Here is a 72,089-nt window from a genome sequence, read left to right as displayed (position 1 = left end):
GAAAACTAAGTTAAACTAAGTACAAAACAATGATTGGGGGGATTTTGGATGAATTTGATTAAAACAAAAGTAAATTGCAGCAAGTAAATTAAGTTGTGAATGAAATATGGATGAAAGGATAGCTAAAGGATTATTCTCCACACATGAAATATATGCATACAAATCGATTTCCAGTTATTCTTCCTATAAACCATGAATGACAATGCCCCAAATTAATTGTGAACAACACTAATTAATTCTCAGAGTTTCTTAAGTTCATTGAATTGGACTTAGCGACACAACCAAATTATTCTTCTCAAGTTCCCGAAGTATGAAAAGCATGATAGAGATACATCTCAAAGATCATTAAGTTCTGTGAAAATCATAAGCATTGACAAAGCATTCGTAACTATGAAAAGCATGACACTCCTACCAAGAATTTACTTAACTCAATTATGACTAGTGACTTTTACTACTTACAAATATAAGTTCATAACAAATAGGTGAAATTCCCTTATATTCTAACATCAAATCCCTGCATGCAAACTAAGTATGCACCCTTAATAAACATAAAAGAATAAGTTTTCTATAAAGCAGATAAGTAAATCACATTCATGTTTTGCGAAACAATAACTAGAATGTAAACAATTTGTATAAAACATATGAACATGGCTTCAAATTAACATCTAACTAAAAAGAAACTTAGTTACACATGTTCATCATAATTGAAAAGCAATCTAAAATAAACATTGAAACTTAAAACAAAGATAGAAAGAACTCTGAAATTCCAGCAACTTCAATGGATGAATGGTAGGCGCGGCACCCCCAAATCTCTGCAGAATTTCATATATATAGGGGGAAATGGATGAATCAAGGAGGAAAGGGTTTTGGCATTTTTGAGCTATTTTAGGACTCTAAAAATTAGGTAGAAAGTGTTGGAATGTGATTAGAATTCCTCCTTATAGCTGGAGATAAGATAAGATAATGTTGGATAAGATAGGATAGAATAAGATAATGTTCCTCTCCAATTAGGATTCCTCTTTCTTGTGTAATTCCTTGTCTTCCAAGCCTCAACTTTAATTTCTCCAGATTTTAGCACATGTCTAGCACCATTTAAACACCAAAAACGTTCATCCCATATACTATCCATGCATGCTATCCAATCCAAGTCCAAATCTGCTCCAAATTGCTCCATTTAGCTATGTATTGTCATCTTTACCAACTGGACTTACATTAATACGAAAATAACTTAAATTACCAAAATAAATGGAAATTAACAAAGTAAATGCAAAGAAATAAGATAACAAAGTCGTATAAATATGCTCCCATCAGGTCACCTATTTTAGAGAACCTCTCGATCATTCAAATCCAAGAATCCAAGGTGGCAACCACATTAAGATGATAACCATGGAGTTCAACTCAAGGAGAGGAATGAAGGCCCTCTCATGGGTGACTAGCCTTTGCGCATACAAAGAGGAACTTCAAAGGTATAAAGTTTCTCAACTCTTTTGTGATTAGAGCCAAGTCTTGGTTCACCGCCACTACTAGGCTTTGAATTTCATAGTTTAAGTTTTGTTTTAAAGTGCATAAAAGCATGCTTCCGTCATTTAATTGTTAAATGCATGTTTTATTTTTGCTTAATGAACTTAATTTCTCAAATAATTTCTTTCAATGGTAATTTCCGGTAGTGAATTGATAAATTGATAATTTATTAATTTATCAGTTAATTAATAACTAATTAATTTAATTATCAAAGAGTTTAGGGTTATGCAAGTACAACAAAGATAATTCAGGTAGCCCTAAAAGCAATTACAACAACGGGTGTTAAATTTTTTTAACTTGCAAGTGAGTCAATGGAAAATATCAAATACGATCAAGCTATCTTCGGAGTGTGTCTCAGATGTTTTTGAAATAGGTGATGTTAAGCGACACAAATTTGAAGAAGAAACAATACAATAATCGAGTTATATTTTAGGAAGGTTTCATAGTCAAATCATAAGCACTATGTATCTGGAAATTATTAACTTATATATTATGTGAGACCTATATAAATGTTTTATAATATATTATCTTATAAACTTAGCAAATTATTGATTTAGCACATTATCCTCAAGTAGGAACTGGCCAAAAATATTATTTAACCAAGGTTATTAATTTATTATGAAATTACCAAGGTTCTAACGTTATGAGTGATTTATATATATTTTATTTTGTGAGAGCTCCCAGTATGAAATCCTAGCTTTTTTTTAATTTTTTTTTTATCGGAAGACAAAATAAATTACAATGCAGATCCTCGAGGGATCCTAATTCCAAATAGGTGAAACTTTAACCTATAAAATATTAAAGATGGAAAATTACTAAACCAAATATAGATGTCTAAAGAAAGTTAAGCCATCAGCAACCATATTTCCTTCTCGAAATATATGCCGGAGATTGAGAGTGATGATAGATGTTATATGATCCACAGTAAGAACAATTGATCGAATATACTAATGCACACTATCTCCTTCAATCTCCTCTTGATTATTAGTGCAAAATGATAATTTTGAAGTGCTAAAAACAGTTCTTATAAAAATATATGTGTTTAATTTTTTTTTTCTCTCCCTGTTTGGTGAAAGTATCTCTCTTTTCCTGTTTCTTACCTCTGTTAAGTGTCCTTCCATCAAGCCTACCCCTTGCCGCTGCTAATCCTTGCTCTGGTTAGGGTCGGTGGCAATCCCTTGTTCCTCCTGTCTTCCTTTTCCTTCTCTTTCTTTCTCTTTCAACTTGTTTTTTCCTCTGCTTGCTAGATTGATCTCATCCATCACCCTTATTTGCATCTGATTTCTCAGTCATTTGGCCCCAATTCCCCTCCACCTTCATGCTTTCCAACAATCCGCTCCCTATTGATGAAATTGGAGTTCCACCATAAGACCAATTGGCAATATGGGGAGTTGCCCAAGACCATATAAGCCCATAACTAAGTTGACAACTCACCGATGTGGGACAAATCGTCTCTTAGATTTCAACTCTCAACACGCCCCCGCACGTGTGGCCGATTTTCAAGCCTACACATGGACAACAAATGAGTGACGTGTGAACACGTGTGGCCCTTAAGCTTTCACACATGGGGCAGCTTGCTTTGATACCATGATGAAATTTGAGTTCCACCATAAAACCAATTAGCAATATGGGGAGTTGCCCAAGACCATATAAGCCCATAGCTAAGTTGACAACTCACCGATGTGGGACAAATTGTCTCTGACATTTCAACTCTCAACACCTACCCTTCCCATGGATTCAATCCTTCATTGATCCCATTGGATCTTCTCCCACAAATCTTCAACGTGATTTTTTTGCGTTTCTCATGAAAGGTGAGTAGAGCTTTGCCTCAGGTGTTCACACCACCTATTTCCCTCTCTTTGCCTTCGTTGGCACTTGTTATTGTTACTTGCTGGCTGGTTGTTCCCGCTGGCTTCTATTGATTTATGGTGGCAATTTCGGTGATGCTTTTTGGAAGATGTTGGAGTCTTCTCTTCATCCAACTAGGGGACTTTATTTGGCCTGATCTCAAGTGTTTGTTGGGGGCGATGGTTCGAGATTGTTGTAGGTGGCGTTCCAGCGACGGTGGAGGTAGCAAGTTATAGGGTTTGTTTCAGTTCCTATTTTACTTTGGGATCAAAATTGTGCCTTTTCCTATGTAATTGTGTGGCTTTTGGTAATGAATATACCCTTTGTCCAAAATAAAAAAAAATATTTGCGTTTCTTTAATCCAACACTATAATTACGCTAAAGGGTTGGAGAATAAATGGGATTGAACAAGCCATCCACGAGTTTCGAACAAAAGACTTCGCTTAGTCATATAGAACCGACATTGTGATTTCAACTAGTAAAAAAAATAAAGGATATGATGTATGCTCAGTATACACCTAATCATTTGTCACGTGTTCTTTCACCTAACTTTAGTTAACTTTCACGCTAAATGTTACTTTTTCAATTTTAAAAAAAATCAACCAAGGTTAAGTGATGTGACACGTGGTAGATGATTAGATGTATGACAAACATACACCATAGTTTACATGAGCAAAAGTGCTCCCAAGAAAAAAATTTCGGAGTTCAGTGTACAGTGTTCCAAGGAATTAAAAGACAAACACATGGCTCTTCTTTTTTCAATTAAATTACATTCTTAAAATTTTATAATATTGGGACCCGAAAACTAGAAAAGAAAAACTTCGTCAAACTCTTCTTCATCTTTATGTTTGAAAAAGGAGAAATAGGGATCCAAAAAATTGCTCCTATCTGCACTATTCTAAAAATCTCTACCTAGCGCCGTCTAGGTCCCACCTAACGTCGCCTAAGCGCCGGCTAAGCACTAGGTGGTTGGCCACTGCCCTAATTAGTCATTAGGCATTTGAAAATGAAGATAGTGCACCTAGACCTGCTTAGGCGTCCGCCTAGCCTAACTAAACTTGCCTAGGTACCCGCTTAGGTCGCAACTCTCACTTAGATAGAAAATTGATAACTTTCATTTGGCATTTTATTTTGTTAGTAAAATGTAAGAGACTTGTTATATACTTGAATGAACACTCATTATATGCTTGTGCCCTATGTTTTCAATATGCTCTAATACTTTATAATGATTTGTCATTTTATTTTGCAATTGATGTAGCACAATACAATTATGTGTTTTTTTTTTAGTATGAATAGGCACATATTTACATACTATATAATAAATTACTTAAATCCGCTTAGTCCATCTTGTCTAGTCATCTAGAAGCTAGGCCTTAACCAGCCGCCCGACTAGCGCCTAGCAGCTTATAGAACCTTGCTTATCTGATTTCGAAATAACGCCATCTAGATTGCTTGCCATGTGCGATGGCCTCCTCCATCCTTGATTTTTCAGTTCACTATAGGTTATTTGTATAATTTGTTGATCTTTTATGGGTATTTCTGGGTTTTTATTTTCTTCTTAGTAGTTTTCATATTCTGATTGAACGATTTATGCTTGAGAAGGAATTAATGGTAGCATATTTTCTTTCATCAAATTTCTCGACGGATTTAAACAATTTAGCCAAATTCTCATTGAAATCGAGTAGAAACCTTCTCTAATTTCTTTATTTTGAGTTAAATATATTTGTTTGAAAGCCAAATGGCCGAAAGAACACAGCCAAAACAACCGTACAACACAAAGACACTAAAATGTGGAGCAATTGATTATAAAATGCAGTACTAGATTGGTGTCTCCATAGGAGACGAGGGAAGCGCATATGAAATAAGGACGAGGACCAGAGACGGGAACGTTGAAATGTTATTGACGACAACAGAAGTTTGATAGAGTAATGCTTAAGCTACTTAAAGATGAGTAGGAGTTTCTACTCAAAATTCTTCATGCTTTATGCATAAAACTTTATGCTTATAATTAGAACCGTTCATATTATAAATCACTCTATAAAGATTATCTTTACAAAAAATGAATCAAAACTAAGGTTATTAAGTCAATTAACTGTAGAAAATAGATAGACTGTTTGTAATGCTTTTTGTGAGAATATGAAGGTCAAATGGTCTCACATTGGTGAAAAGAGAAACCTTGCAAGGGGCTATAAGAGGTTGGGCTACTCCCAAGATTGTCAATTGGTTTTATGGTGGAGCCTCAACTTCTTCATAGTATTAGAGCCAGGTTGGCCCAAGTGTAAAGTCCAATGGCCATATGTGCTCCACGTCACCCAATTCATGTTGTCCACGTGTTTGGATTGATAATTTGCCAACACGTGAGGAGGCGTGTGAGAATGTGAAGGTAAAAGAGACCCACATTAGTGAAAGGAGAAACCTTGCAAGGGCTTATAAGAGGTTGAGTTCCTCCCCGTACTGTCAATTAGTTTTATGGTGAAACCCCAACTTCTTTTACCATTTTTGTCCATCTTGTTTTTTTACAATTTGATGACTAAATGACCTAGGTTTTAATTAACTTATAATATGAGCGGTTTTGATCATATACACGAAGGTATATGAATTAGAAATGAAGAGTTTAAAGTAAGAGTTCCTACTCATCCTTTAAGTAACCAAATTCATTTACAAAATATGATCTTTCTAGCATTATCCTTAACTAAAATGCTACAAACTATAGCAATGTGGTTGACATGAAACCAACTCAAGATGACCTAAATTAAATTGAAAGTACAGTGACTACGTAACAGTCTAGGAGAAAGGGCTTCTCTTGTAGAATGAAGCTACTGCGGGGCACATAGATATCTATGATCCTCTAATAACAAGTTAGTGACGAGTTATTATAAGGTGTCACAAGACTCACAACTCAGTTATTGCCCATGGTAACTCTGTTTCATGGGAGAATATTTTCTACTAAGAGACAAAAGGAAATAACACGCAGCAATGAAATAAGGGAATAGAAAGGATTTTAAGTCCCAAAGAAAAGTCATACACATCATCCTATTTATGGGTCACGATATCCGCTCCCTCTCCCTATTGCTTCCCTACGATCATACACACGAATATCACCCCTCACTCTTTCTGAAACTAGAATAAAGTAATTTTTATTTTTTAATATTCAACTATTAATATTTGACGAACTAAAAAATAAAAAAAAATTCCTAAGGCCTTCTCCAACCCTAGGCTAACCCCCCCCTCAAAAAAAAAAAAAAAAAAAAAAAAAAAACCCAACCCAACCCAAGTGCTAAATAAAACCTAAAACCTAAAACTCAAAAGAGGGCCAAATACCAGCCTGTTTTTAGGCTAGAAATCAAAATGGGGCCCACCGGTGCGAGTTAAAAGTGGTATGTGAAGCCCAGATGTCGTCGCCCACTTGCCCAACGCGCAACACGCTCTAGGGCCGATCCCAGCGAGACCCCACCCACATGGGCGTCTCCCCCGCGTGTCAGGCCAAATTTAAATCGGTCTGGTAGCCTAACGGCTACTTTTCTGATCCAATGACCAGATTTAATTGGACCATTGGATCCAACGGTCCACGTTCAATTTTTTTTTATATTTATATATTTATTAAATCCAACGATTTAGATCAAATATAATTAAATCTAAAAGTTAAAAAAAGATCTAACGGCCCAAATTTAAATCCAATGGCTAAAATAATTAAAAAAAAATTATTTAACTCAAAATTCACTCAAAAACTCTATAACTACCTATGTATTTGTTCAAATATCCACACAAAACTCACTTTTCTCCTACAATTCTTCCAATTTTTCTTTCTACCATTTATTCTCCTTTCCAAAATTTTCAAGATGGCAAAAGAGCATGTTAGAGGTCATAATTGGATCTTTGAGGAAGAAATTGCTTTATGTTTGGCATAGGTTTCCGTTAGCGAAGATGGTGCCGTCGGCATGAATGAAAATAAAAAGGTTTTATAGGGTAAAATCGTTGTTAAGTTCCATGAAAACTCCAACGCCAGCCGAAGGGAAGGTGGTGGTGTTTATGATCGGTGGAAGGTTATCAATAAAGCGTGCACTTTGTAGAAGGGAAGCTTGGAGAAAGCCACAGTTGACATGCCTAGTGGAAGGAGCTTCTCAGAAATTGTGATTTTTTTTGTTGATATTTTGTTTGTCATGTACATAATAGTATTTTTGAACTAATGTTTTTTTACGTATTTGATGCATAGGGTGACAAAGCAATGGAAATTTACAAGACATGAACTACACCAAAAAAGCAAGCTTTTAAGTTGCGTCATGCTTGGAACGTCCTCAAGGATTGTCCAAGGTGGGGAACCGATGCAGACCAACAATGGGGAAGATTATTTCATAGTGAAGCCCCACCCCTCAATGATTTCAATGAAGCTGTCAATGAAGCTGTCAAACAAATGACCCCAACTTCTTCTTTTGCAAGGCCCCCGGGAAAAGAAAAGTAAAAGGAAGCAAAGAGAAAAAGGAAGTCTTAAGATCCCATTAGTGAACAAATTGCTACCGGATTTGCAAGATTGACCGAAAGTGAAAGCTCTCGATGTTGGAAATGTGCCCTAAAACCAATCATATGATGATACTTTACGGACATTTCACATGTTAAACTAATCTAGTTTAATATCAAGGGCAAAGATTATAGTTTAAGCCGTCTCATATAAATGTTATATGCTTAAACGATAAGTCCAAGGAATATGTAATTAGGAGAATATGATTTAAACAAGTTAGATTAATGAGACCATTCTCTTTCGTATACATATCCTAAACGTTCCTGATCATAGGATTGCTAATTGGGCATTGACAGTCCGTTAAGATCAGTACGTGCTGTGTCTTCTCTCAGGGAGAGTGACTAGTCTCGAGTCATTGGTGTGTGTGACATCAAGGCAAGCATGTAAGTGCTCAATAGCGAATGAGTCCACTGAACACGATCAACGAGGAGTTCTCATACTCATGTCACATGAGAACTCATGGTTGGGATAATGCAAAGTAGTCATTTGACCTGAGGCATCATAGTTGTCTTGTGGTTAAGTCCTTGATCTTTGATTGTGTCAAAGTCACTCCATTCGAGGGTGTCCACGGCATCGTTGGGGTTAAGCCACTTAGCCATGGAGGCAAGTGAATGCGCAACAAGGGATCTCTAACCTTCAAACCGTTTGAGGGAGAATACTCTATGATATGATTAAGAATCTTTGGCCAAAGTATGAATGAGATTTAGGAAGTTGTTCCAAATCACATTCAAGGTAATCATATAAGCACACGAATCACATTGGATAGTAGACATGAATAAACTATCAAACCAAACAATGTGGTCAAGAGTATTGTATTAGAGAAAGACCGTATTGCATTTGTAATCCTAAACTGAGTAGGTTCTCCACCTCTTCTGATTAGCTTGGGTAACCATGATATGCTGCTAGGTGTCACTCTTGGTTTGTGGAAGCCCTAAACGTGTATAAACACTAAAGGGAGAATTGAAAGTAAGTTTCAATTCACAATCGATTTGAAAGAGTTTTAATCGCCCACTGCCTCGCTAAAAAGGAACCTAATGGATCGTACACCGTGTAAGGTAGAGATTGAAGAAACAACGGAGATGAGTAAGAATAATTAAATGGTTTAATTATTTATGGCAAGGATTAATTAATATGTTAATTAATCAAACGAATAAGTTCGTTAAAGACCTCGGGATAGTTTTGGACCTTAAGGCCCAATGGGCTTCGAACGTCAAGTCCATTGACTTAAGTTGTATGACAACTTAATGAATAATGATTCACAAAGGCCCAAATAGTCCAATGAATCCCTATGGCCGGCCATTTAGAGATGGAGTGGGTTTTGGACTTATTTACAAGTTTGCGACTCCAATGAATTAAGGTATAACTATGACTTTATAGCCAAAATTCATTTAGGGTTTCTTTTTTGGGAAAGGATGAGAACACAAAGCTCTCATTTCTCTCTAAAGAGGCCGGCCACCCTAGAGGAGAATAGCTAGCAATCCAACTTCCTCTAGGTCACTCATTTCTACTTAAATCTAACCTTGGTGTGGAGACTTAGAGGTTCTCTATTTTGAGAACTTGGAGAAACATATTCTTCCATCCAAATCCATAGATCTAAGAAGCAAGGAATGAAGGCCCTCTCTTTGGGTGATTAGCCTTTGCTTATGCAAAGAGGAATCTACAAAGGTATAAATCTCAACTCACTTTGTTTTGAGTTGAGTCTTGGTTCACCAATCTACTAGGCTTTGAATTTCATGGTTAGTGTTTTGTTTTAAGTGCATACAAGCATGATTCCGCCTTTTAATTGTTAATTGCATGCTATAGATATTGCTTAAATGAACATGTTTTCACAAAATACTCCTTCAAGTGGTATCAGAGCCTAGGTCTAGTAGTTGGTGAATCCTTTTGGGTTTTGTAGTTCATAGTTTTGATTTAAATGTTGTAATATGTTACAAGCTTTATTCTTGTTTCTTTGAATGTAAATTTTGTTGGAAAATTTGCCATCTCAAATGTTGTAGATGTAGTTCATATGAGCATGAATATTGGAGCTAAAATTTGGTGCCATGTTTTTGGGAATTTTCGGCCAAATCCAAAGGGTGGATTTTTGGGTTCTTGTTTGACTTGTTAAAAGTGTTTTCAAGTAACTTTTGGAACCCCTATGTACCCTAGTTTGGTTATATGTTATTTCCCTTAAGTTTGAATGGTTTTTGGGATGTTTTTGGGTGAAAAATGTTCATGGAAATTTTTTGAGTTTTTCATGAGTGTTCTTCATTGTTCCTGACATTTTTGCCAAGAACAAAAAGTTTGGTGTTTTGATTCAAAGTTTTGATTTATTTCATAAAGTTTTTGTTTTATGATTTATCATATATTTGAATGTGTTAGATATTTGTTTAGAAAGGTGATATACATATTGGTGGGTGTGTAAGGATTAATTCCCTTTCACACACACCACTTGCACCACTTGCATGTTTTATGTCAAAGCTTCAAAAATCAACTCACACACCATCACTCACTTCTCTAAAACCGGCCACTCCCTCAATGGGAGTACTTTTGGGGCTTTTATGCAATTACATAAAGTTTTGATACTTTTGTGTATTTGCACTTTGGCCCAAAAGTTTACGTTTTTACGTTTAGGTCCAAAAAAAACGCTAAAGGACAAATTGTTTTGCTCCTTTAATGAAGTTTTTGTATTTGTTGAAATTTTTGGGTTCTAGTTGTAATTACTTGAAGTAGTGGACTTTTGTGTTTTTACAAAGTGACCCCAAAAGTTTATGTTTTTGCAATATAGCCCAAAAGTTGAGGTTATTGCATTTTGGCCCAAATTAAGTTGAGAACAAAATTGTTTTGTGTCTTTAAATGAGAATTGGATTTTCATTACATTTAGCTCCATTTAAATCAATTTTATGGATACAAAAACCAAATGAAAATGTTGCATTCATTTTAATTAGTTAAAGCGTTAATTAATTAAAGGGTGATTATGAACCTAAGCCTACGATAATTGAGCTATGTGAAAGGCCGTTTCAAATTTGTTTGAACCATGGGAATGTGTAGATTAGATTTTGGTTGTAATTTGATTTGATCAAATGTTGTAAAAGAGCTTAAGCTCTTCTTTACTTTAAAGTAATTTGAATCATTCAAATGTTGTAAAGAGCATAAGCTCATCTTTACTTTGAAGTACTTCTTTCTTGCTTTATTTGATATGCATGAAATTGAAGTAGTTGGGTCCAACCCCCCCAAGACAACACGCCTTAATGTGATTAAACGCGTAACTAAAATCAATCACCATCCCTAGACCGAGATTCAACACTAGGCTCGTGTTGAATCTAAACAAAGGTTCATAGTCATCCTAAGGCCCTAAGGCAACTATATAGTCCATCAAATGAATGCAAAGTTTATGTTAGTAGTATCATATACTCTTGCTTTAAAAACCGTTTTATAAGCATAGTGGGAGTATTATATACAACTAAATTCAATCAAATGGACCAATAGTTGTAATAGGACCAAAATTGTTTTAATAAAGATTAAAATGAATATTTATATATGATGAGACCTAAAACCCTCAACCAAACCATTATTAAGTTGATAAGCGAGAGATGCTTTGAACATCTCTTCGTAGGCCTTCCACCATGGTAGGCTTCAATCGTTTGTGACTCATACACCGTATTCGTCCAGTTCTGGGGTATGCAAAGTATGTGCTTACATTCAGGAGAAGCCTATAAACATATGATGAAGTGAAAGGTAGGCAACGAGTATGGTCAATATGATATTCTTCTGAGGCCATTCTTGAACCCCTACTTGAACTAGCATGGTGGGAATGACTTAACTAAGTACAATGGTGTCAATATGATATTCTTCTGAGGCATCATTTTCTAGAGGCCAAATTAGATGGGTAATTACAAAAGTTGTAAATGGCTAAAGCGTTATCCTCTCATCATTATTGTTGCTAGCCAATATGATATTCTACTGAGGTGGGCTTGGTAATGGTGAGTCTCCCATACCCTACTAAGAGTTTCATCCAAAACTCTCGAATTCCAATGAGGGATATGGAATTTGCCAAAAATAGTGGGTGGTGCTATTTGATTTAAAGACCCGAATCAAATGGCTTAAAATCAATCAATTTATATTCGTTATGTATTTATTTACCAATATATTTGCAAACGCTATCCAAAACTTGACTAAGAAAAGCCGAATGCTTTAGTTTCCAGACTTGGTACCACAATCCCATAGATTGTCTTAAATGGATTGTAAATGTACCTAAGTAGTCTAATCCTCACAATCTTCCTATTGATAATGTATCATTGGAAGAACATGTTAGATAAGTCTATCATAAAGAGGACAACACTTTTAATGTCATAGTTCTTCACTTACAAATCGTTGTATGAAGAAATAAGAGTTGCTTTGAACAACCCTTAGCTAATGCAAACACTAGTGCTTGTTTCTTTGTTAAATGAACAAAGAACTTGAGAAGAAAGCACAAGGGCATGGACACTTTGTGTGCCATGATTCTTCACTTACAAATTGTTGTATAAGCACACAAATTAAACCCTTTTTTTGACAATTGTAGTATAGATGTAAGTAGGGTATCGTTCTAAACCGGGGATTAGGAGGGCTTGCTAAAACCTCTAAACTGACTCAAAAACAAAAAGAAACAAAGTTAAAAATGTAAACCAAAGACTTTTAAAACAAGAAAGTAAAAGGGGGATTTGGGTTTGGTGAAGTTGAAAGTAAAACAAATAAACTAAAACTTAAATAGATTTTTAAGTAGGCAGATTATAAACCGAATTTGAGAAATAAGATGATGGATGGATTAGTCAGAGGTCCGTTCTTCACACATGACACACTTGTACATGAATCGATTTCCAATTGCTTTTCAATAAACTATGATGCTCAACACCCCAGATTGACCGTGATGCACAAATTAACCCTCAGATTTTCCTTTACTTATTGAATTGGATGAATGCATGCGACAATCCAAATTATTCTCTAAAAGTCCCCTATATGAATGCATAATAGAGATACAATCAGAGATCATTACGTTCAATGAAAATCATAAGTGTTGACGAGGCAATTGTAACTATGAATGCATGATACATTTGTCAAGAATTCAATTAACGCGATTGTGACAAGCAACCTTCACTACTCATGAATATAAACTTGTAACAATTAGGTGAAACTCATTTATATTCTAGCATCTAATTCATGTATGAAAACTAAGTATGCATCCTTAATAAACATACAAGAATCAGTTATGAAGAAAATAGATAATTGAATTGCAATCACAACTTATCAAATCACAATTGGAAGAAATCAATTCATATCACAAGCATGTTCATGGCTTCAAACTTCCCCCTAACTAAATAGGGGTTTAGTTCCTCATGTTCACAAAACAAAGATAAATAGAATTATACATTGAAAACAAAAGAAAGAAAACACCTAAACGTTCCAACGATCCATGTTGGATAGCAAGCACGTACAAGAACTTTCCTCTTCTTCTTTGTTGCAACACAAGGTTGGAGTGATGTTTTGAAGGGTTGGTTATGTGGAGGAACGGATGGGAAGGAGTTTAGATATGTAGGGAGAGGCAAGGCAAGGCTTGGAGAATGGTTAATTTCTGGATGATTTGAATGAGGTTGCTGCCATGGTATTTATAGGAAAAGGATGGACTTGTTTAACACAAAATTCTGGTGGAATTGAGTAGGTGAGCACGGCAAGAGTGGGAATTGTTGGTGGGTTAGGTATTGAGTCATCCATTCACATGTCATGGTGAGTTAAGCATTGCATCATCCACTCACATGTCATGGTGATTTAAGCATTGCATCATCCACTCACATGTCATGGTGATTTAAGCATTGCATCATTACTCAAATTTCTGGTGAAAGTGAATCAATGCCCACGGCATTGAAGAATTTCTTGGTTTTGAGTGAAGTTTTGGTCAATCCTTCTAGAAATTTATCCCTTCTTGCAACTTGTATTTGTTTCACCAGATTTTTAGCATGTTCATAGCCTCTTTTGTCTTCAAATTCGTCCCTCCTCATGCCTCCATGCTTGCACAATTCAATCTTGGCCCAAAAATGCTCTAGAATGTTCCAAATTGCTCCTTTTTGCATACTTTGACAATAAAACCTGAAATTGCACGAAAATGACTTTAAACACTAAACTAACTAAGGAAAAATAACATAAATGCATGAGAACAAGACAATTAAGTCGCATAAAAATGCTCCTATCAAATTCCCCCACACTTAGCTTTTGCTAGTCCTCGAGCAAAACAAAGAAATAAAACAAAACAAAACCAACAAACATAACCTAAACCTTCCAACGTTTGCCTCAGGGATTTCCAATGCACATGTCATGTTAAAGATTATCATTCCCACAGATTTGAGTCAATTTAACACTTAAGCACATACTTAATCATAGTCACTACTTACTAGTTTACAATTAACCAATTAAAACAATGTTTTGAATGTAGTAACATGCCTTAGAGAATTCCCTCAATCCTTACAAGATATGCACTCTATTTTCACTCAGATTTTCTAACTACACACCCTATACTAGTTATATGTGAGAGAATTGATGTAGATATAAAAACGAATGCTCACATATATGTATCACAAAGAACGCAATTTCCGGAGTTAACAAGCATGTTTAGATATGATCTCATGAATGGAATGCTACTACTTAGATGCGAGAACCAGTGACACCATATGCTCATACCAAATTCAAACTCCACAAATTGAAACACATAACACTCAAGATAGAAGTTAAAGGTTGCAACGGGGCTTGGGGTTTTGGTTAACAAAGAAAGGATAGGGAAAACAAACGTTCTTCAAGCATTAGTACGCAAAGTAATGGAATTAAGACTTAGAATTCACTTAGATTGCAGAAATTAACTTTAAAACACAAAGGGAAGACTTAGACAACTCCTTAGGGTCGAATTCATTGTTTTGGACCCTTACTTCAACAAACAATACTTTGGAACACTTTTTCACATCTTTTCAACTCTTTTTTTTTTTTTTTTTTTTGAATTGTTATTATTATTATTATTATTATTTTCTTTCTACCCGTGCCTATGGCACACAATTGACAAAATAAAAACTTCCCCCACACTTGGTTTCTGCCACAAAGGAATTCAATTTGAATCATGCTTACTATACTTTAAGAACGAGGGTATGGATAGTCCTAATCTAGGCTAAGTGAGGGTAATGTGGGTTAACAAAGAAAAGGCTAAACAAGGCTCAATGGGGTTAACACCTACAAAACATAATGACATAGGGATTCATGGCTTTTTGGCTAAGGTGGTGGTCACTACACAACTTTATCTTGAATATGTGTTATGCTAATCAATAACATGCTTTGAATGAAATGGGCATGAGTTCTAGTGTTTGGAACTAAATGATGAAACGCCTTCTAAGTAGCAACCAAGCAAAGAATAATGAGATCATGTAACGACTTTAGAAAACAAAGAATGCACAAATTTTGACTCTCCAAATAAACGTTTAGGCTCAAGTCTCACAAGGTTGTAGCGTTAATTTGAGTTCCTTCCTTCAAGCATGTTACAAAAACTGATTTTTCCTTTATGATTACATGTGAATTCATAAGTTATAACCACAACCAAGCATAAACCAAAGAGTAAATCAAACTTTTATCCATGTTTATAAATTTCTTTAACCGTCATGCAATTACAAACCGAATCCTCATCATTGTGTTGGAAGGTACCCTAAGACAAACAAACACACAAAAACAACTCTTTTTGGGTTTTTAAAACAAATTTTCAAATTTTTATGGGATTTTCGGATTTTTTTACTTAAAACACACTAAAACACACCAAAACAGCTTAAAAAGGCTTCAAAACAGTGAAAAACAACATTAGAAATTATGAGTGAGAAAACCCTACGAACTTGCATCAAAACACTTTGGTTACCCCCCCACAAAGGTGTCATAATAGGGCTTCAAACGATGCCCGTTCACCTTGAATTCTTGTCCCGTTTTCAAGGTTTGGATTTAGACTGCACCATGAACAAAAACATTAGTAATAACAAACGGTCCAATCCACTTAGAACGTAACTTACCGGGAAACAAACGTAAACGGGAATTGAACAATAGCACTTTCTGCCCAATTGAGAATGATTTCCCACGGATCATGTTGTCATGGAAAGCTTTGGTCTTTTTCTTGTAAATGCTTGCATTATCGTACGCCTCGTGTCGTATCTCATCAAGCTCATTCAATTGCAATCTCCTTTGACTTCCCGCTTCATCGAGGTTCATGTTAAACTTCTTGATGGCCCAAAGTGCTTTGTGCTCCAATTCAACGGGAAGATGGCACGCCTTGCCATAGACAAGTCGGAAGGGGGACATCCCAATGGGGGTTTTGTACGCCGTACGATATGCCCAAAGTGCATCATCTAACCGTAAGCTCCAATCCTTCCGTGTTGGCCCAACGGTCTTCTCAAGTATTTGCTTGATCTCTCGGTTGGAAACCTCGGCTTGGCCATTCGTTTGAGGATGGTAAGGTGTAGAAACCTTATGATTGACATTGTATTTCCTCAATAACGCCTCAATGGTCCGGTTGCAAAAGTGTGACCCTCCATCACTAATGATCACTCGTGGCATGCCAAACCTTGCAAAAATGTTAGTTCTAATAAAATCTGCAACCACTTTAGAATCATTAACTCGGGTGGCCTTTGCTTCCACCCACTTTGACATATAATCAACTGCAAGCAAAATATATATAAAACCATACGAAGAAGGAAATGGACCCATAAAATCAATACCCCAAACATCGAAAATTTCAACATTTAGGATAGAAACCTGCGGCATTTGGTCCCTAGCACCAATGTTACCCATTCGTTGGCATTTATCACATGTTAAGCAAAACGTTCTAGCATCCTTAAAAATACTAGGCCAATAAAATCCACATTGTAATACCTTAAGGGCAGTTCTTTGTGTGCCAAAGTGCTCACCACATGCATATGTGTGACAAAAACTTAAAATTGAACGAAATTCAGAATCATGCACACAACGACGAACAATTTGATCCGGGCAAAATTTCCACAAATATGGATCATCCCACACATAAAACCGTGCATCATGCCTAAGTTTATCACGTTGGTGCCTAGTGTAAGTGCTTGGAATTCGTTTTGTCACCAAAAAGTTCACCAAATCAGCATACCAAGGCTCACTAACCTTTATGGACAGCAATTGTTCATCGGGGAATGTCTCCAAAATTGGCAAAGCCTCCTCATTATGCACCATTCGGCTCAAGTGGTCAGCCACTACGTTCTCACTTCCCTTCTTGTCACGAATCTCTATGTCGAACTCTTGAAGTAGCAACATCCACCGAATTAGCCGTGGCTTGGCCTCCTTTTTGGTGAGCAAGTACTTCAATGCTGCATGGTCAGTGAAAACAATTACTTTAGTACCAATTAGATATGATCTAAACTTATCTAAAGCAAAAACAACGGCAAGAAGTTCTTTTTCTGTAGTGGAATAGTTCAATTGTGCATCATTCAACGTCCGTGAGGCATAGTAGATGACGTGTGGCTTTTTGTCCTTCCTTTGTCCCAAAACAGCCCCTAAAGCGTAGTTGGACGCATCGCACATAAGCTCGAAAGGTAGGCTCCAATCTGGTGGAACAATGATGGGTGCCGTGGTTAACAACTCCTTGAGTTGATTTAATGATGCCGTGCACTCCTTGGTGAATTCAAACGCCACTTCTTTTTGTAGGAGACGGCAAAGAGGTTGTGCTATCTTCGAAAAATCTTTGATAAACCTACGATAAAATCCTGCATGACCAAGAAACGAACGAACCTCTCTAACCGAAGTCGGAGAGGGTAAGTGACGTACTAGATCTATTTTGGATTTATCCACCTCAATGCCGTTTTCAGAGATAATATGCCCTAAAACTATACCTTGTTTTACCATAAAGTGACACTTTTCCCAATTTAAAACGAGGTTAGTTTCCATGCATCGTTTTAAGATTAATGTGAGATTTTCCAAGCAACCATCAAACGAATCGCCAAAGACACTAAAATCATCCATGAATACCTCAATAATCTTCTCAATAAAATCTGAAAAAATACTTACCATGCATCGTTGGAACGTGGCCGGTGCATTGCATAAACCGAATGGCATCCGGCGGTAAGCAAAAGTACCAAATGGGCACGTGCAGGTGGTCTTTTCTTGGTCTTCCGGAGCTATGACAATTTGATTATATCCCGAATAACCATCAAGAAAACAATAAAAAGAATGACCGGCTAACCTTTCTAGCATTTGATCGATGAATGGTAGTGGAAAGTGGTCCTTCCTTGTGGTGTTGTTGAGCTTCCTATAGTCAATGCATACTCTCCAACCTGTTTGAATACGGGTTGGCACAAGCTCGTCCTCGGCATTCTTCACCATAGTGACTCCGGACTTCTTTGGGACAACTTGAACCGGTGAGACCCAACGGCTATCCGAAATTGGATAAATCACCCCACAATCGAGAAGCTTTATAATCTCCTTTTTCACGACTTCCATCATTGGAGGGTTGAGTTGGCGTTGAGCCTCTCGAGTTGGTTTAGCCCCCTCCTCTAGAAAGATGCGATTCATGCACGTTGTAGGGCTAATTCCCTTAATATCGGCCAATGTCCATCCGATGGCTGTTTTGTGCTCTTTCAACACCCGAATCAACTTTTCTTCCTCTAATGCTGTGAGTGATGAAGAGACAATGATGGGCAACGTCTCTTCCTCTCCCAAGAATGCATACTTTAAATGATCCGGCAACGGTTTAAGCTCAAGAACGGGGGCCTGAATCACAGAAGGTAACAACGTATTAGTGGAAACGGGAATTGGAATTGGAATTGGGTTAGACGGCTTACCATGATGTTTTGGCAATGATTCCAAGGCAGCCACAAGCTCGGCATGTTCATCATTTGGTACGGCCATGTTGGGTTTTGTGCCAAATCCTTGTGCAATTGTCGTTTCGAGTGGATCTTCTTCCAACATATCAAGATAATCCTGCGCCAATTCATCCAATATATCAATAGAAAAACAAGAATGATCATCTTTAGGAAATTTCATAGCTTCAGAAATGTGAAAGTTAATAATCTCCCCATCAAATTCCATTGTCAACGTCCCTTTGAACACATCGATCTTGGTGCGTGCTGTTTTCATGAATGGCCTCCCAAGTAGAATTGGCAATGGGGTGACATTTGGTGAGTCCTCCATCTCTAAAACGTAGAAATCCGCTGGAAATATCAAGCTATCCACCTGCACCAACACATCTTCCAAAACTCCTTTCGGATATGCATTAGAACGATCGGCTAATTGAATTATAACACCATCGTTTTTAAGCTCTCCTAAGTTCATGGATGCATATATTGAGTATGGCATGACATTAATTGAAGCTCCTAGATCTAACATAGCATGTTCAAATTTAGTATTGCCTATAACACATGGAATTGTAAAACTTCCCGGATCTTTGCATTTAGGAGGTAATTTTCTTTGCAAAACAGCGGAAACATTCTCACTTACCTGGACAACCTCTTTGTTTGAAATTCTCTTTCTTGTTGTACATAGTTCCTTCAAAAACTTGGCGTACCTAGGTACTTGCTTAATTGCGTCAAGGAGAGGTATATTGACTTGCACTTTCCGGAACGTCTCTAGAATGTCCTTTTCAGCTTCTTCTTTCTTTGTTTGCTTGAACCTACTAGGAAAGGGGACATTCAAAGGAAAATCATTAGTAGGAATGGAATTGGACACGGTTGTACCTTTATTTGGCAGATTGGATGGCTTAGGAGCCATGAAGACTTGCGGCAAAGGAACCTCTTTCCTTGCTGTGGCCAACCCTTGTTCCTCCTCTTCAATTATCACTTCCTCCACCTTGTTTGGGGCTGATTTGGATGATGGTGGGGCTGTTCCAACTTGTTTCCCGCTTCTTAACATGATTGCCTTGGCAGATTCAAAGCCTCATTTTGGATTTGCAATGGTTGAGCTAGGCAACCTGCCTTGCTCTCGAAACTGCCCCATGAACTCGGCAATTTGCCCTACTTGTTTCTCCAACTCGTCCACCTTTTTGTCCCTATTTTGCATTCCTTGCGCCATAGAAGTTAGTAAATTAAAAATTTGATCATTATCAATAGACGAACCTGATTTTTGGGCAGGTTGTGCTTGGGGTTGAGTTGGTGCAAACGGCTTTTGATAGAAACCCGGGGGTTGTTGCCTAAATCCGCTTTGTTGTTGGCCTTGTTGGGGTTCTCGCCATTTGAAATTTGGATGATCACGCCAACCGGGATTGTAAGTATTGGAAAAGGGGTCATTCCTTGGTTGGTATTGGTTGCCAAATCCCACGGCATTGAGGGTCTCCCACCCTCCATTTTCTATCAACTGTGGGCACTTGTCCGTAAGGTGGCCTTGCATGGAACACACGCCACAAGCTGCCACGTTTTGCACTTTTGGACCTTCCACTACCTGAGAAAGCAAAGTAGTAAGGTTAGCCATTTGATTTTGAAGTTCGGTTATGGCACTTACCTCATTGACTTGATGTGGTCGTGGATTACTCCTTTGTCCAATGCCTTCGTATTGTTGAGCATTCAACGCACGATTGGAAATTAAAGTCTTTGCTGCCGTGGGGGTCTTGTCCACCAAGGCTCCTCCCGCCGAGGCATCTAGCATTTGACGTTCGATAGGTAGTAGCCCCTCGTAGAAGTATTGCAAAAGAAGTTCCTCCTTCATCTGATGTCGTGGACAAGAAGCAACAAGAGATTTAAAACGTTCATAATAAGTAGGAAAAGATTCACCTTCCTCTTGTTGAATTCCACTTATCCTTTTCCGTAGGAGGATGACTCGAGAAGTTGGGAAAAACTTCTTCAAGAAGGCCCGTTTCATGCTTTCCCATGATGTGACGGTTCCGGGCGCCAATTCGTACAACCAATCCTTCGCCTTTTCCAAGAGAGAAAAAGGGAAGGCTTTCATCTTCAAAATACTCCCATCGACATTGACGGGGGTCATGCTCGAACACACCACCTCGAATTCTTTCAAGTGTTTGTTAGGATCTTCCATGGAAAACCCATGGTACTTCGGAATGTGGTGTAACAAGCTTGACTTCAATTCAAATTCTTCTGTCTTTCCTCGGGCTGCTGTGGGGTATTGGATACATAGAGGCGCGGCATTGTCCAATCCCGAGGCTGAAAGTTCTTTGATTGTTCGATTGTCCACCTCCATGTCTTTTTCTGCCTCCTCCTTTTCTTCAAATTCGGATTCAGAACTAGAACTAGGTGGATTAGGTTCTGGTACTTTCCTTTTCCTTCTCAAAGTTCGTTCAAAATTGTCGTCAAACTCCGATATATGTGCACGAACTGGTTGAGAACTACGAGTCATAAACTAGTACCTGAAATAAACAAAATCAAATAAAATTAAAACTAAAATTAAAACACACAAAAAAGAAATAAAAAGAAACAATGGGGATTTAGCAAAGTTGCTAATCCCCGGCAACGGCGCCAAAATTTGATGCGAAATATTATAAGCACACAAATTAAAACCTCTTTTTGACAATTGTAGTATAGATGTAAGTAGGGTATCGTTCTAAACCAGGGATTAGGAGGGCTTCCTAAAACCTCTAAACTGACTCAAAAACAAAAAGAAACAAAGTTAAAAATGTAAACCAAAGACTTTTAAAACAAGAAAGTAAAAGGGGGATTTGGGTTTGGTAAAGTTGAAAGTAAAACAAATAAACTAAAACTTAAATAGATTTTTAAGTAGGCAGATTATAAAACGAATTTGAGAAATAAGATGATGGATGGATTAGTTAGAGGTCCGTTCTTCACACATGACACACTTGTACATGAATCGATTTCCAATTGCTTTTCAATAAACTATGATGCTCAACACCCCAGATTGACCGTGATGCACAAATTAACCCTCAGATTTTCCTTTACTTATTGAATTGGATGAATGCATGCGACAATCCAAATTATTCTCTAAAAGTCCCCTATATGAATGCATAATAGAGATACAATCAGAGATCATTACGTTCAATGAAAATCATAAGTGTTGACGAGGCAATTGTAACTATGAATGCATGATACGTTTGTCAAGAATTCAATTAACGCGATTGTGACAAGCAACCTTCACTACTCATGAATATAAACTTGTAACAATTAGGTGAAACTCATTTATATTCTAGCATCTAATTCATGTATGAAAACTAAGTATGCATCCTTAATAAACATACAAGAATCAGTTATGAAGAAAATAGATAATTGAATTGCAATCACAACTTATCAAATCACAATTGGAAGAAATCAATTCATATCACAAGCATGTTCATGGCTTCAAACTTCCCCCTAACTAAATAGGGGTTTAGTTCCTCATGTTCACAAAACAAAGATAAATAGAATTATACATTGAAAACAAAAGAAAGAAAACACCTAAACGTTCCAACGATCCATGTTGGATAGCAAGCACGTACAAGAACTTTCCTCTTCTTCTTTGTTGCAACACAAGGTTGGAGTGATGTTTTGAAGGGTTGGTTATGTGGAGGAACGGATGGGAAGGAGTTTAGATATGTAGGGAGAGGCAAGGCAAGGCTTGGAGAATGGTTAATTTCTGGATGATTTGAATGAGGTTGCTGCCATGGTATTTATAGGAAAAGGATGGACTTGTTTAACACAAAATTCTGGTGGAATTGAGTAGGTGAGCACGGCAAGAGTGGGAATTGTTGGTGGGTTAGGTATTGAGTCATCCACTCACATGTCATGGTGATTTAAGCATTGCATCATCCACTCACATGTCATGGTGATTTAAGCATTGCATCATCACTCAAATTTCTGGTGAAAGTGAATCAATGCCCACGACATTGAAGAATTTCTTGGTTTTGAGTGAAGTTTTGGTCAATCCTTCTAGAAATTTATCCCTTCTTGCAACTTGTATTTGTTTCACCAGATTTTTAGCATGTTCATAGCCTCTTTTGTCTTCAAATTCGTCCCTCCTCATGCCTCCATGCTCATGTCAACGAGGAGTTCTCATACTCATGTCACATGAGAACTCATGGTTGGGATAATGCAAAGTAGTCCTTTGACCTGAGGCATCATAGTTGTCTTGTGGTTAAGTCCTTGATCTTTGATTGTGTCAAAGTCACTCCATTCGAGGGTGTCCACGGCATCGTTGGGGTTAAGCCACTTAGCCATGAAGGCAAGTGAATGCGCAACAATGGATCTCTAACCTTCAAACCGTTTGAGGGAGAATACTCTATGATATGATTAAGAATCTTTGGCCAAAGTATGAATGAGATTTAGGAAGTTGTTCCAAATCACATTCAAGGTAATCATATAAGCACACGAATCACATTGGATAGTAGACATGAATAAACTATCAAACCAAACAATGTGGTCAAGAGTATTGTATTAGAGAAATACCGTATTGCATTTGTAATCCTAAACTGAATAGGTTCTTCACCTCTTCTGATTAGCTTGGGTAACCATGATATGCTGCTAGGTGTCACTCTTGGTTTGTGGAAGCCCTAAACGTGTATAAACACTAAAGGGAGAATTGAAAGTAAGTTTCAATTCACAATCGATTTGAAAGAGTTTTAATCGCCCACTGCCTTGCTAAAAAGGAACCAAATGGATCGTACACCGTGTAAGGTAGAGATTGAAGAAACAACGGAGATGAGTAAGAATAATTAAATGGTTTAATTATTTATGGCAAGGATTAATTAATATGTTAATTAATCAAACGAATAAGTTCGTTAAAGACCTTGGGATACTTTTGGACCTTAAGGCCCAATGGGCTTCGAACGTCAAGTCCATTGACTTAAGTTGTATGACAACTTAATGAATAATGATTCAGAAAGGGCCAAATAGTCCAATGAATCCCTATAGCCGGCAATTTAGAGATGGAGTGGGTTTTGGACTTATTTACAAGTTTGCCACTCCAATGAATTAAGGTATAAATATGACTTTATAGCCAAAATTCATTTAGGGTTTCTTTTTTGGGAAAGGATGAGAACAGAAAGCTCTCATTTCTCTCTAAAGAGGCCGGCCACCCTAGAGGAGATTAGCTAGCAATCCAACTTCCTCTAGGTCACTCATTTCTACTTAAATCTAACCTTGGTGTGGAGACTTAGAGGTTCTCTATTTTGAGAACTTGGAGAAACATATTTTTCCATCCAAATCCATAGATCTAAGAAGCAAGGAATGAAGGCCCTCTCTTTGGGTGATTAGCCTTTGCTTATGCAAAGAGGAATCTACAAAGGTATAAATCTCAACTCACTTTGTTTTGAGTTGAGTCTTGGTTCACCAATCTACTAGGCTTTGAATTTCATGGTTAATGTTTTGTTTTAAGTGCATACAAGCATGATTCCGCCTTTTAATTGTTAATTGCATGCTATAGATATTGCTTAAATGAACATGTTGTCACAAAATACTCCTTCACTCGAGAGGAGGAAGCGGCCCGAATGCGTGTGGCTGTGATGCAGCTAGGGGATATGGAGCAAGAGAGTTTCAAAATAAATTTCATGATGGAGGACCTCAACAAATACACTCCAAAGAGGAAGAAGTACTTACGTGGTAAGCAAAGGGAAATTTTGCAAAGGGATGCTAGAAGGAGTATATTTCAAGATGATAATTCATCTCAAGGCTATATCCCAAGTCCATCACCAAATCAAGATGGTGGATATCATTATTAAGTTTATGTAGTTTATGAATTTTCGATTGCATTAAGTTTATGTAGTTTATTAATTATCGTTTCTTTTTTTAAGTTTATGTGGTTTATGGGGTTTATTAATTGTCCTTTGTATTAAGTTTATGTGGTTTATTAAATGTCGTTTGTATTAAGTTTATGACTTATTAATTATTGTTTCATTAATCTAGATGCCTTCAATAATTATTGTACTTATTATCAGTTGAGTCTGCAGAGCACCCATTAATTATTGTACAATAGATGCCTTCAATAATTCAAACGGCCTTCAATAAGTTTGATAACGTACTAGTGAAAAGACTTGTCACAAGAAGACAATTTAATTTATTACTAGAAAATACCAACATAGTACTTGAAAAATTATTACATAACATAACACATTATTACAATTAAGATTATCCATCATCAACGTTCTCTTTCTCAGCACCATATATGCTCAACCAAATCCTTGTGGAGTGTGTCATGACCTTGAAGAGCTTGAATTCTATTTAAACGTCTCATATACTCATTGAGTGTGACCCTATCCTATCAGGTCTCGTTTATGGTTGTAGCGAGATATTCAACATCTCTTGCCATAGCTCTAGCATATGTTGGTTGGTCATTATCCAGATATTCGTTAGAATCTTCCTCAATTTTGACATATTCATCTTCCACAATCATGTTGTGCAAAATTATGCATGTCATCATGATTGAATGGAGGTCTTTGGTATGCCAAAGTTGTGCAACCCCTTTAACAATGGCCCATCAAGCTTATAGGATCCCGAACGTTCTCTCCACATCCTTCCTGTAAGACTTTTATCTCTGCGAAAATAATTTCTTCTTTGTACTATCGGGATGAGAATAACTTTTCACAAAGGTAGACCAGCTAGGATAAATACTATCAGTTAAGTAGTAACCTAGCTCATGCCTATTACCATTTACTTTGTACCTCCATTCTGGTGCCCATTCATTGACAACATCATCAAACAGAGAGAAGACCAAAGAATGTTGATATCATTGTTTAATCCAGGAGTGTTGAAAAATGTATGCTAGATCCACATGTTGTAAGACGCCACAGTCTCGAGCACGATGGTTAGCTTGTTGAGACGACCCTTGAATTGGTTGGCCCAAGCAGTAGGACAATTCTTCCGCTCCCAATGCATACAATCGAGACTTTTTATCATGCCAGGGAAGCCTCTTTTGTTTGCCTTGCTTAGAAGCCGCTTCAAGTCTTCACGATTTGGCTTGCGAAGGTATGTGGCTTCATATATGGCTTCAATTACCTTACAGAAGCGCTTCAGGTTCTCAATAGCAGTACTCTTCGCAAGTCGGCAATACTCGTCAGTTGAGTCTGCAGAGCACCCATTAGCTAGCATCCGAAATGCAAATTTGAGTTTCTGATAATGTGATAGGCTTTGTCGGCTTACAACATCTATCTTCCTTGCAAAGTAGTGGTCATGATGGACAATTGCGTTCAAGATGCTTTCAAAAAGCTCTTTGCTCATCCGAAACCACCTCCGAAAATCATGAGAAGAATATCTCGGACGTTCGATGAAATAATCTTTCATCATCCGGTCATGACACTCTTCTCTATCACGCTACACAAATGAACGCCTCATGACAGAACCACGATGGCTAGATTCGGCATGGTGCTGATATTGAATTATTGAGTTTGCAAATTCGACTTCTTCTGCGTTCATTTCTACATCGACAGTTGCATATCTTGCTTGATATTGTGCCATCTGCATTGCCAAGCTACGCCTTCTTCTATCACCCATTGATGAGATATTGATGATTTTTAGGAAACAAAAACACTTTGAAAGTTCAAAGATTGGTAAATATAGAGGATTATTGAAGGTTTGAATGTTTGTGATGATTTGATATTTAACCTGTGTTTATCTAGAGGATGATTGAAGGTTTCAGTTTCAAGTGTGAGGTTTGTGTTTCATGCATTTCATGTGTTTTGTATGTATGTTGGTATGCTTTTCGTGTGTGTCATGTGTTTTACATTTGTTATGTATGTGCTTCATCTCTACATGTGTTTTGTATGTCCTTCACATGTGTTTTATATGTGCTTCACATGTGTTATGTATGTCTTGTGTGTTTCATGTATTCTGTGTTTATACATCTCTATCATGATTTTCATATTCTTCCTTAGTATTTCGTGAGTTTCATGTATCGGTTTAGTGATTTTTCAATATTTGTCAGAATTTAAATATTTTTAGATTAAAATGTTCATAAAACTAATTTACGATAGTTTATATAATTTTTTTTTAAAGTTAATTTAAGAAAACAAATTAGCACAAATTCATTCTTTAATAATCTAGGGAAAAAATTTTAGGTTTTAAGCCAAGGGTTGGAGATGGTCCAAAGAAGTAGAGAGAGAAATATACACTGCTCAATCATCCCATCAAAAGCTTCCACTTTGCTTTCCTTGCTCCCTCTATCATTAAAAACAATCTCGATCCTAGTGCAACCCCTAATAGGACTCTCTTTCTCTTGCAATCCATTCATCTCACCTCTTAACGTAGACCTGGCATTCGTGTCGTATTTCCCATATTCGTGTCGTTTTCATGTCATACCCGATATCTTAACGAGTCGTGTCGTATAACACCTGTTAAAATAAACGAGTAAAATGACACGACCCGAAATCAACCGGATAGTATTAACAGGTAATATGACCCAAACCGTTATCCGTTAAGGAAAATATATTTTAAACAAATAAATAATCAAATGAAAAACATAATACTAAATAAGTATATACATACCATGTTATCACATTCAAAACATAAAAACACAATTGTCTTTCAAGTATTACATATTTACATACCCAAAATAGGAGCATAATAAAAAATAAAAAATAAATCATTAGAACATTACAAAATATCAAATGTTCAAAAGATTTGCAAAATTAAGGGAGTTATGTTTCAAGGTTCCAAACCTTGCACATTTTCTTACAATCAAACTCTTCAATTTTCATCAATCACCATGGGAAAGGGTATTGGAACTTTGGCTTGATATATTGGCTTCAAGAGTTATATTGATGATATTTTCAATGAGGCTTTCTACATTAGCACTCTCTTCTCATTTATCCTATGGCTATTGTTTAAGTAAAGTCTTTAATAGTTTTTTAATTAATGTGGAAGTGTGAAAAATATAGAAAAAATATATAAACGTTTGTGATGACAAGCCTTACAACTTTCGTGAAGGGCTTAACTTTGAAATGTGCCACTATAATCATATAAATCATAGATCAAAATTTAACCGTCGATTGTTGTTTACATTTATGCTTCATTTTTCTCACCAAAATTTGTTTTTGTGGATTTTCTTTTTTGAAAACATGATCTATTAGAGGATACAGGAAGATGAACGGTTTGGATTGTTGATATTATGTTCAGAGTTTTACCATTAGTGAAAATATTGCTTGGTGTTTGTTTATACCATACTTAGGGCCTCCGTATTTAGATCTCGTACAAATACTCGGGGGACTTAAATGTAATTATGTAATAAAGGAATGGGCAAATATGTAATAAGTGAGGAGCCCTTATTCTATAAAAGGACTCCTCACCCTCACAATTAGGGAGGCCATTTCTGAAGCCTTCTCACCCTTCCCACATCCCCTCTCATATTCAGAGGTTCTCTCTCTCACCTCTCAGATAAATACAATAATTAGTGTGGACGTAGCCCAAACATTAGGGTGAACCACGATACATCTTGTGTTATTTACATTACTTGCAGATTCACGGTCGGATTTACGTTGTCCCAAGACCTCCGGTTTTGTGCATCAATAGTGTTTATAAAGTCTCTACAAACTAGCTTTAGAACCTACAATCCTTTTCCTTTTGGATTTCTGCCAAATCGTAGTCTTTTCCCTCTTGAATTAGGCCGAATTTATCCATTTCCTTGTAGGAAATTGTGTTGTGTAACTCTAACCTTTTCCCTTAGGATTGTGCAATCATTTTCCCTTCAAAAATTGTACATAACCCTAGCTATAAATACATCATTATGCCAGATAAATTAGACACCACCCTCTACCATATTTTCCTACACCACACACCCATATATTCAGATACAATTGAGAGAATTCTTAGAGCCCTTTGTCGTGCCTTGCCATTCAACATTGGATTGCTAGAGCGTTCTTAGGTGTTTTCTATCTTTTATTCTCAATGTCTAATTGAAGTTATCTTTGTTTAATTGCGAACATGAGGAACTAATTTCTTTTTAGTTAGAGGTGAATTCGAAGCCATGATTCTATGCTTTATATGAATTGATTACATCCAGTTATTGTTTCTTGAGTCTTGAATGTGATTTGCTTATCTGAGTTATTAAAACTTGTTTATGTATGTTGATTGAGGATACATACTTAGTTTGCATGCATGAACTTGATGCTAGAGTATAAGGGAGTTTCACCTAATTGTTATGAACTTATATTCACAAGTAGTGGAAGTCACTAGTCATGATTGTGTTAAGTAAATCCTTCGTAGGAGTATCATGCTTTTCGTAGTTATGAATGCCTCGTCAATGCTTATGATTCAAAGAACTTAATGACCTTTGATATGTTTTTTATCATGTTTTTCATAGTTAGGGGACTTGAGAAGGATAATTTGGTTGTCATGCGTATCCCGTCCAATTCAATGAAATAAGGAAAATCTAATGGTTAATTTGTGCTATTTGATTTGAAAATTAACTTGACACACAAATTAAACCCTATTAAACATGTAATTGTAATATTAAACAAGTAGGGATCGTTCTAGACCGGGGATTAACTAGGGCTGCTAATCAACACAAATAAGACTCAAAAACACTAAACTAGGCTCTATAGACTCAAAACTGACTCAAAACATTCCAAACAGCAACAAACAATAAAAAAGACTCAATTATAGACCTAACAAGTTGTTTTGATGAAAATAAGACTTAACTTGACTCAAAAGACTAAAAAAAAACAGATTATGACTCAACTAACAAGACTTAATGAAAGGGGGATTGTTTTTGACGAATTTAAAACTTAAAATAGAAACTTTGCATAAAACACTTTAAGAAAATGAATTTGGTGAATTAAAAAGGGTGAAAAGCTAGTTAGAGGTCCTTCTCCACACATGACATATGCAAACAGACCAATTTCCAGTATTGTTCCTTTAAACCATGAATGACAACACCCTAAGTTAACCGTGACAGCACAAATTAACCATCAGATTTTTCTTATTTCATTGAATTGGACGGGATACGCATCCCAAAACAGCCCCTAATGCATAATCTGAGGCATCACACATAAGCTCAAAGGGAAGGCTCCAATCTGGTGGGACTATGATGGGGGCCGAAGTTAGCATCTCTTTGAGGTGATTGAAGGCCTTCTCACATACTTCATCAAATTTAAATGTCACATCCTTTTGTAGAAGTCACCAAAGGGGTTGTGAAATCTTGGAAAAATCTTTGATGAATCACCTATAGAATCCTGCATGTCCAAGAAAAGAACGAACCTCTCTTACTGAAATGGGAGAGGGTAAGTAGTGTACAAGATCTATTTTTGATTTATTAACCTCAATTCCCTTTCCTGAAACTATGTGACCTAAAACTATGTGATGTGAAATATTCCAACACTCAAATTAAAACCCTATGATTGTAGTATATGTAAGTAGGGATCGTTTAGGCCGGGGATTAGAAGGGATGCTAATCTACTCAATTTAAACTTTAAAACACTAAACTAGACTCAGAAACACAAAACTAGATTCTTATGACTCAAAACTGACCAAATTGACTCAAAACAGCAAAACAAAGTTAAAAAGACTCAAAACAACTACTAAAGAGTGATTTGGATGAATTCTAAACTAACTTGACTCAAAATACTAAATGGGGACAAATTTAAACGAAATTAACTAAACTAAGACACCAAATTAGAACTGAGGGGGTTTTTGGACGAATTTGACAAAACTAAGTAAATTGCAGCAAACAAAGTAAATTAAAACGAGATTAAGGTGAATTCAAGGGTGAAAAACTAGATAGAGGGTCCTTCTCCACACATGAAACATATGCACATAAATTGATTTCCAATATTGTTTCTTCAAACCATGAATGACAACGCCCCAAATTAATTGTGAATGCACTAATTAACTTTCAGATTTTCCTAAGTTCATTGAATTGAATGGACAACGCATCGCAACCAAATTATTCTTATCAAGTTCCTTATATGAACAGCATGATAGAGATACATATCAAAGATCATTACGTTCTATGAAAATCATAAGCATTGACATGGCATTCGTAACTATGAACTGCGTGATACTCCTGCCAAGAATCTACTTAACACGATTGTGACTAGCAACCTTCACTACTTGTAAATATAAGTTTGTAACTATTAGGTGAAACTCCCTTATATTTTAGCATCAGATTCATGCATGCAAACTAAGTATGCATCTTCAATTAACGCACAAGAATAAGTTATCAATCAAACAAATAAGTAAATCACATTCATGTTTTACGAAACAAGAACTGAAAGTAATCAATTCATATTAAACACATGTCCATGGCTTTGAATTCACCTCTAACTAAAAAGGAATTAGTTCCACGGGTTCATAACAATTGAAAAGCAACAGAAAATAAACATGGAAACAAAACAAGGGAAGAAAGAACTCTTAGAACTCCAATGGTTGCAGGTGGCTTGCGCACAAGGTCCTCCTTCTCCAATGGAAGCCACGACAAAGGCTTCTTCTTCTCCAAAGTTGCGGCAAAGGGTGTTAATTGTTGTTTTGCGGCTGAAAGGGGGTGTAGAATTATATGGGGGGTGGTAGGTTGAAATTATGGCTAAAAACATCTATTTATAGGTTAGGGTTTGGCAAAATTTCTGGAGGAAAAGGCTTAGGATTTGCAGCACAAGGCTTGGCTGATGTGAAATAAAACAACACTCAAATTAAACCCTCTTATTGACAATTGTAGTAAAGATGTAAGTAGAGATCGTTCTAGATCGGGGATTAGGAGGGATTGCTAATCTACTTAAAACTGACTTAAAAACATAAAACTAGGCTTCAAGTTCTCGATCTCAGTCCTTACTCCTCTTCACTGCACAAGGTAAGAAAATGTTGCAATAAACTCAACGAAAGTTCATGGAGATTATTAGATTTCGAATTCGATTAGTGATTTTGAATATGAGTTTCTGAATTACAGCTTTTGAAATTAGGGATTTTGAATTCTGTTTTTTTTTTTTTTTTTTTTTTTTACATTTTCTTTTTAATACTTGTCCCTACATGCAATTTTGGATATGGATATGATGGGATTTTGGTTAATTAATGCAGCCACCACCTAAGGTCGTCATTAGAGACTCTGAAGTTTCTCGGTGACTGGTTGGTTGACATTATGTTCAAGGTTACTGGTTTATAGCTTATACTAATGTGACCCTGAAAATTATATCAAATCTTCTTATATATGCGTTAAGAAAAGTGAATTGAAATATTCAATTCATTTTAACCATGCAAATCTGTACTCTGAGTCTTTGGCTATGAGTCTATCTTTCCCATGTCACTTTGTACATTGTTTTTCTTTTTGTTTGGGACACAAACGTGAGTATTGCATAGCATAAGCTTCAGGGTTACATGCCATTTTCCTGGCTCCACTAATCTATTTTATCTGGCTTGACCTCTTGTTATGACTTTATATTATTTGTAAACATCAATTTAAGTTTGTACACAACTCTGATTAGCTTACTGTAACGACAAAGAAGGATAATATGTTTTCAATATCTTAGAGAATAACTAGTTTACTGGAACTATTCCCCTTAGGTAGTCGACAGCCGGCACTCCATGATCACGTCGAATCCTTATGAAAATGAATCCAGAACAAAATCGCGCTAAAGCTAGGGCGTCACCCGTAAGTGGCGCGCTGTGTGGCCTGAGCACAGTGATAAGTGAGCAAGGGTCGCTGTATCTCCATCGGCACCCGGATGCAGTGTTAAATGAGCAAGGGGGCCATAGAAACTTCTTTTCGAACGACTCCACTCAAAGTTGTTTGGGAGCATATGCTCCTATCAACTTTACCCGGGACACACAAAAGAAGTACTTTGATCCTATTAGACGGGGGAGGGTGAAGAAGCTAGGACAGAAGGGTAGAGTTCAAGAGAGCAAAATGCGTTTAGGAACGTGGAATATAGGAACCTTAACGGGAAAATCTATGGAAGTAGTGGAAGTTATGGTGAGGAGAAGGATAAATATTATGTGCCTACAAGAAACTAAGTGGGTTGGTAGTAAGGCAAAGGATCTAGAAAACTCAGGGTTTAAACTTTGGTATTCGGGCACAAATAGAACGAGAAACGGTGTTGGCATCATCGTGGACAAGACCTTGGTACAAGATGTTGTAGATGTCAAGAGGGTAGGAGATAGAATCATGGCAATCAAGATTGTAATAGGACAAGAACTTATCAATGTGATTAGTGCGTACGCACCTCAAGTAGGGTTGGATACGAGTTCGAAGGAGAAATTTTGGGAAGATCTTGGAGACTTGGTGCAAGGAATTGCTCAGACGGAGAAGTTATTTATAGGAGGAGATTTAAATGGACACGTGGGCAGGGAGACAGGCAACTATGGAGGTTTTCATGGTGGCCATGGTTTTGGGGAGAGAAATGAGGATGGGGAAGCTATCTTGGATTTTGCAATGGCATATGATCTCTTCTTAGCCAACACCTTCTTTAAGAAGAGAGAAGAACATGTGATCACCTACAAGAGTGGGTCGTCAAAAACACAAATAGATTTTCTTCTAATGAGGAAAGGGGATCGTATAACTTGTAAGGATTGCAAAGTTATACCAGGAGAGAGCGTGACTAATCAACATCGCTTGTTGGTGATGGATGTACATATCAAAAGAGTAAGACAAAAGAACAAGACTTGGAAGTGCCCAAGGACTAGATGGTGGAATCTAAAAGAAGAAAAACAAGCCATTTTCAAAGAGAAGGTAATCACCCAATGTGTGTGGGATAGAGAGGGGGAAGCTAGCCAAATGTGGGATTCCATGGCTAGTTGTATCCGAAAAGTAGCAAAAGAGGTATTAGGAGAGTCCAAGGGCTTTGCCCCACACCAAAAGGAATCTTGGTGGTGGAATGAGGAGGTACAAACAAAGGTGAAGGCTAAGAAGGAATGTTGTAAAGCCTTATACAAGGAGAGGACTGATGAAAATGGTGAAAGGTATAGAAAAGCGAAGCAAGAGGCGAAGAAAGCTGTCAGAGAAGCTAAGTTAGCGGCTTACGACGATATGTATAAACGACTAGATACCAAAGAAGGAGAGTTGGATATCTATAAACTATCTAGAGCAAGGGAAAAGAAGACAAGGGACCTAAACCAAGTGAGGTGCATCAAGGATGAGGATGGAAAGGTTCTTGCTACAGAGAACGCGGTTAAAGACAGATGGAGAGGTTATTTTCATAATCTTTTCAATGAAGGACATGAAATGAGTGCTTCTTTAGGGGAGTTGAGTAACTCAGAAGAGTGTAGAAACTACTCTTTTTATCGTCGAATCCGGAAGGAAGAAGTGGTTGTAGCTTTGAAGAAGATGAAGCATAAAAAAGCAATAGGCCCAGACGATATACCAATCGAAGTGTGGAAACTTTTGGGAGAGACAGGTATAACATGGCTCACTGACATTTTCAATAGGATTTTGAAAACGAAGAAGATGCCAAATGAGTGGCGAACGAGCACTTTGGTGCCTATCTACAAGAATAAGGGCGACGTACAAAATTGCATGAACTATAGGGGTATTAAGCTAATGAGTCATACAATGAAGCTCTGGGAGAGAGTCATTGAGCATAGATTAAGGCAAGAGACACGGGTTTCGGACAACCAATTCGGGTTCATGCCAGGGCGCTCAACCATGGAGGCAATCTATCTCTTACGAAGACTGATGGAAAGATATAGAGATGGGAAAAAGGATTTACACATGGTCTTTATAGATTTGGAAAAAGCGTATGATAGGGTCCTAAGAGACATTCTTTGGAGGATTTTAGAGAAGAAAGGAGTACGAGTAGCATATATCCAAGCTATAAAGGATATGTATGAAGGAGCAAAGACTGCCGTAAGAACTCATGAAGGACAAACCGAAAGCTTTCCCATAACTGTAGGATTACATCAAGGCTCATCCTTAAGTCCTTACCTTTTTGCGTTGGTAATGGATGAGTTAACACGACATATTCAAGATGATATTCCTTGGTGTATGCTTTTCGCAGACGATATAGTGTTGATAGATGAAACTCAGGAAGGGGTAAATGCAAAGCTTAACCTTTGGAGAGAAGTGTTGGAATCTAAAGGTCTTCGCCTAAGCCGATCAAAGACAGAATATATGGAGTGCAAGTTCAGTGCAAATGGAGGCCAAAACGAGTTAGGGGTGAGGATCGGAGATCAAGAAATACCAAAGAGCGACCGTTTTCGTTACCTAGGATCTATCTTGCAAAAGAACGGAGAATTAGATGGAGATCTCAACCATAGAATACAAGCTGGATGGATGAAGTGGAAGAGTGCATCCGGCGTGTTGTGTGACCACCGTATGCCACTGAAGCTCAAGGGAAAATTTTATAGGACGGCAATAAGGCCGGCGATGCTGTATGGCACAGAATGTTGGGCGGTGAAACATCAACACGTACACAAAATGGGTGTAGCGGAGATGAGGATGCTTCGTTGGATGTGTGGGCACACGAGAAAGGATAAGATTAGGAATGAGGATATCCGGGGTAAAGTAGGAGTAGCCGAAATTGAAGGAAAGATGAGAGAAAATCGGTTACGGTGGTTTGGACATGTGCAAAGAAGGCCTACTGACGTTCCGATTAGAAGATGCGACTATGGGACAGAGGTTCAGGGCCGAAGGGGTAGAGGAAGACCTAGGAAAACTTTGGAAGAGACTCTAAGAAAAGACTTAGAGTACTTGGATCTAACGAAGGACATGACACAGGATCGAGCACAATGGCGTTCTAAAATTCATATAGCCGATCCCACTCAGTGACGTGGATTTTCCAAGTCTCCAACCGAGAAGTTTTCCTCACTCGGGAAATTAAGGGAACACTACCCCAACCTACATGCTCCACTCAGAAAGCTTCAACATACAAGCTTTAACAAAAGAAAATTCAAAGAACTTAGCGAAGAAGGCTTTGGTGTATTTAACACAATACGTTGAAATGAAGGAAAACTTATTTATTGATATCCCCGATAAGCTACAAATATGTACATATACATGAGTCAAAATAAGCACACAAGAGGGAGCCTTCACAAAGGTTGCTTAGGAGAAGTCTCAGCAGTCGGTAGAGCCCCAGAAAGAGAAGGCACCGGAGGGGGATCATTTGGAGCCTCAGTACTGGACAGAACCCTAGAAGGAGGAGGCATCAGAGGTTGATCATTTGGAGCTTCATTACGCGGTACAGCCCCAGAAGACGAAGGCAATAAATGCCTTTGGAACAAACCCACAAATCTCTGATGATCAAGTAAAACCTGACCATCAGTTTCCTTCATCTGGTCAAGCTTCCTCTTCATGTTTGTAGCATAGTCATGCGCGAGCCGGTGCAACTGTTTATTCTCATGCTTGAGCCCTCTAATCTCCTGTTTGAGACTCATCACTTCAGCCGCCAATGATTCAACTTGGCGGGTTCGAGCAAATAGGCGTTGGGCCATATTAGACACAGAACCTGCACACTGAACACTGAGAGCCAGCGAATCCTTCACAGCTAACTCATCAGACCGTTTGGAAAGTAGTCTGTTATCTTTGGGAGTGAGAAGGTTCCTGGCCACCACCGCAGCGGTCATATCATTCTTCATCATGGAATCCCCAACGGTAAGAGGACCAGTAGGGGAGACGAAGGATGGGCGCCATATGTTGTCTGGAGAAGGCGGGGCTGCCTCTTCAACAAGGTTCAAGTCAAAACGACGGTCGGAGGGGCCAGACATTTTCAAAGGTGTTGAAGAGAGAAGAGGTCGGACAAATCAAGATCTTAAAAGTGCAAGAATGAAGCTTCTACTAGTGGAGATTCAAGTGTGCTTTGGAACTTAATGCCAGCCCCTATAAAAATCTGCACTCGACGAAGCTTCAGAAATCGAAGAGGCGCCTGCTCAGAAATCGAAGAGGCGTTTGCTTTCTCAAAAGCTGGGCTGCTTAGAGATCACGAGGGTTGATCTCAGAAATCGAAGAGGCGTTTGCTTTCTCAAAAGTTGGGCTGCTCAAATACCACGAAGGCCGATCTCAAAAATCGAAGAGGCGCTCGCTTTCTCAAAAGCTGGGCTCCCCAGAGACCACGAGGGCCGATCTCAGAAATCGAAGAGGCACCTACTTTTCCAGCCTTTTCCAGCCTTGTCAGCACCTGTCACACGCACACTCAGTTTTGCGGAAATTATGGGCATTCTGTCAAAGACTTCTGGGGAAGTAGAAAACACATGAATCTTACTGTTCAATCACCCACTTCCCACACGCAACAATAGCTCATGGGTACCACAGATAACTTTGCCAAAGTTCTCTGCCAAAGTTGAGCACGTGAAGCTTGCAGCTCCCACTACATCGCTCTGACCAAGAAGGGTAAAAGAATAGCAAAGAAACAGCACTAACAAAGTTTAGACCCATAAATTTCGAAGGTCTAGCTACCATATTATTACCCACAAGGGTAAAGGAACAGTACCACTGCTGGATAATTGGAAAGTCCCTGTGTGTCAACCTCTGTGCTTCGTGGCAAGGTAGACTAGCAAACATGCCCAACCTTTACTCACATTCGAGAAAACACTCCCAATAAGATTGCTTGCTCCAAAATCGAAGAGGCACCGTCCTCCGAATCTCGAGAGCCAGACTCCCAACATGACTACTTTCTTAAAAATCGAAGAGAGGGTAAAGGAACAGTACCATTGCTGGATAATTGGAAAGTCCCTGTGTGTCAACCTCTGTGCTTCGTGGCAAGGTAGACTAGCAAACATGCCCAACCTTTACTCACATTCGAGAAAACACTCCCAACAAGATTGCTTGCTCCAAAATCGAAGAGGCACCGCCCTCCGAATCTCGAGAGCCAAACTCCCAACATGATTACTTTCTCAAAAATCGAAGAGACACTGCTCCCCGAATCTCGAGAGCCAGACCCCCAGCATGATTGCTTTCTCAAAAATCGATGAGGCATCGTTCTCCGAATCAATCGAAGAGGCGCTCGCTTTCTCAAAAGCTGGGCTGCTCAGAGACCACGAGGGCCGATCTCAGAAATCGAAGAGGCACCTACTTTTCTAGCCTTGTCAGCACCTGTCACATGCACACTCAGCTTTGCAGAAATTATGGGCATTCTGTCGAAGACTTCTGGTGAAGTAGAAAGCACATGAATCTTACTGTTCAATCACCCACTTCCCACACGCAACAATAGCTCATGGGTACCACAAATAACTTTGCCAAAGTTCTCTGCCAAAGTTGAGCACGTGAAGCTTGCAGCTCCCACTACATCGCTCTGACCAAGAAAGGTAAAAGAATAGCAAAGAAACAGCACTAACAAAAGTTTAGACACATAAATTTTGAAGGTCTAGCTACTATATTATTACCCACAACTGTAAAGGAACAGTACCACTGCTGGATAATTGGAAAGTCCCTGTGTGTCAACCTCTGTGCTTCGTGGCAAGGTAGACTAGCAAACATGCCCAACCTTTACTCACATTCGAGAAAACACTCCCAATAAGATTGCTTGCTCCAAAATCAAAGAGGCACCGTCCTCCGAATCTCGAGAGCCAGACTCCCAACATGACTACTTTCTCAAAATCGAAGAGAGGGTAAAGGAACAGTACCATTGCTGGATAATTGGAAAGTCCCTGTGTGTCAACCTTTGTGCTTCGTGGCAAGGTAGACTAGCAAACATGCTCAACCTTTACTCACATTCGAGACAACACTTCCAACAAGATTGCTTGCTCCAAAATCGAAGAGGCACCGCCCTCCGAATCTCGAGAGCCAGACTCCCAACATGATTACTTCCTCAAAAATCGAAGAGACACTGCTCTCCGAATCTCGAGAGTCATACCCCCAGCATGATTGCTTTCTCAAAAATCGAAGAGGCATCGTTCTCCGAATCTCGAGAGCCAGATACCACAGACCACTTTTTCAAAGTGCTCTGACAGAGTTAAAACATGTGAAACTGGCAGCTCCCACTACCGTGCTATGACCAAGCAGGGTAAAGGAATAGCATTACTACTTGTTGTTCGGGAGACTCCTATATATGTCGACCTTCATCCCCAACGGACAGGCAGACCTGCAAAAATGCTCAACCCTTCATCATATCTGAGAGGGCACTCCCAACGAAGCCTTTCGAAATATTCAGCTTTCTTTCCCCCCGATAATACCTTTGCAAACAAGCTATACTAGAGCAAGAATATCTCATATCATCAGGGTTAAAAGCAAGAGTATCCCATATCATGCTTTTTCCCTGTCTTTTCTTTTGGCCTTGTTTTTACCTGCAAGACAAGGAGAAAGAGAGCAATCAGTCAGCACTTGGAATCAAGCTTCCAGCCAGGAACTGACTGCCTGGAACCCCTTACCTGATTACTTACATGGCATTGCTCTCGAGTACTCATCTTCAACATCTTATGTTTCCAGGGAAGATTCCGCATCTGCTTGAGGAACAGATAGGGCAAGTGCGAAGGATACAAGGAAGCATGTGGAGACAAGCGTAACAGCACACGTGCCGATACATTCATTACTCTGTCAAAAGCAAAAGTATCCCATATCAGCAGGGTGGAACGTACTCTAGATTTGATGGACTTGTTTTGACCCTCAAATTCTTCAGTCGGCCTTATACTCTGGAGGAAACCAGAAAACCCTCCAGCTCAGTTCAAGAATAAGCCTGTGGAAAGTTACTTCTTCAAAAGCAAAAGTATCTCATATCATCTCTTCTCATTTTTCTTCTCTTTATCCTTCATGCTGCTGCAAGATGGGGAGAAGGTGAACAATCAGTCGGAGCTCTGATTGCTTACCTTGTCTGTCACCTCTTTCAGCAGACCCCCTAGCTCGGCGACTTGGGGGACTCCTACTACATGGTTTGTATCGCGCTTGACCAAGCCTGAAACTACAAGTAAGCTTCAAGTGAAATTGATACATTACCTTGTGCATCTCCACCAGTTAAAGATACCACCCCTGGATGGAGGAAGAGTACTTCCAGAGAAGATGCCACATCTACCTATGAGACAGATAAGGCAAGTCAAAACGACACCACACTCCGATACTTAGAAGTTTCGTGATTACGAGATCATTCTCCCACAATATTTCCTAATGTCATTTGTACTAAATCATTCACTTGTACTCACTAAATGAGAGCTTGAACCTATGTACTTGTGTAAACCCTTCACAATTAATGAGAACTCTTCTATTCCGTGGACGTAGCCAATCTGGGTGAACCACGTACATCTTGTGTTTGCTTTCCTATCTCTATCCATTTATATACTTATCCACACTAATGACCGGAGCAATCTAGCGAAGATCACAAAAAGCGATCGTTTTCGCTACCTAGGATCTATCTTGCAAGAGAACGGAGAATTAGATGGAGATCTCAACCATAGAATACGAGCTGGATGGAAAGAGTGCATCCGGCGTGTTGTGTGACCGTCGTAGGCCATTGAAGCTCAAGGGAAAATTTTATAGGACGGCAATAAGGCTAGCGATGTTGTATGGCACAGAATGTTGGGTGGTGAAGCATCAACACGTACACAAAATGGGTGTAGCGGAGATGAGGATGCTTCGTGGAATGTGTGGGCACACGAGAAAGGATAAGATTGGGAATGAGGATATCCGAGGTAAAGTAGGAGTAGCCGAAATTGTAGGAAAGATGAGAGAAAATCGGCTCCGGTGATTTTGAACATGTGCAAAGAAGGCCGACTGACGCTCCGGTTCGAAGATGTGACTACGGGACAGAGGTTCAGGGCCGAAGGGGTAGAGGAAGACCTAGGACAACTTTGGAAGAGACTCTAAGAAAAGACTTAGAGTACTTGGATCTAACGGAGGACATGACACAAAACCGAGCGCAATGGCGTTCTAGGATTCATATAGCCGACCCCACTTAGTGGGAAAAGGCTTTGTTGTTGTTGTTGTTGTTGTTGTTGTATCTGTAAGCACATCCTTTTTTCTTCACCCTCAGTTTGTTTTTACTTACTTTTAATTTTGTGTAAAAGACTGTTTATTACCCTCATCTTTCATGGTTTTCAACATTTAGTACATCAAGTTTTTTTCGTCCCAGAGTCATACCTAAAGTGTTAATTTTGAGACAGTCTCATACATCCGTTAGTCAAACTGTTAATTCTCCCGTTAAGTAATGACGCGGCGCCCATGTGGACAATGATTGAACGCCACGTGTCATTAAAAATATTAAAATAATTAATTAAATATATTAAAAAAAACCATCCCTTCTCCTTCCCCCCCCCCCCCCCCCCCGCGCGCCCCTAACCCAGAAGAAGAAGAAGAAGAAGGAGGAAGAACAAAAAAAAAAAACTGCAACCCAGAAGGAGGAAGAAGAAGAAAAAAAAAATAGCTGAATCTGCAACCTAGAAGAAAAGGAAGGAGGAAGAAGGAGGAAGAAGAAGAAGAAGGAAAAAAAAACAAAAAACGAATCTGCAACCCAGAACAAGAAGGACGAGCAAGAAGAAGAAGAAGAAGAAGAAGAAGGAAAAAAACAAAGCCAAATCTGCAACCCAGAAGAAGAAGGGGGAGGAAGAAGGACGAAGAAGAAGAAGAAGGGAAAAAAAACAAAACAAAACAAAACAAAAAACGAATTTGCAACCCAGAAGAAGAATGAGGAGGAAGAAAAGGAAAGAGGAAGAAGAAGGAAGAAGGAAGAAGGAGAAGAAGAAGGAAAAAAAACAAAAAACAAAAAGCCGAATCTGCAACCCAGAAGAGGAGGAAGAAGAAGAAGAAGGAAAAAAAAAACAAAAAACAAATATGCAACCCAGAAGAAGAAGGAGGAGGAAGAGGAAAAATGAGGAAGAAGAAGAAGAAGAAGAAGGAAAAAAAAACCAAAAACAAAAAACCGAATCTGCAACCTAAGGGAGGAAGAAGAAGAAGGAGGAAGAAGAAGGAAAAAAAAAATCGAATCTGCAACCCAGAAGAAGAAGAAGAAGAAGGAGGAGGAGGAGGAGGAAGAAGAAGGAAAAAAAACAAAAAAAAAAAAAACCGAATCTGCAACCCAAAAGAAGAAGAAGAAAAAAACCTGAATTTGCAACCCAGAAGAGGAAGAAGAAGAAGGAGGCGGAGGAGGAGGAGGAGGAAGAAGAAAAAGGAGAAGGGTTAGGTGTGTGGGGAGGGTGAGTACAGGTTGCAGAGTAGAAAAGGGAGGGTGGTGGTGCAGGTGCAGAAGAGAAAAGGGAGGGAAGGAGAGGGTTGCAGAAGAGGGAAGGGAGGGTGAGGGTGGGGGTGTGGGGAAGACGAAGAGGTGGGTGATGGAAGGGTGGGCACGGGTGGGATTTGGGGAAGATGAAGGTTTTTTTTATTTATTATTATTATTATTTTTAATATATATATATATATTTATTTATTTTTTAATTTTATTTATTTATTTATTTTATAAATAATTTATTTTTAATTTCCACGTGGATGACACGTGGCGCCCAGTCATTGTCCACATGGGCGCCACGTCACAGTTAACGGGAGACGTAATAGTTTGACTAACGAATGTATGAGACTGTCCCAAAATTTACACTTTAGGTATGACTCTGGAATGAAAAAAACTTGATGTATTAAATGTTGAAAACCACGAAAAATAAGGGTAATAAACAGTCTTTTACCCTTTAATTTTTATATAACTTGAATAATTTGTAAGCACATTCTTTTTTCTTTCACCCTCAATTTGCTTTTACTTAATTTTTAATTTTCATATAACTTGAATAAGCAAGTACCAGTTGATAAATTAGCATTGGTATCTGCAGCATTCTGAATGCAAACAATCACACGGGAGAATTGCCTGGGGCTCTCACTAGTCTGACTGAGTTAATAAAATTGTAACTGTTTGTACCCTTTTTCTTCCTTATTGTAAATCTGTTAGAAATCTTCGATTTATTGTATTCCTTAATTGCATTTATGCAGGATTAATAGTAACAACTTAACTGGAAAAGTACCTGATTTTTTTTCAAAGTTGGAAGCAACGGCAGAAACTTGTGAACAATATTTTCCTATTCCATATTCTAAATTTTTAGCAATGTTCTAAAAACTGGCCTAGGCGGCAAAGGCCGGCCCCGATTTTGGGCAAATCGTTTTGAAAAATCGGTCTGGAGCTAGGAGGTTCTAGGCGTCTCCTAGGCGGAGAGCTAGGCAGCACCTAGGCGGTTTTTTATATATATATTTTTTATTAATTGTTTGTTTTTTTCTTTTTTGGTTTCATGGTGTAATAAAGAGTAAAAAGATTGAAAACTTAAAATAAATATATGGTCACCTTACATGGCTCCTCCAACCTATAGGAGAAGCATCGTGAGCCGGATCGGTGAAGAAGTTTCTTCTTCGACTCATTGATCGAGTTTGCTTTCACTTTTTTCTGTTGAATTAAAAAAAAACGTATTAGTTTAGATATTTATAACAACTGAATGAAAAAATGAAAATTTTATATAAAATTGTAAATTTTTTTATTAATATATTATTGAAATATATATTATACATGCCATGTATTTCTGGTCTTGAAAATGGCCGCAAAGCCACTCCCATTCATCCCGACGGTCCACTAACTCTATAGGGCACCTAACTTCTAGAGCGACCTCCAAACCGTCATATAGCTCATAATGATTGTGGAGGTCACTCTTCCATTGAGTGAACCTACCAGTGCAAAGGTCGTTGATGTACTCCATTTGATTGGCATCGAGGTTGGAGAGCTCATAGTGATGCTGCAAAACTCAACAAATAAGTAGTAGTTAAAATTTATAATGTTTGTATACTTTAATAAAAATTTAATATTTGAGGTTAAAAATACTTACCGATAATTCATGAAGAACGGCGTCCTTGACTTCTTGTGGGACAACTCTACATGACTCCCACATGAGGGGGCAATGGTTCCTGATAACCGACCCAATGTCGGTGGCCAACGCGTTGTGCTACTCCTTTGTTGCAACAGTACAATGTCGAGGATCCCATGTAATGGTGATCTTCTCAGTCGTAGTGCAAGTGGTTTGTGACGTTTTAAGGAGTATGATGTTTTTTATACGAAGCACACAATAATAAAGCGCTAGTAATAATAATAGTAATAGACTAATAATTGTCAGTCATCTTGATCTTTGCTTTATATTCTTGTTTAATTTTTTTTTAATTATTCTGTAGTTATAATATTTACTGTAATAATTAGGGTGTATGATGTCGCAAGTATATTTAATAATGATGGGGCAATGAGGCCGCACGTGCTGGCTGACTAGGGTTTCCGGCGACGTGTGCTGTTGAATGTTAGACTTGGAAATCGAATCCCTATTCACCTTCGTTTACGGAGCTTCCTTTCTTTCCATATAGACCATCGCTGTTGATAGCTTGTTTCTAGAGAGAGAGAGAGAGAGAGAGAGAGAGAGATGGTATTACCATTTGGCTCTTTATTAATCTATGTGCATTGGAGATGGACGGTGAATAATACCATACCTAGGCAGATGCTGCAAATTTTCTGGTTGAATACATTACTCAACTAAAATTCAAGAGAATTTCAAAATGAAGATATTTTTCATATCTATTTCAATTCAAAAATAAAATTTTAAATAGAAATAGTGAAATTTTAAATAAAAAAAACTTTGCTGAACAATCTATTAAAAAAAAGTAGTACTGTTTAATTCCTAAACTCAATTAGTAGTACTTCTAGAGTCCACTCCTTCCCCATACTACTAGTGAAGGAAAAACGTAAAGACTCTATGAAAGCAGCCCAAGCGAGATTTACCATATCCATGTGAATTATGTCCTAGGTTTTTTTTTATTTTTATTTTTTGCAAACGATATTTTTTTACACTAAACCGGATGGGATGGGCTTAGTCTCATATATGATTTTGTGTTCATTATTTATTCCGTTTATGCTTTTTAATAGGTAAAATATATGATTTTGTCTCTTCAGTTTCCAACACTTAATTTATGTTGGATATTTATCAACAATAAATGGCAAATTTATATATATATATATATATAAATAAATTCGAATATGCTAATAAATAATAAATGAAACTCAGTAAATTGACAGATTATGAACGAATTAATATCCAATAAGTAAAACAATGATCAAGGCTTGCGTACTGTAATGTCCTTAAACAAAATTTCATTCCTACTCTGTGTTTTTAGTTAGATGGAAGTTTGCTTCACCAGGATTTAACGAATAAATCAGGATTCCAGCAACAGAAATCTTGGTTTCTAGCGAATGTCTTTGTGGTTTTCTCATAGTGATACGATTGTATCAAGGATGATTTTCTATATCTGGAATGAGATGCATATGTATATATTTTTAATATGCATTAGCAACATGTATAAGATTTGGAGGTCACTCTTCATTTCACACGAATATATGACTTCATCTTTTTCTTAGCGTTTCTCAACGTTCACAAACTTCCTTTGAAATGATAAATCTTTTGAGAATAAAAAATTTGAAATTAATTTAACAAATTAATCATTGAATTTAATACTAAAGTCCGAGCTTCAAAGCTCAAGGCCCATGTTTTGACAATTAAATATATAATTATCACACATCAAATCTCAAACCCAAGGTTCAAACCCAATTTTTCTCTCCATGATCCATCTCTCCAATTACTTTGTAAGAGGGACGATGTTATAAAATGTGAGAAAGTTTTCAACTTGACCAATGTGGGACAAATAAGATGGAAGGAAATTTTCACTAAAATACTACAACAATTTGTCCTTGTTCGTTTTGTTTTTTTGGGTTCGACCTGCATTGAAAAATCTTTCGTGGGTGTAAGTGATATAAATAGGAAGATTTCGAACTTCGAGAGTTCTTCCAATATTGAAAAAACTTTGTTATATCACAAACTAGTTGTCATTGGCTATTGACTATCAGCCTTTGTTTTCCTTCGGCTAGGTTATTATCCTACTGGATTTTTCCTAGTAAGGTTTCAACGAAGGCAACTATGCACATCCAACACCATCGTTAATGATCCGGAAGAATATTTCACTCTTTTCTCTTTCGTTCTGGTTTTGTCCCACTAGGCTTTTAGAGCAAAATTTTTAGTGAGACAACTATATCATTGTAAGGTGGACATCCAAACAGAAGTATTGTAAATGCATGGTTGGTGAATGACCACCATACCTCATATTAACTTCAACCTTTCAATTCCTTGAAACCAATGAGTAAGCATTTGCAATTTGTGCTATGTTAGAGCATTCAAAAAGTTCATATTAACAATAACAGTAAAAAAGATAGCGTTAGAGTTTTCCAATTGAAATGCCAATTTCTATGTAGCATGACATAGATTAACATTAAAAGTGGGCAACTTCAAATCTATTTTTAGTGATTAATAAATGCATTTTACCAATTATTATTATTATTATTATTTTTTGTTCTAAAAATACTTATTACAACTTATAAGTTTCATAGGGGTTCCCTTTCTTTACCCTGTTATACTCACCAACCATCTCTAACACCTTAACTCCTGAGCACCTCTTGGTCACCTCTGACAAGCCCCCAGGTCTATCCCGATCGGGATGAACGATCCATTGCCAGTCCCGGTGGGCTATCAGAATCAGTGAGTGGGCTCTGTCACGGCCAACCTTGTCAGATGGGTCCTCGATAGACATGGATTTGGTAGGAACTACATCAACCCTGGGGCCGAAAATATCACCCTCCCATTCGCCAACCACAGTCAACAGATTCAGATCATTTTCCTTGTCCTTCGTGGGTAAATTCTTTATCCATGATTGGTTCCATTTTTCGGCCAAACGACTCAGGAAGAAGTATCGAAAGCTCGCTGGGATCGACTTCAAAAAGTACAAGGCCTAAATTCCAGTAGTTCCATACCCGTTTCGTAAATACGGTTCAGCTTCTCAGATACGTTTAAAACCCGATACGCCATGGGCGTGAGATTGATCGGGGCAAGTTGATAATGCACTCCTTCATTAATCCCGACATCGGGAACCTAAGCCCAAGGCTCAAGTACCAGGGATGAATCCGCACGCACGGTCGGTTGGGAAAGATGACTCAGGCAATTCTTCATCCACGTAGGTACATCATATAGGTTCCAGAATCAAGATGCAGCCACCCAGCACATCTTGGTGTGGTTCAACAAACTTCTCGATTGCAGCGTCGTATACCATGAACGGCAGCATTGGTGGGCACGATCTAGAAGTGTTGGAGATGCAGGGGGCATTCGGCAAAGCCACAACGACATGACAAAATAGAAAAGTGCTGCGAATTTTTGGAAAAATTAGTAAGGATGACAGTGGAAGACTAAACGAAAAGGACTTTTAAATACCGCATTCGAGGCCCAACATGAGGCGCTAGGTGATTAGAGCGACGAGCCACGAGACACGCTACTCCCAATAGACGGCCGATGACGGCCCAACGTTAGATCGCCCCATGGAGTGACGACTCCAGGCAAGATCACCTATAGATCTAACTAGTGCGTAATACTCGCGCGTTGCCGCGGGAATTTGGAAAAGCTTTAACTGGAAAAGGAGGATTACATTCAGTTACAAAACATAGAAATTCCTGGTACAAAGATACAAAAAATATTATAATAACTGAATTTCTTCTAATAACCCCATCTAATATACTTTGTGTTCCAACTTGTGCATACAAAAAAGGAGGAGATGCTGTTGTATGGGGATGCAAAAAATATTGTTGAGTTTTGGGCAAAAATAGATATGTACAGGTTTTTTTAAACATGTTAAACATGATTTAATATACATGAACAAAACACGGTAAACATTCTTGATTGGAGTAGTGAAAGGTGTCTTCAGCCCTTGTTGTCATTGATAAAGCAACCTGAACAAAGAGGAATAGAACAGAACATATTTAGATAGGATTTAGTATCACATTTAAACGGTAATCGAGGAAAAGATAAAACAACTTGAAAGCATACTAACCTAATCATTGTTTACAGTGCTGTTGTGTGGCTTTGCTTGAGCAGGAGATGGTTTTTTTTTTTAATAACTTGATGGGAACCTCATCACATTCTCTTGGATCAACTTCTTAAATTTCTTCAGATTCACTGATTTGAATGATTATGCAACATTAATATAGTTGTTCACAGAAAGAAGAAAAGATGATTCCTAATTATAATTCATAGTATTGAAAATGTTTGATATGTAAATTTTAAGAAAGTTGAAGTGAACACATGGAAATTTTTGGAAACATGATGTAAAAATATAAACATCATATTTGAGAATAGTATGAAATTAGATATCAAACCTTTGTTCACTAGGAATGAAAAGCACTCTTCTCACAAATTCTCTTTTTCGTTTGTAAGATTGATCACTTGGTTCAGGTGTTGGTGTTGAGGTAGAAGAGGATACAATGGTGGAACACACTATCAACTCCTTTGATAACGTTTGTGGAGTGATTGGTTCGATGCTTGTATCTTCGGATACATTGTGAATGAGCACATCGATTGAGTTGAAGTTATTTCTCCTATTTCCAAACCGCAAGTGGAAGATTTTCTTTTGACCAATCAATCTTAAGAATTTGTTTGGCAGTTGTTGTTGGTCAACTAACATTTGATTCATAACCAAATCTTTGCATGCCATACCAAAGAGCTTTTCACCAGATTTCCCAATTATTAAAGCACTGATTTCATTAGTAACATATTTAAGAATCAAACTGACTTTATACCTGTTATTAAAAGTCAAGGTACTTAACTTTTATTGGTGGTATAATTCATTATTAACACACATAATTAAAATGTTGTACCAAAACAGATTACAAATGAGAAGTAATGATGATTGTATTAAATGCATGTAGAATCAAATCTGATGAAAGACCTTAAAAAAAAAAAAAAAAAAACAGAGATTTATGTATTAAATCTTACCAAGGTGTTGGAATCTGGTTTGGGTGCTTTTGGCAAGTGAGTTGGCCAGTTGTTGGATCCTTGTGCATTTGCTTTACACACAAATGTAACGTGTGTCAAAACGTTTAACAAAAACTTTGCACACAAATGTATCACCCTGTAAATTGTTCAGCATATAATTGTATGAGGAAGAGTAATGATACACTGAACGTTTGTTAAATATGGAGATATACAATTACATACCTTAAGGAAAGATGAAAACGCATAATGTGTTTCTATACCTTATGCTAGTTCATCGATTGTAACTCTCCTTGTTATCCGTAGAACCTCAGCTTCATTGAGTTGACTTGAAGAGGGGGGCAGGGTTTTTACAGGGTCTTTTGAGTTTGAAAACCTGTAAGTTTTAAAACATAATAGGATATGAAGAATTTTGGATAATTTGTGGTTTTTTGGATGGAGAGAAAAATTATAGATCAACAAATGCACTCACATTGATTTGTATGAATTAAGTTCTGGTATATATGGATCAATGAAAAAAAGCGAGTAGGCAGTACTGTTCAACACAATGTTCTCTGTGAAATGGCAAAAATAATAAAATTTTATCAAATAGGTATAAGTAAATATAATAGATGAGTGAGTATCATTAGTTGGATACGGTATGTTTAAAAACTATATACGCATTGTAACTGTAACAAAGATATTTAAAAGGGTTTAAAGTATATAACTTACGTAGGTAAGGTCTGACTTTTAGACCTGTAAACACAATGACAATTGGTAAAGACAAAGCTTGAAGTGATAAAGAAGAAAAACTTTATGCAACCTCTGCCCACAATGTGATAGATAACTCTTCTTTCCTGCATATAAAGCAAATAAGAAACAAACGTTGGATTTTTTTTGTAAGCCGTACAAAACAATTAATTGAATTATGTAGAATTGGTGTGATGAGAACGGAAGGACAACCTGATATTTTCAATGCGCACATCACACTTTTGTACTATTCTTTGATTAATCTGTTTTGGTTCCAAGTGCTGTATCGCAATTAGATGCCCAATGACATCTTGCAATTTAAAATGCGAAGACAGAGAGTTACCAAAAATTTCTTTTGGAAAACAAATAGAAAAGAAAAAAATTACAAATATTTTCAATTGATGTATAAACGCACAAATAAATAGATAGGTACAGATATTGATACTGTAACATTACTGTTGGAAATGTGCCCTAAAACCAATCATATGATGATACTTTATGGACATTTCACATGTTAAACTAATCTAGTTTAATATCAAGGGCAAAGATTATTGTTTTAAGCCGTCTCATATAAATATTATATGCTTAAACGATAAGTCCAAGGAATATGTAATTAGGAGAATGTAATTTAAAGAAGTTAGATTCATGAGACCATTCTCTTTCGTATACATATCCTAAACGTTCCTGATCATAGGATTGCCAATTGGGCATTGACAGTCCATTAAGATCAGTACGTGTTGTGTCTTCTCTCAGTGAGAGTGACTGATCTCGAGTCATTGGTGTGATTGACACTAAGACAAGCATGTAGGTGCTCAATGGAGAATGAGTCCACTGAACACGATCAACGAGGAGTTCTCATACTCATGTCACATGAGAATTCATGGTTGGGATAATGCAAAGTAGTCCTTTGACCTGAGGCATCATAGTTGTCTTGTGGTTAAGTCCTTGATCTTTGACTATGTCAAAGTCACTCTATCAGAGGGTGTCCACGACATAGTTGAGGTTAAGCCACTTAGACATGGAGGCAAGTGAATGCGCAACAAGGGATATCTAACCTTCAAACCGTTTGAGGGAGAATACTCTATGATATGATTAAGAATCTCTGGCCAGAGTATGAATGAGATTTAGGAAGTCATTCCAAATCACATTCAAGGTAATCATATAAGTAAGAGAATCACATTGGATAGTAGACATGAATAAACTATCAAACCAAACAATGTGGTCAAGAGTATTGTATTAGAGAAAGATCGTATTGCATTGTAATCGTAAACTGAATAGGTTCTCCACCTCTTCTGATTAGCTTAGGTAACCATAATATACTGCTAGGTGTCACTCATGGTTTGTGGAAGCCCTAAACATTTATAATCACTAAAGGGAGAATTGAAAGTAAGTTTCAATTCACAATCGATTTGAAAGAGTTCTAATCTCCCACTGCCTCGCTGAAAGGAACCTAATGGATCGTACACCGTGTAAGGTAGAGATTGAAGAAACAACGGAGATGAGTAAGGATAATTAAATGGTTTAATTATTTGTGGCAAGGATTAATTAATATGTTAATTAATCAAACGAATAAAGTTCGTTAAAGACCTCGGGTTAGTTTTGGGCCTCAAGGCCCAATAGGCTTCGAACGTCAAGCCCATTGACTTAAGTTGTATGACAACTTAATGACTAAATATTCACAAAGGCCCAAACAGCCCAATATCACCCTATGGCCGGCCATATTGATAAAGGAGTGGAATTTGGACTTATTACAAGTTTGCCACTCCAATGAAGGTAGGTATAAATATGACTTTATAGCCTTTTCTTCATTAGGGTTTCTTTTAGAGAAAAGATGAGAACACCATGTCTCTCCCTTTCTCTCTAAGAGGCCGGCCCCCTTGGAGGAGATTAGCTAGCAATCTCTCATCCTCCACGGTCACTCATCTCTTCTTCAAGTCCTTCCTTGGTGTGGAAAAATTAGAGGTTCTCAATTTTGGGAACTTGGAGAATCCTTTCAACCATCCTCATCCAAGAAATCCATGGATCTAAGAAGCAAGGAATGAAGGCCCTCTCCTTGGGTATAAAATCTCTCAACTCACTTTGTTCTTGAGTTGAGTCTTGGTTCACCTTTCTACTAGGCTTTGAATTTCATGGGTAATGTTTTGTTTTTTAGTGCATACAAGCATGATTCTGCCTTTAATTGTTAATTGCATGCCATAGATGTTGCTCAAATGAACATGTTTTTTCACAAAATTTCCTTCAAGTGGTATCAAGAGCTTAGGTCTAGTAGTTGGTGAATCCTTTTGGGTTTTGTAGTTCATAGTCTTTGATTTGAATGTTGTAATTGTTACAAGCTTTATTCTTGCTTCTTTGAATGTTTTGTTAGAAAATTTGTCATCTCAAATGTTGTAGATGTAGTTCATATGAGCATGAATTTTGAACCTAAAATTTGGTGCCATGTTTTTGGGGAAATTCGGCCAAATCCAAAGGGTGGATTTTTGGGTTCATGTTTGTCTTGTTAAAAGTTTTTTAAAGTGACATTAGGAACCCCTAAGTACCCTAGTATGGTAATGTCTTATTTCCCTTAAGTTTGAGAGTTTTTGGGGTGTTTTTGGCTGAAAAATGTTCATAGAGCTCTTATGGGTTTTCATGGATGTTCTTCATTGTTCTTGTTATGTTTTTGGCAAGAACAAAAAGGTTGGGTATTTGGATTCAAAAGTTTTGGTTGTTGAATAAAGTTTTTGTTTGTGATGGATGGTTTGAATTTTCAATAAATACCCATACCAATCACTTACACCTTTTCCTTATTTCAAGGAACCATGTTTTATGAAAACCTACTTTTTCAAACCAACTCATCACCTTTTCAACCCATCATCTTTCACTTTGTTGAAAAATTCAAAAGTTTTTATGACACCATCACTCTCACCAACTGGGCACCCTATTAAAATATGGTACTTTTGGGGCTTTTATGCAATTACATAAAGTTTTGATACTTTTGTTTATTTGTACTTTGACCTGAAAGTTTACGTTTTTACGTAAAGGCCCAAAATCACTAAAGGACAAATTGTTTTGCTCCTTTAATGAAGTTTTTGTATTTGATGAAATTTTTGGGTTCTAGTTATAATTACATGAAGTAGTGGACTTTTGTGTTCTTACAAAGTGATCTCAAAAGTTTGTGTTTTGCAACATAGCCCAAAAGTTGAGGTTATTGCATTTGGCCCAAATTAGTTGAGAACAAAATAGTTTTGTATCTTTAAATGAGAATTGGATTTTCATTTCATTTAACTATATTTAAATCAATTCTATGGAAACAAAAACCAAATGAAAATGTTTCATTCAAGTTTAATTAGTTAAAGCGTTAATTAATTAAAGAAATGGTGATTATGAACCTAAGCCTACGATAATTGAGCTATGTGAAAGGCCGTCTCAAATTTGTTTGAACCATGGGAATATAGATTAGATTTTGGTTGTAATTTGATATGATCAAATGTTGTAAAAGAGAATAAGCTCTTCTTTACTTTAAAGTAATTTGTTTTGATCAAATGTTGTAAAAGAGCATAAACTCTTCTTTACTTTGAAGTACTCCTTTCTTGTTTTATTTGATATGCATGAAATTGGAGTAGTTGGGTCCAACGCCCAATAGGAAAAAGACGCCTTAATATGATTAAACGTGTAACTAAAATCAATCATCATCCCTAGACCGAGATTCAACACTAGGCTCGTGTTGGATCGAATCAAAGGTTCATAGTCATCCTAAGGCCCTAAGGCAACTATATAGTTCATCAATGAATGCAAACCTTATGTTAGTAGTACCATATACTCTTACTTTAAAAACCGTTTTACAAGTATAGTGGGAGTATTATATACAACTAAATCAATTACATGGACCAATAGTTGTAATAGGACCAAATTGTTTTAATAAGATTAAAATGCATGCTTATATGTGATGAGACCTAAAACACTCAACCAAACCATTATTAAGTTGATAAGTGTGAGAGTGCTTTGAACACTCTTTCGTGGCCTTCCACCGTGGTAGGCTCCGATCGTTTGTGACTCGTACACCGACTTCACTCTATCATGGGGGAGTACAAAGTGCGTGCTTACACTCAGGAGGAGTTCTATATGCATACATGATGTTGTGAAGGTAGGCAACGAGAATGATCAACATCATATCATTGTGAGGTTGTTCTTGAACCCCTACTCGAACTTGCATGGTGGGAATAACTTAACTAAGTGCAATGGAGCCAACATCATATCATTGTGAGGCTTCATTCTCTAGAGACCAAATAAGATGGGTACTTCCAAGAGATGCAAATGAGTAAGTGTACTCTCTTATTATTATTGATGCTAGCCAACATCATATTATTGTGAGGTGGGCTTGGTAATGATGAGTCTCCCATACCCTACTAAGAGTTTCCTCCAAAACTCTCGAATTCCGATTAGGGATATGGAATTTGCCAAAAATAGTGGGTGGTGCTATTTGATTTAAAGACCCGGATCAAATGGCTTAAAATCAATCAATTTATATTCGTTATGTATTTATTTACCAATATATTTGCAAACGCTATCCAAAACTTGACAAAGAAAAGCCGAAAGCTTTAGTTTCCGGACTTGGTACTACAATCCCATAGATTGTCTATAATGGCTTGTATATGTACCTAAGTAGTCTCATCCTCACAATCTTCCTATTGATAATATATCGTTGGAAGAACATGTTAGGTAAGTCTATCATAAAGAGGACAACACTTTTAATGTCATAATTCTTCAATTACAAATTGTTGTATGAAGAAATAAGACTTGCTTTGAACAACCCTTAGCTAATGCAAACATTAGTGCTTGTTTCTTTGTTACATGAACAAGGAACTTGATAAGTAAGCACAAGGGCATGGACACTTTATGTGCCATGATTCTTCACTTACAAATTGTTGTATGAAGAAATGAGAGTTGTCTTGAACAACTCTTGAAAGTTTGTAATTATGTTTAGAACATAATGGTTGGTTGACAAAAATAGTCCATCAACATGGACTTATGATGATTTTGAATAATTGAGTGTTGAAGTGTTAAACCACTTCTAGAGACGGAAACTAGGCAAGGACTTCACCTTTGTGTCCCTATCCAAATGGTTCACTAAGTTTATTGTAAACTATATAGTGAACAATAACCACACGCTCTCCAAATCGTTTGATGTGTATAACACAATTGAAATAAGTTTCAAGAGAGATAGTGGGAGTTTAGGGACCATGACTATTGTAGTCAAAGGAGAAGTCAAATGAAGAAGGGGAAATAACTCCAAGGGAACAAACTTTCTTTATGAAAGGATAGACATTGGAAGGGGTATTTGTAAGAAATGTCTTGCAAGTGTCAAGAACACACCTTTCAAAGGTGTTGTAAATTGTTCTTGAAAAGTTCAAAACAGTTGGTTTTTCTACTTGAATGCTTGATTCCATATTAGTAACTATGTTTTACAATCGTTGTAAAAGTGTGGCTAATAAGAAGTAGAAGATTAATGAGAGAAGAGAAAGTACTTCACATTCGGAACATGAATCAAATGTAGATCTCTGCGAAAGCAGATCGTACTTACTTCCTCATATGAACTACCAAAGAAATTGGAAAAACCAAAGATTGTCTTTACATTCCAATTTTAAGGAACTTAATTCCGTCACTATGAGAGATGGATGAATGTTTTGTTTGACAAAACATTGTTCTTTATTAATGAATGATTAGATTATTGTAATCTAATTGATTATCTCTATAGTAGAGATGATATGGTAGTGTTAACTGTTTAGAATATAACGATGCTTAAAACCCAAAAGGTTGCAAGGTAGTGACTAATCCCAACTGAGTTGTGATTCCTCTAAAACATAAATTACGAGTTGGTCATAGATGGATGCTTTGGATCGTTAGATCCGGATCTAATGCCTTCTTGTTAAATTTGTATAGAGGCAAAATGTTTGAATCTTTATTTTTTTGGAAAGGAAGAAAGAATCACAAAGTTGTTGAGGTTAATTCACTTAGATGTTAGTGGCACTTGTCCACAACATAATACTACTCATGTTGTATGACATTCACTGAAGATTGCTCTCGGTTGGACTATCATTTATTTTGAATAAACACAAGTCCGAATACTTTGCAAAAGGTTTCAAAGAATTCAAGAAATGTAAGTTGATGAGTAAGATGTCTAAAGTATTTACCTCCTTAGATTTGATCCAAGGAAAGGTAACACTTTAGAACAGTTTCCTTGAAAGATATCAAGGAAAGAAGCATCATAAGATAATGGATTTCTCCATTAAGAGAAGAACGAACTCAAATAAGATTTAGTTCATTGGATGTTATCAATTACCCATATATAAGATATACACTTCTAAGACAATATGATTGTCAATTAGAAGATCTTCCAAAATTTTCATGACTCCATAGGATGTAGTTGGAAAGAAAGACAAACCTTAATCATGTTAAGATTTGGGGTTGTGTGCTAATAAGCAATATTTGTTTAAAGAATTATCTTGTGGGTATCCTTAAATTAACATTTGGATATCACTTCTATAAACCAACTAACAAATGTTGTTTGTTGGGTAACTCATTGTAATCCTACACTAGGATTTGCCTAAGATAGAGCAAATGAACGAGGGATAGAACTCAAAGAATGGGTTCTTTGAGAGACAAGATAGTGATCAACAAATATAACAATCTAGTTCCTATACCACAAGCTCCAAGGTAGTCGAGAATGATTTATAAACTGTCTCAGTTGAATGGTTTGAACTTTATGATTATGTCATAGAGTTACACCTCTTAATTCGAAAGAAATAAGAATGAAAATCCTTATGACTACATTGAGTGTATATACAACATATACTCAAAGAAATGGTAAAGTACCATTTGACCCAAAATAATGAAACCTTTATAGGTGACTACAATCAAAGAGATTGGTTGACTTTGAAGAAACCATCTTTAACGTAGTCTTGGTTTCAATTAATTTGAAGATTGCTAGCTACAACTAAATGGTGATTCAATGTTTGGACATAATATGGGTTTCCGAAACCATTATTAAGATAGTCTTGATAATATATGTCTAAAACTATGAATCACAAGACATGTAAGTTGTAGAGATCCATCCATCATGAATCTTAGCAAGCTAGTGGGAGCTATAAGCGTCTTATGAGAGAAAAGATCAAATCGTTTGATTTCTCATAAAGATGTAAATGAATCTTTTGTTTACTAGGTTTACAAAAGATTAGTGGGAGTTAATCATGTTCCTAAATTTGAATATATATATATATATATATACACACACACACATACATGATATATTAATTTTGGAAATGAAACGAATACTTCTTCGTTAAAATTATGACTTTAAACATTCTATAAAGATAGAATGGATATGGGAGACATAGTCTACAATGATAGATTTCAAGATATAATTGGATTATATCAATCTCTAATAATAGACAAAAAATGCTAGGAAGTTTCTCATATGATGATAAACTTCAATCAGAAGAACAACTCTAGTGAGACTAGGAGGTAGCTCTTCTCAAAGGGAACGTACCCTTTGACTCCTAAAGAAATAATGCGTAAATAGAATCCTTTATGCATACGCAGAAAGGTGATTTATGTATTTCGTATTGTATGAAAAACGTTGATATGAGTTGTACCAAGATCGGTACAAGACGATATCAATGCAAGCCCAGGATTAGAACCATGGCAACTGTCAAGTGAATCCTTAAGTATTTGAGAAATAATAAAGGATGGATTCCTCAAGAATGAGGAAGAATTAGAGTAACGTAATGGAAGCGTAAATGTATTAGATTATGAATCTAATCCATTATTGGATGTTTCTTCATTATGAATGAAGAGATAATCAGATATCTCTTTATTATGACTAAAGAGATATTTGGATGGAAACATTAAAAGTAATAACTTTAGTGTGTTCCATTATGAATGCAAAATATATTGCCATATAGAAGCTTACAACAATGTTGTTTGGATGGGAAAGTTCATTTATGAACTCTCTATTCGGTTCCAACCAGAAAGTGTTTCCAGTGTACCGACACTACGACACTAATGGGGCAATAGCTCAAGCCAGGGAATCACTGTCTCATCAAGATCCGAACTCAAATGAGAGACTGAACCATATGATTGAGAATCATGTATAATGGTGACGTCGTTATTCTCAAGGTTGCTTATATGGATAACATATAGATATCCATTGCCTAGGCCTACTACTCAGCCATTTTTGAAATGACTACAAAAGAGGAATCATCATTGATGACCAAGCTGATTGGCTCTAGTGCAAATGGGAGATTGTTGGAAATATGCCATAAAACCAATCATATGATGATACTTTATGGACATTTCACATGTTAAACTAATCTAGTTTAATATCAAGGGCAAATATTATTGTTTTAAGCCGGCTCATATAAATGTTATATGCTTAAACGATAAGTTCAAGGAATATGTAATTAGGAGAATGTAATTTAAAGAAGTTAGATTCATGAGACCATTCTCTTTCGTATACATATCCTAAACGTTCCTGATCATAGGATTGCCAATTGGGCATTGACAGTCCGTTAAGATCAGTACGTGCTGTGTCTTCTCTCAAGGAGAGTGACTGGCCTTGAGTCATTGGTGTGATTGACACCAAGACAAGCATGTAGGTGCTCAATAGAGAATGAGTCAACTGAACACGATCAACGAGGAGTTATCATACTTATGTCACATGAGAACTCATGGTTGGGATAATGCAAAGTAGTTCTTTGACCTGAGGCATCATAGTTGTCTTGTAGTTAAGTCCTTGATCTTTGACTATGTCAAAGTCACTCTGTCAGAGGGTGTCCACGGCGTAGTTGGGGTTAAGCCACTTAGTCATGGAGGCAAGTGAATGCGCAACAAGGGATCTCTAACCTTCAAACCGTTTGAGGGAGAATACTCTATGATATGATTAAGAATCTCTGGCCAGAGTATGAATGAGATTTAGGAAGTCGTTCCAAATCACATTCAAGGTAATCATATAAGTAAGAGAATCACATTGGATAGTAGACATGAATAAACTATCAAACCAAACAATGTGGTCAAGAGTATTGTATTAGAGAAAGACCGTATTGCATTGTAATCGTAAACTAAATAGGTTCTCCACCTCTTCTGATTAGTTTGGGTAACCATGATAGATTAAAGAAACAACGGAGATGAGTAATGATAATTAAATGGTTTAATTATTTGTGGCAATGATTAATTAATATGTTAATTAATCAAACGAATAAAGTTCGTTAAAGACCTCGGGTTAATTTTGGGCCTCAAGGCCCAATGGGCTTCGAACGTCAAGCCCATTGACTTAAGTTGTATGACAACTTAATGACTAAATATTCACAAAGTCCCAAACAACCCAATAACACCCTATGGCCGGCCATATTGATAAAGGAGTGGGTTTTGGACTTATTACAAGTTTGCCACTCCAACGAAGGTAGGTATAAATATGACTTTATAGCCTTTTCTTTATTACGGTTTCTTTTAGAGAAAAGATGAGAACACCATGTCTCTCCCTTTCTCTCTAAGAGGCCGGCCCCCTTGGAGGAGATTAGCTAGCAATCTCTCATCCTCCACGGTCACTCATCTCTTCTTCAAGTCCTTCCTTGGTGTGGAAAAATTAGAGGTTCTCAATTTTGGGAACTTGGAGAATCCTTTCAACCATCCTCATCCAAGAAATCCATGGATCTAAGAAGCAAGGAATGAAGGCCTTCTCCTTGGGTGATTAGCCCTTGCTTATGCAAAGAGGAATCAACAAAGGTATAAAATCTCTCAACTCACTTTGTTCTTGAGTTGAGTCTTGGTTCACCTTTCTACTAGGCTTTGAATTTCATGGCTAATATTTTGTTTTTTGAGTGCATACAAGCATGATTCCTCCTTTAAATGTTAATTGCATGCCATAGATGTTGCTCAAATGAACATGTTTTTCACAAAATTTCCTTCAATTACCTGTGAGAATATCAACCTTGTCCAAACGGGGATACAAAGAATTACAATCTTGGAGAAAGAACCGATGTCGAGGTATGGGTGGAAAGACGTTAGACAGTTTTTTTAAAACTTTTGTGTTAGTGAGAATGATCTGAGTTTCATGTGGAGCAACCTTGTATTGGCCCCTGATTTTAATTGTTCTGAAATTCATAATTTCATAACTACTACCGGCCTCAATTTTTTAAGCTATAACTTCGTAATCAATATCTTTTGTAGTGGCTTCAACCGCATGGTTCTTTGTAGTTGATTAAAAAGAGAGAAAAAAAAAACCAAAAAGGAAAAAAAAGAGTTAAAAATGCACTAAACAAACAAATCACACAAAATATTATATTTTGATATAGATAGATTTAATTGTACCCACAAACATACTCACTGGAAAAAATTAAATCATTCAAATAAAAAACATTGGATCATTGTTCAAAAAAAGTATAAAAAACACAAAAAATATAACAATTTAAAAATAAATGATAAATATATATATATATATCATTATAATATGGAATAAAAAAATAACAGTATAACCACTCACCATCTCGTCAACCAAGATACAATGCAGGTTGACATGTTTTTGAACAATGCCGATAACATTTGATTTCCATATTCTGCACACACGGACCTTTATTTTTTCCGCTTTTGTATATGGACGTAGTTGGACAATAGGGGTTACTTCCGCAAGATCCATTTAATCTACCAAAAGTGAAGAGAAATTTGATAAAAATGCATCATTCTTTACTTGACACTAAATTCACATAGAAAGTCACAAATCCTCAACAAATGAATAATACACGAAATGAAAAAGCTGGAAAAATTGCAATACTCAATTTATAAAAAGATCATGAAATCCAAAAGAAAAATGAATTTTTATTCTGGAATCCAGGCAAAACTCAGATCAGATTCTAAATGGGTTTATCAAAAATAATAATTTAATGAGAAATTAACACTGAAAGTAAATCAAAAACACAAAAAAAATTGAAATTTTCGTACCTCAAGTTTCTAGGAGGGTAGGAGTACCAGAGGGGTTTAGGTGGAAGCAAAGGACTGGCAAGAGTGGGAGAAGCAAACAAAGACAACGAAGAAAGAAAACGACAACCAAAAGCAGGAGAAGCAAAGAAAAACAACAAAGAAAAAGAAAGAAGCAGAAAAAGCAAAGGAAAATTTGAGGAAAGAAGGAGATAAAAATGAAAGAAAAAGAGAGAAATACTCAGAAGAAAGTTCCCGAATGATCAACACGTGGAAGACAGAAAGCAGAGCAAAACAAAAAAATAAAATAACCAAAGGCAACCTAGGCAAGGCATAAGACAGCGGGGCTTCTTAAAATTTTTAAGTTTTGTTTTTCATGCATTCGAAATTTTTTATAATTTTTTTATTGTGTTATGTGCCACAAACCTAAATTAACTATTTTTTTTTAAAAAATATTTGTTGTCAGTTTTGTTATCATCATTTTATCTTTCTTTGTGCCCACACTCTGCAAGAGACTTTGCATGCAAATTTTTTTATAATATTTTATTGTGTTGTGTGCCATAAACAGTATTCCATGCCACCTACTGAGATGTGCCGATTAACTCTTTTTTTTTATAATAATTGTTGTCAGTTTTGTCATCATCATTTTATCTTTCTTTGTGCCTACATTCTGCAGGAGACTTTGCATTCAAATTTTTTTTATAATATTTTATTGTCTTGCATGCCACAAACAATGTTCCATGTGAACTACTGCAGGAGACTCGGCGTGGAATGGGGACAGGTGGGTTTCTTGATAGGAGCATATTTATGCGACTTAGTTGACTTGTTCTTGTGCATTTATGTCGTGTTTCCTTAGTTATTTTAATGTTTAAAGTCATTTTCGTGTGTTTTCAGATTTTATGGACAAAGTAGGCAAGAAGATGCATTTTGGAGCATTTTGGAGCAAAATGGAGCTTGGAATGCATGTCACATATTTGGGCCAAAGTGGATGGACGAATTTGAGAACTAAAGAGGCCAAGAATGTGAAGAATTATGGTCCAAAAGATGAAGAACTCAGCCCAAAAATTTGTCACCCCAACTTGCCTTCATTGCCATGCAAAATAACATAGAATTCCCTTTGGATTCCCATGCCATGCTTGATCACTCTTGTCCCCTACATAATTTCTGATTTCATGCTTCAATTCATTTAATTATTACACTTAATTTCTTGATACCTCTTGTTCCCTTCACCCACAAAATTTTATACAACTTTCACAACCATAACATGCACCAATTGATGCTCCATCATTCACATTTGGAATCCCATGCCTTGTGTACCACATGTTGCTGCACCTTTGACCCATTTATTGACACATTTTCACCTCCCTTTCCATCTCTATGCAATGTACACAATCATTCATGCCCCCTAGCTACAAGACCACTCCATTTTACCCTTCACACTTTGCATCATCACTTCATTTTCACCCTTGGACCATTGCACACCACATACACTCTTTGCCATGCATTCTCCCTAGCCTAACCTGATTCTCTAAGGTTTTTGGGGCCTATATATACATGTTTACACCCCTTGGCAAAGGGTTCACACTCTCATATTCACCATTCATCACAGAAATTCGTCCATACTCACCCTAGGTAGCAAAACACCCCAAAAACACCATTCTAGTGCCTAGAAAACATAACAGCCACTCCACCTTCTTCCACCCTCTTTGCCTAGTTCTCCACCACCCTCAAACCCTCAAACACTCCTCCACACTTACCCTAAACCTTTCCATACCATTCCCCATCCATTCTACATCATAAAACTACCCAAAAATCCGTCCACAAAGCAATCTGCCGCAAGCAAGCAAAGGAGAATTCTTGGATGCACTTGCTACCCAAGTTGGAGCATTTTAGGTGTTTTCTTTCCTTTGATTTTAATGTCTAATTTTATGTATCTTTGCTTTGTGAGTATGAGGAACTAAACCCCTCTTAGTTAGGGGGTGATTCGAAACCATGTTCATACTTGCAATATGATTTGATTACATCCAGTTGTGATTCATAAGTTGTGAATTCAATTTACTTATCCGATCGTATAAAAAATGATTTGTGTATGTTGGTTGAGAGTGCACGCTTAATTTTCATGCATGAATTTAACGCTAGAATATAAGGGAGTTTCACCTAATCGTTATGAACTTATATTCACAAGTAGTGAAGGTTGCTAGTCACAATCACGTTAAGTAAATTCTTGGCATAAGTTTCATGCAAATCATAGTAACGAGTGCCTCGTCAATGCTTATGTTTTTCATAGAACTTAATGATTCTTGCTTGTATCTCTATTATGCAATTCATGTAGGGAACTTGTAGGGAATGTTTTGGGTAGTCGTATGCAATCATCCAATCCAATAACTTGTGGAAAAACTGAGGGTTAATTAGTGCAATTCACGGTTAATTTGGGGCGTTGAGTATTCATAGCTTATCGAAAAGTAACTGGAAATCGTTTTGTATGCAAGTGTGACATGTGTGGAGAAGAACCTCCTAGCTAGCCTTCCATCCATAAGTTTCATTCAAATTCATTTTACAATCTATTTTGATTCACTTCAATTTGTCTAAGAATTTGTTTACTTTGTTCTTGTCTTAATTTAATTATTTTCGTCCAAAATCAACCCCATCTTATTTCTTTGAGTCATATTAATTAGAACTTGTCTTAGATTATGTTTTTAAGTGTTTTAGTTCATTAGAAAACCAAAATTCGTCCAAGTTTGTGTTAGAGTCCCAAAACTGCCCAGATTGTGTGTTTAAGGTAGTTTTGAGTGTTTAGGGGCTGTTTTGAGTCTTTTGGTTTGTTTTAGTGTTTTAAAGTATAGTTTTGCATTCTTTGAGTCTAGTTAGTGTTTTAAACTTTGTTTTTATGTTTTCAAGTCAGTTTCCAAGTGATTTAGCAATCCCTCCTAATCCCCGGCCTAGAACGATCCCTACTTACATACTTTACTACAATTGATAAAAAGAGGGTTTAATTTGTGTGCTTATATATTTCGCATCAAATTTTTGGCGCCGTTGCCGGGGATTAGCAACTTTGCTAATCTCTTGGATTGTTTTCTTTCGAATTATTGTATTTTGTTTAAGTTTCTGTTTAAGTTGCTGATTTGTTTTGTTTTCTTTGTTTTTAGGTACTAGTTTATGACCCGTAGCTCACAACCTGTTCGTGAGCATATCTCCGACTTTGACGGTGATTTTGAGAGGACTTTGAGAAGGAAAAAGAAATTGCAAGAGTCTAATCCTCCTAGTCCCGAGCTTGAATTAGAAGAGCAAGAAGTTGAGGTTGAAGAGAAGGCCACGACACAAGTGGGTGGAGAAGAGCAAGGTATAGCCATGGACAACCGTACGCTCAAGGAGCTTGCCGCCTCGGGTTTGGATAATGCCGCACCATTGTGTATCCAATATCCCATGGCTGCTCAAGGTAAAACCGAAGAGTTCGAGTTAAAGTCAAGTTTGCTCCACCACATTCCAAAGTTCCATGGGCTGTCCATGGAGGATCCGAACAAACATTTGAAAGAATTTGAAGTGGTGTGCTCAAGTATGACTCCGGTTACCGTTGACGGAAGTATTTTAAAGATGAAGGCTTTTCCATTCTCTTTAATGGACAAAGCCAAGGATTGGTTATACGAGTTGGCTCCCGGTACAGTTACATCTTGGGAGAGTATGAAGAGGGCGTTTCTGGAGAAGTTTTTCCCAACTTCTCGCATCATTCTTCTTCGTAAAAAAATAAGTGGAATTCAACAAGATGAAGGTGAGTCTTTTCCTACATATTATGAACGATTTAAATCACTTGTTGCTTCTTGTCCACAGCATCAGATGAAGGAGGAATTGCTTTTGCAATACTTCTACGAAGGGCTCCTACCACTAGAACGTCAAATGCTCGATGCCTCGGCGGGTGGAGCATTGGTAGACAAAACGCCCATGGCTGCAAAAATCTTGATTGCTAATCGAGCATTGAACGCTCAACAATACGAGGGTGTAGGCCAAAGAGGACCCCCACGGCAACAAGTGCATGAGGTAAGTTCCACTTCCAATATTCAATCTCAGTTAGCTAATCTTACTTCTCTTGTTTCACAGATGGCCGAGGGAATGAAGATTCAAGGACCCATGGTGTGTGGCGTATGTTCTATCCAAGGACATGCATCCGAAAAGTGTCCTCAACTCATTGAGAATGGTGGATGGGAGAGCGCTAATGCCATTGGGTTTCAAAGCCAAAATCAGCCAAGACATGATCCATATTCCAACACGTATAATCCGGGGTGGAGAGACCATCCAAACTTCAAATGGAGAGAGCCACAACAAGCCCAACCACAAGGAGGCTTTAGGCAACAACCCCCGGGCTTCTACAACAAACCATACGCACCCCCTCAAGTCCAACCACAATCTGCCCCAAATAATTCAGGTAATGCTTTGGATAATTATACACTTGTTAAGTTACTAACCACTTTGACTAATGGGCAGGAAAATCAAAACAAAAGAGTGGACCAACTAGAGAAACAAATGGGGCAGATTGCCGACGTTGTTGGGCAGATTAGAGACCAAGGAAGGCTTCCTAGTTCTACCATTCCAAACCCGAAGGGAGGCTTTGAAAGTGCAAAGGCCATACTCTTGAGAAGTGGAAAAGAGATTGGGGCAGGTTCTTCATCAAAAACAGGTCACAAAGAGGATGAAAAACTTCAATTTGAGGAGGAGGAAGCATGCCCACCCACGGCAAAGGTGGACATACCTATGCCACAAGCCCCCATGGCTCCAAATCTGTCCAATTCATCCAATAAGGGTAAGAATATGTTAAATTCAATTCCGACTAATGTTTTTCCTTTGAATGTCCCCTTTCCTAGCAGATTTTTGCAATCAAAGAACGAAGAGGAGGAAAAAGATGTTCTAGAGACATTTAGAAAGGTGCATGTCAACATTCCCCTCCTTGATGCCATAAAGCAAATCCCGAAGTATGCCAAGTGTTTAAAGAAGCTTTGTACAACAAAGAAACGTGTCCGGGAGAAAGAGGTGGTACATGTAAGTGAGAATGTCTCCGCCATCTTGCAACATAAACTACCCCCCAAATGCAAAGATCCGGGGAGTTTTACAATTCCGTGTGTCATTGGTAATACCCGTTTCAAATCTGCCATGCTTGATTTAGGTGCTTCTATAAATGTTATGCCATATTCCATTTATGCATCTATGAACTTAGGAGCATTGAAAAATGATGGTGTAATCATACAATTGGCCGATAGATCTAACGCTTATCCAAAGGGAGTTTTGGAAGACGTTTTAGTGCAGGTTGATCATTTAATCTTCCCGGTGGATTTCTATGTCCTCGAAATGGATGAATCGGACCATGCCCCTTCATTGCCCATCCTCCTTGGAAGGCCATTCATGAAAACGGCTCAAACGAAGATTGATGTGGCCAAAGGATTAGTCACTATGGCATTTGGTGGTGACATGATTAGTTTTAAAATTTCTGAATCCATTGAGACTCCTAATGTTGTTCATTCTTGTTGTGCCATTGATAAAATTGAAAAGATAGGACTGGACCGTTCAGCACCAAGCACAAAGGATGCATCAACAACCATGCAAGACAAGGGAATTGGAGTAGAGTACAAGGACCATACGGCCACTGCCCTCACAGTGCTCAAATTGGCCGAAAGCACCATGGGGAAGAATGTTCACATTGCTACCACTTCATCACATCACATAGGTAAGCCACCTAATCCAAATCCAATTCCCATTAAAGTTGATAGGTGGTTCCCTTCTTTGGTGCAGATACCCAAGCAGATCCCCGACGGTGGGCACAGGAACGTGAACCTTAGGCAACACAACACACCCATCAACAAACATCACTATCCATTTCCGTTCAAGGATGCAATGTACGAGAGCTTTGTAGAACAAGATGTGGAGGAGACAACCCACTATGCCGTGGGTTCCCATGAAAGTTGATCAAGGTGTTCATTGTCCGGCTGGAAGACGTTAAAACAAGCGCTTTAAGGGAGGCAACCCATTTATTCTGCTTGATTGTCAATTTTATTACTTGTTTAATTATTTTTGGTTGTGACTTTCTATTTTGAAACATTAACAAATATGCAAAGGATTTTAACATTAAACTTCGTGGAAATGAACAGCAAACTGGGAAATAAAGAAACATAGCATAATACAAGAGGGAGCCTTCACAAAGGCTGCTTGGGAGAGGTCGCAGTAGTCGGCGGAGTCTCAGCAGTCGGTGGGGCCACGGAAGGAAGAGATATCGGAGGTTGATCAGTTGAAGCTTCACTACGTGGCGCCGCCCTAGAAGACGAAGGCAGATGCTGTTGGAACAAACCCACAAACCTCCGGTGATCAAGTAAAATCTGACCATCAGTTTCCTGCAGCTGGTCAATTTTCCTCTTCATGTTTGTGGCATAATTGTGTGCAAGCTTGTGCAATTGTTTATTTTCATGCTTGAGTCCTCTAATCTCCTCTTTGAGACTCTGTATTTCAGCCGCCAACGATTCAACGTGACGGGTTCGAGCAAATAGGCGTTGGGCCATGTTGGACACAGAACCCGCACACTGCACGCTAAGAGCCAGAGACTCCTTAACCGCCAATTCATCAGACCGTCTAGCGAGCAGTCTGTTATCTCTGGGGGTGACAAGGTTCCGGGCCACCACCGCAGCGGTCATGTCATTTTTCATCACCGAATCCCCAACGGTCAGAGGACCAGTAGGGGATATGAGGGACGGGCGCCATATGTTGTCTGGAGAAGGAGGGGCTGCTTCTTCACCAAGGTTCAAGTCAAAACGACGGTCGGAAGGGCCAGACATTTTTCAAAGGTGTTAAAGAAAGAGGAGATCGGACAAGTCAAGATCGTAGAAGTGCAAAACGGGAGTTTTTACAGGCAGAAATTCAAGAGTGCTTTGAACGTCCTGCATACCTCTATAAAAATCAGCACGCGATGGGATTTCAGAGATCGAAGAGGTGAGCTCAGAAATCGAAGAAGCCATTCGGAGATCGAAGAGGCGCCAGCTTTCTCAAAAGTTGGGCTTGCTCACAAACCACCAATTCCAGATACCGAAGAGTGTCAACTGTCTCAGCCTCGTCAGCACCCATCACACGCAACTCAGCTTTGCGAAAATTACGGGCAGTCTGTCGAAGCACCGATTCCAACCATCTGTCTCTCTCAGCCTCGTCAGCACTTGTCACATGCAATCTCTGCCCTCAACGAAGCTCAGAACTCAAAGCGTAAATTCCGGATATTAAAGAGGCCTCTGCTTTATCGAGACGTGTCAGCATCTGTCAATTTGCACATCTGCGTTGCGTAAATCACGCGCAATCTGTAAAAAAAATTTAGAGAAGCGGAATGCACGTGAAAAGTACTGTTAAATTATCCCAGGCTTGCCGACACGAGTAATGGAACAATGCCTTCCCAGCCATTAAGAAAATTCTATAAATGCTGAACTTCAAAGTGAAGCAGTCTCACCCAACTTTCAGCCTCACTTAACCCTCATCCTCTCTGAAATGGCTTTCCAACAAACCCTCTCAAGTCACTCTGTATTTTTCATCCCCTGGGATACCCCTGCAAACAACCCATCCAGAGCACAAGTATTTCATATCATAAACGTTGAGAGCACGAGTATCTTATATCATGCTTTCTCCATGTCATTTCTCCAGCCAGCACCTGCTCTCGAGTACTCATCATCTTATGCTTCCGCTTCGTCTCTCACGTATAAGGGAAGTGAAGATGATACCTCGAAGCATGTGGAGACAACGTGCTGATTCATCCTCAACTAGGGACAAGGAGAAAGAAAGCAAGAGGTGGGAACTTGGAAAGATTGAAGAAAGAAACAGACCAACACCTTTACCTCGTGCCCGCCCGTCATGCAGAAGAAACAAGCAGAGAAGAATGCAGCTTGCACAATCAACCCAGCACAAGGAGTCTGAGATGAAAAACTAAAGAAGCTACCACATCTGCTTGGAGAACAAATAAGGAACTGCAACATCATCAAATAGCAAAGCTTCGCTGTACAATTCCAATCCAGTTCAAGATCAAAGCTGTGGAAAGTCAACAAGATCAACTATCTCCAAAACCAGATTTGCGTTCTTAAACTCTACTCTGTCTGGTTTTTACTTTGCCATATTTGTCATGTTTATTTGTCATTTGTTATTTGCTTGTTTTTGTGTGAGTATATGCTTGAAACATTGAGGACAATGTTTGATTTAAGTGTGGGGGGGTAACTAGTGTTTTGCATAAAATTCGTAGAAAATTATCACCCATTACTTCTAGTGTTGTTCCTTGCTGTTTTAAGTATTTTTTAAGCTGTTTTGGAGTGTTTCAGTGTGTTTTGACATAAAAATCCGAAAATTCATAAAAATTTGAAAAATTGTTTTTGAAAATCCCAAAAAGAGTTGTTTTTGTGTGCTTATTTGTGTCTTAGGGTACCTTCCAACACAATGATGAGGATTCGGTTTGTAATTGCATGACTGTTAAAGAGAGTTATAAACATGGATGAAAGTTTGATTTACTCTTTATTTATGCGTGGTTGTGGTTATAACTTATGAAATCACATGTAATCATAAAAGAAAAAATTAGTTTTTGTAACATGCTTGAAGGAAAGAACTCAAACTAACACTACAACCTTGTGAGACTTGAGCCTAAACGTTATTTGGAGAGTTGATAATTTGTGCATTATTGTTTTCTAAAGTCGTTGGATGATCTCATTTTTCTTTGCTTGGTTACTACTTAGAAGGCGTTTCATCATTTAGTTCCAAATGCTAGAACTCATGCCCATTTCATTCAAAGCATGATATTGATTTGCATAACACATATTCAAGATGAAGTTGTGTAGTTACCACCACCAAAGCCAAACTGCCATGTATCCCATATCGTTATATGTTTAAGTTAACCCCATTGAGCCTTAATAGCCTACATTCTTTGTTAAACCACATTATCCTTACCTAGCCTAGTTTAGGACCATCCATACCCTTGTTGTTGAAGCATAGTAAAGCATGATTCAAATTGAATTTCTTTTGATTAATGTATGGCAGAAAACAAGTGTGGGGGAAGTGTGAGTTATTATGCTTGTTGAAAAGAAAAGAAGAGTTGAAAAAAAAAAAAAAAGGAGTTGAAAAATATGCGAAAAAGAGTTTTAAAGTGCTGCTTGTTGAAGAAATGGTCCAAAACATAGAATTCGGCCCTAAATATTGCTTGAATTTTCCCTTCGTGTCTAAAAGCTGATTTCTGCAATTTAAGTGAATTCTAAATTTCAATTTCATTACTTTACTTGCTATTGCTTTAAGAACGATTGTTATCCTTATCCTTCATTTGTTAGCCATCACCCCAAGCCCCGTTACAACCCTTAACTTCATCTTGAGTGTCATGCGTTTCAATATGTGGAGTTTGAAATTGATATGAGCATATGGTGTCACTGGTTCTCGCATCTAAGTAGTAGCATTCCATTCATGAGATCATATCTAAACATGCTTATTAACTCCAGAAATTGCTTTCTTTGTGATACATATATGTGAGCGTTCGTTTTCATATCTACATCAATCTTCTCACATATAATTAGTACAGGGTGTGTAGTTAGAAAATCTGAGTGAAAATTGAGTGCATATCTTGTAAGGAATTGAGTGATTTCTCTAAGGCATGTTACTACATCAAAAACATTATTTTAATCGATTAATTGTGAACAAGTAAGTGGTGACTATGATTAAGTACGTGCTTAAGTGTGAAGATGACTCAAATCTGTGGGGATAATAATTTTTAACATGTCATGTGCATTGGAAATCCCTGAGGCAAATGTTGGAAGGTTTAGGCTGTGTTTTTTTTTTTACTTTGTTTCGTTTTATCTCTTTGTTTTGCTCGAGGACTAGCAAAAGCTAAGTGTGGGGGAATTTGATAGGAGCATATTTATGCGACTTAGTTGGCTTGTTCTTGTGCATTTATGTCATGTTTCCTTAGTTATTTTAATGTTTAAAGTCATTTTCGTGTGTTTTCAGATTTTATGGACAAAGTAGGCAAGAAGATGCATTTTGGAGCATTTTGGAGCAAAATGGAGCTTGGAATGCATGTCACATATTTGGGCCAAAGTGGATGGACGAATTTGAGAACTAAAGAGGCCAAGAATGTGAAGAATTATGGTCCAAAAGATGAAGAACTCAGCCCAAAAATTTGTCACCCCAACTTGCCTTCATTGCCATGCAAAATAACATAGAATTCCCTTTGGATTCCCATGCCATGCTTGATCACTCTTGTCCCCTACATAATTTCTGATTTCATGCTTCAATTCATTTAATTATTACACTTAATTGCTTGATACCTCTTGTTCCCTTCACCCACAAAATTTTATACAACTTTCACAACCATAACATGCACCAATTGATGCTCCATCATTCACATTTGGAATCCCATGCCTTGTGTACCACATGTTGCTGCACCTTTGACCCATTTATTGACACATTTTCACCTCCCTTTTCATCTCTATGCAATGTACACAATCATTCATGCCCCCTAGCTACAAGACCACTCCATTTTACCCTTCACACTTTGCATCATCACTTCATTTTCACCCTTGGACCATTGCACACCACATACACTCTTTGCCATGCATTCTCCCTAGCCTAACCTGATTCTCTAAGGTTTTTGGGGCCTATATATACATGTTTACACCCCTTGGCAAAGGGTTCACACTCTCATATTCACCATTCATCACAGAAATTCGTCCATACTCACCCTAGGTAGCAAAACACCCCAAAAACACCATTCTAGTGCCTAGAAAACATAACAGCCACTCCACCTTCTTCCACCCTCTTTGCCTAGTTCTCCACCACCCTCAAACCCTCAAACACTCCTCCACACTTACCCTAAACCTTTCCATACCATTCCCCATCCATTCTACATCATAAAACTACCCAAAAATCCGTCCACAAAGCAATCTGCCGCAAGCAAGCAAAGGAGAATTCTTGGATGCACTTGCTACCCAAGTTGGAGCATTTTAGGTGTTTTCTTTCCTTTGATTTTAATGTCTAATTTTATGTATCTTTGCTTTGTGAGTATGAGGAACTAAACCCCTCTTAGTTAGGGGGTGATTCGAAACCATGTTCATACTTGCAATATGATTTGATTACATCCAGTTGTGATTCATAAGTTGTGAATTCAATTTACTTATCCGATCGTATAAAAAATGATTTGTGTATGTTGGTTGAGAGTGCACGCTTAATTTTCATGCATGAATTTAACGCTAGAATATAAGGGAGTTTCACCTAATCGTTATGAACTTATATTCACAAGTAGTGAAGGTTGCTAGTCACAATCACGTTAAGTAAATTCTTGGCATAAGTTTCATGCAAATCATAGTAACGAGTGCCTCGTCAATGCTTATGTTTTTCATAGAACTTAATGATTCTTGCTTGTATCTCTATTATGCAATTCATGTAGGGAACTTGTAGGGAATGTTTTGGGTTGTCGTATGCAATCATCCAATCCAATAACTTGTGGAAAAACTGAGGGTTAATTAGTGCAATTCACTGTTAATTTGGGGCGTTGAGTATTCATAGCTTATCGAAAAGCAACTGGAAATCGTTTTGTATGCAAGTGTGACATGTGTGGAGAAGAACCTCCTAGCTAGCCTTCCATCCATAAGTTTCATTCAAATTCATTTTACAATCTGTTTTGATTCACTTAAATTTGTCTAAGTATTTGTTTACTTTGTTCTTGTGTTAATTTAATTATTTTCGTCCAAAATCAACCCCATCTTATTTCTTTGAGTCATATTAATTAGAACTTGTCTTAGATTATGTTTTTAAGTGTTTTAGTTCATTAGAAAACCAAAATTCGTCCAAGTTTGTGTTAGAGTCCCAAAACTGCCCAGATTGTGTGTTTAAGGTAGTTTTGAGTGTTTAGGGGCTGTTTTGAGTCTTTTGGTTTGTTTTAGTGTTTTAAAGTATAGTTTTGCATTCTTTGAGTCTATTTAGTGTTTTAAACTTTGTTT

This window comes from Malus domestica, chromosome 16, assembly GCF_042453785.1.
Source record: "Malus domestica chromosome 16, GDT2T_hap1".
Lineage (NCBI taxonomy): Eukaryota > Viridiplantae > Streptophyta > Magnoliopsida > Rosales > Rosaceae > Malus > Malus domestica.
This window is presented reverse-complemented; position numbering follows the sequence as displayed.